At 39.6% G+C, this 68,238-nt stretch overlaps 1 protein-coding gene across 3 annotated transcripts; it reads left to right on the top strand.

Annotated features, from left to right (window-relative positions):
- The first annotated feature begins 18,782 nt into the window (after positions 1 to 18,782).
- tafa5l (TAFA chemokine like family member 5, like) lies at positions 18,783 to 63,410 on the top strand. 3 transcript variants are annotated; one of them, XM_057356475.1, is made up of 7 exons: positions 18,783 to 18,894; positions 22,493 to 23,183; positions 24,027 to 24,112; positions 25,198 to 25,850; positions 36,940 to 37,089; positions 43,733 to 43,860; positions 61,810 to 63,410. In XM_057356475.1, the coding sequence occupies exons 4-7, from the start codon at positions 25,754 to 25,756 to the stop codon at positions 61,816 to 61,818; spliced, it is 384 nt and encodes a 127-aa protein (XP_057212458.1). In that variant the 5' UTR covers positions 18,783 to 18,894; positions 22,493 to 23,183; positions 24,027 to 24,112; positions 25,198 to 25,753; the 3' UTR covers positions 61,819 to 63,410. The 3 variants fall into 3 exon arrangements, with proteins under 3 accessions (XP_057212458.1, XP_057212455.1, XP_057212456.1); XM_057356472.1 differs by lacking the exon at positions 18,783 to 18,894 and adding an exon at positions 59,494 to 59,541 and having other exon boundaries at positions 61,810 to 63,406; XM_057356473.1 differs by lacking the exons at positions 18,783 to 18,894; positions 22,493 to 23,183; positions 24,027 to 24,112 and adding an exon at positions 59,494 to 59,541 and having other exon boundaries at positions 25,124 to 25,850; positions 61,810 to 63,406.
- Positions 63,411 to 68,238: the final 4,828 nt, after the last annotated feature.

The raw sequence follows: 68,238 nt of genomic DNA, 5'->3' as shown, positions 1-68,238 counted from the left end.
ACAGCGTTCGGGTCATTGCGGTAATGAAGGAAGTGACTGATTTTGTGTGATTAGATGTAGCCGGAGGCACTTGTGGCTCTCTCTGTCTCAAGTGTGTTGAAAGGCTGGGAAAAGAAGTGTGCCGGGGGCATGAGAGAGAGTGCGGCTACTTCCAGATCCTTTACTTTGTACCTCCTCCGGAGTGCTATTATTCAGGAAGGCTGATTCAGGAATTCAATAATGGACGGAGTTCTCTCTCTCTCTCTCTCTCTCTCTCTCTCTCTCTGTGGGTAAGAGTAAAAGCTAAAACTGAAAGGTCATTGATGGTTCTCTACACTCTCTCTACATCCTCATTTCCTTGCTGTTCCCATCTAGTAGCTAATCAGTGAGTGACAGTTCAGCCCACGCTCTCCCTCTCTCGCTTTCAGTCTCTCTTTCCCTCCACCTGTGTTGCCTGCCCTGTTTCTCTCTTATCTGCAGATGGATGGATAATGGTCTGGTTGTTGCCTTTGAACAGTCGCTGAACATGGCTGATGGAGCAAGGACATTAAGAGACATTAGAGAATAATGTCCTGTGTTCTTTACATTGCCTGTACATAAGGTCTAAAAGTCAATGTCAGTTGTTTTACCTGGTTGGAAGCTAATGTGCAAGAGAAAGTTAATGTTGCATGTTGGGAAGATAAATGTACAGTATTCTATTAACTACATTACCAGGCTATAGTAATTTATGCACCTGAATATTTTGGTACTGCATGTGTTTGTGTTAAACATGCCCAATACATCACAGAAAAAATCACTTTGCATGTTCATAGGTTCGATCCTAAATTGATGTACTTTTACATGCCCGGCAAATGCACGAACGTAAATCTTCCAGAATTATTCCGCAAGCATTATATGGATTCTCATCCACGTTTTCACGCTTTTTTTCCCTTTGTTTTCTCACAGATGGACTGTGATTTTTCACACTTATCTCCTACCCTTATCCTCCCACACACTTCTCATAGTTTGTAATCAGCATATGTTGCGCACACCTCCAAAGATGTGATAGTTTGCACATAATAGCCAAGCAACTTTCAAAACAACAACAACAACCAAATCTGATAATGCCAAACTTTTGAGACTTTGGTTGGCCTCCTTGGTAGAACCAACCCGTTCTCATCAATCTGCTTATAAATAACACGACTTTAGCATCTGCGGCACAGAGGTCACGGGTTCAGTTTCCAGAGAAAACAAGTACTGATTAGAAATGTACTCCAAATGCACTGTAAGACGCCTGGGATAAAAGCATCTTGTAACAAGTAAGGGATAATTCACAGCCAGCCGTAGAGGCCAAGAACCACCCGATGCGAAGCGGAGCCATCAATGCACAGGTAGCCGTGGATTATCCCGCATATATTGATGTTTACAGTGTAATTTTTAATCAGACAGTTGAAATGACATTTATTTTCGTCAGTTAAAGCCACAATATGGAATATTTGGACCACTGGCGCACTTTCGAAACAACAACAAAAGGCGGAGCTAAATGACGTTATGTAGGAGAGTGGAATTATGAGACATGTCGTTTTCACCATCCAGAGGCGTATGGAGATCGCCCATCATGTTCACGGACGAGGTAATGAATTAATTATATTTTATGTCATCGTAATGAATTAGCTTGCAAGAAACGTGGAATGTAATGCTACGCTAGCCCGCGACTGATATTGGACTTTGTCAATTGATTTGGTAGCGCAATGCTACACAGCTTTACGTGTTTAAAGCCATCATACAGTCGTCATTTATAAAGTAAATTGAAACGAACCCACAGCACTTACAAGTAACGTTACTGGCTACATATTTTTGTGCGACATATACCGTATTTCATAGGGTAACTCGTGATCCATAATAACAGAACAACAGATGTTGCGTCCCAGATGCTTTGCATGTTGCCGTAGTTTCTACAACCGGAAACTGAGGGTAGTGCGGAGCAGCAGATATTAAGTCACTGATATGCGACAAATACAAGGGAGACAAGGGACGGGCCATTATTTTAAATAGGAATTTCTCTGGATTTGCACATTCTTGGGAACATTTGGGATAATGTAAGTACACAACTGCATGAAATATATCACAAGTGAAATATGCAAGTGATTTTTGGATCCATGTTGTGGCTTTAATTTCAAACATTGATCAAACTGACTGGAACTACCTGTGTATTAAATGGTTTTAATGCACACCTTCCAGCCAATCAGAATCGATGTATTTAAACAGACTATGATATAAATGTGTAAATTTAGTTTGCGTTACTGTTTGTATGGTGCATCCAAAGTGCGTCACAGGTTTGACGTGTTTTGATGTGTTGTGCATGAGATGTCTCCAAAATAATTGTTTTCAGTAAATAACTATTTAAATTTTTTTGGTTAGTTCACCAAGATTAGGAATATAAACCACCTCGGATGATGTAAACAACGCAAGTCAACAAAACAAGTGTTTTGTACTTTGTTTAACACGACACAAACGTTTGAACAAAAAACAACCGAAAGAATATTTATAACTGATTTAAAATGTTAAACAAATATCTTTAAGATTCAAGAAAAATAAATAAATAAAAACTCAAACCGGAAATGCTTCTGGACCAGTGTTTACAGCGAACGCGAAGTGCTCTATAGATCTTTTTATTTTTTTACTACTTTAGTCTCTGTATTTGCACTTTTATACTGCTGTTTATCTACAACTTCAAGCTACCCATGTTTCAAAGGCTCAAACCCAGAACTGCACGGACGAAACAGAGTCATATCGGTTAGGAACAACATGAAAGTGAGTAAATATTGACAGTTTTCATTTTTGGATAAACTTAACCTCAAACATTTCCATTCATAAACAGGGAATATATTGCACTTTATCATATCTTACCAAGGTAAAATCTATATATTGCTCCTATGGTGTGTGACAGGTGCTAAAAATGCTTTACGTTGTAGGTAATGCATATTTAAACAGGCCATTGATTGTTTCCATTTTGAAAACTGTGTGTGTGTTCTTATGCACTCCTTATGATTTCTTTTCTCTCTCTTCTTATAAGCCCAGTCTGACTCGCTTGAATTTCAAATGCGGCGTGTTTCAAACATTCTCTTTTTCTCCTTCAGAAACCCTTAAACTGCTGATAAATGGTTTGAAGAACCGAGACGATGAAACTGGAACGTGTGCGCGTGCGCTCTGTCAGTTGTGTTGGGATAAATGATGTGACAGGTGAGAGAGTGTTGGAGTGTTTGTGAGGTGGATGAGTCTGTCACGGTGATTGATTTTCTTTCTTCGAACCGCGCAGGCGTCAGCGGGGAGGTGCAAACAAGTGGCCATCTCGTTCTTCGCCATCTGCACTCTGAAGAGGCCGTTCAGCAACAATTCTTTGAAGAACCATTTGGAAAGTTTGTGGAGGTGATGGTTGTGTTTTAAAGGAACAGTTCACCTCAAAATAAAATATAATGAAAGCGAATGAGGGCTGTACTGACTAGGTATAAAATGTTGAAAAATCACAATGAAAACATGATAAAAGTAGTCGATATTTATGACTGCGCTACATTACAAGTTTTCTGAAGGCACACAAAAACTTTGCGTGAAAAACAGACACGTCGACTCTTTTGAAATGGACTACTAAAACTTTTATGGTGTTTGTTGTTTGACAGCCTCTATCCTTATCCTCTACCGCTGAAGGAATGACCAGAATATTCTTTAGAATGTGTTGACAATGTAAAACAAAGAAAGTTGTATTTGTTCTTTCAGTAAAAAGCTCCTTTTGTATTTTTTTATCTAATGAATTGGCATTCATACATTTTTAAGTGCCCAACTCCGTTTCAAGGGCTCTGAAAGATAAACCCAACCTATAGAATTACAGGAGCTAACTGCAATTTCTCGTCTATTGTTCGAGTTTTGCAACACAAACTCCCACGATCGCTGCGTGACTGATAATAACCTCGCCACGGTGGCAGTCAGCATCCCTCCTGCCCCCTGGACCACACAGCTCTCCCTACAGCCCGAGGTGGTACCCGCAAAACATGCCTCTCTCTGACAGGCCTCTCACCAAGATGAATTCATCGCCGGCACGGGTTGAAATACTCTGGCCAAAACAAGTAATTTGATTGCCCCGACCGCAAATTAAGTTAGTGTGATTCAATTTTCGATTTGGAGCTCTCCAGCAGCCATACATCACGGCAGACATATTTCATTACCCAGCTAAAGCAGGTGGGGGGCGGGGCCAGGGGTGCGGGTCTCCGCAAGAAGACATCATAGCGTTGTTATGGCATGCGTTCAGTCGCGCTCGCTCTCTCCTTCCCAGCTACAACAGGGCTATTTATAACACATAGGGCTGTCACCGTGCACACTTCAGATATATCCAGATAATTGCGATTGTCTCCGTCCGTTCGGTGAGAGATGATGTAAACAGCATTATCGCCGCTGTTACGGAAGAGTGTGTGTGTGCTTTGTGCCTGTCGGTTAAATAAACAGGCCGCTGTCGGCGCATGCCTCCATGGCATTGCGAACAACCGGGTTATGCCTCTGGGATATAAACCGGGTTTATGCCTCTGAGAATTGTTGTCCGTTTCCTTGGTGACCGGTCGTAACACTGATTGCTCTGGCATAAATAATATTCAGAGTACCGTTTATAGTCTTGTTAGGGGTCTGTGTGAAATGAAACGTTTATTCGCCTCCTTTTCTATTCTGCTCCGCCTGTTATGTCGAAAGTGGTTTTGGAGTACAATGCAATCTTACATCTCAACCGTTTTGACTTCAAAACAATATTTAAAGGCCCCCACTCACCGTTTCAATTCCACAACATATCCCTGAGTTTGAACCAAGACCAAACACCAAGAAATATCTATTTTTTAGCCTATTTTAATGCTTTTTGTTCCTTTAAGTTCCTGGGACCCCTTGGAAGAGTTCGTGTTGAAAAACATGCAGACGTTGCAGCTCTTGATTGCTCACATCTGATTTGCTGGCATGTGTTTGGAGGGCAGATTTGTAGAACGAGGAAGTTAAGTGAAACGAGCACTTTTAGCTATACATCTGGATGGTTCACCCAAAAACGAAGATTCCGTCATCATCAGAACGCAAAAGAAGATATTTAGAAGAACGTTGATAAACGAACCATTGTCTTGCATTGGTTTTGTGTCCATACAATAGAAGTGACCCAGATAGCACAGGTCCATCTGCTAAAGATCTGGAGATCTGGACAACATCTGCTGTGTAAAAACATCTGCTAAACATCTTAGAAAGAGCTGTTGTACATCCATTCTATCCGTGCTATATGGGTACTGCTATTGTTCGGTTACCAACATTCTTCTTCTTTTTTGTTCCTACTGCTTTGTATGACAAGAGAGTAGATGATGACAGAATTTTCGTTATAGGCTATCCCTTTAAGTTATTTTAAAGCTCCCATGAAAGTTTGTTGGGACCCGGTGTTGTGCCGAATTTTGACTCCCCTCATTGAAACTGCTGGGGGATTACCTAATCCTAACCCCCTTCCACACCTAATGTTAGTGGGGAATGGGGGAATCATAATTTGAAAGTGACCTATTTGTCAGATATGGTGACCCATACCCGAAATGTGACCTCTGCATTTAACCCATCCAGTGAGTAGTGAACACACGCACACCCGGAGCAGTGGGCAGCTATCACTGCAGCACCCGGGGAGCAAATGGGGGTAAAATGCCTTGCTCAAGGGCACCTCAGTCGTTACCCGCCGGCCCTGAGAGTCGAACCGACAACCTTCTGGTCACGAGTCCGACTCTCTAACCATTAGGCCACGACCGCCCCATTTATGCCCCCCCCCCCCATTTACAATTCTACGTCACTTCTAAATAGATGGAGTCAGAACCGAAGGTTATTGAAGCTTTTCTAAACGATGTTTCGTAAACAAAAACAATGTTTACGTCCGTTCCCCCTTAATCCGATCGGTGCAATATATCGAAAGAACGCTGAAGTGGATCTAATCAGGCTGCCTTATATTTCATTATCCTAATCATTTCCCGTAGACGTATCTCTGAGAACATTGATTAAAGTGTGTAAAGAGAATTTTATGGCTCCGGGGAGGAAAAAGTGGTATTTGAGTCGCAGCTGAGCTTGTATTGAATCCGCGGTCAATTAAGTAGACGAAAACACATTTAGCGAGCACGTATTAAAACGAAAAGAACTCGGCGAGGGGTGAGAGCTGTTTCCCTGTCTTTTTTCCGTGAGTTTATTTGGCTGCAGGGGGAGTCTAGTGGAGAAGTCTCGTAGCAGTCGCTGCTAACCGCTTTAAATACAGCAGGAATTTCCTGCAGATCTCGAGCTGTGTAATTGGAAAGGCGTGTTATTGATTGCATTGGAGACTATGGCTAATGAATAGTTTTTGCTTCAGTTCCCGGTCCTGTTTTTTGCTCTCAGTCAATGACAGCAGCGCCGCAGAGCAACAGGCCCAGATTAGTGGTACAATCCTGTTATTCTGTCCACTAATTAGGACAGGTCACTCTATTTACCTGTATGATGTAATTCAGCTTGCCAATGGAACTCGCTCCATTTGCGCTCAGTCATTATTTTCCTGCACGGTTTATTAATGGGGGTGTCGAGGCGGGGTGTGTTTGCAGCATCCGTTGGACTGCGAGCTCCTTAAAGACAATTGGACTGGTAATAGACAGGGAAATGCTCGGCTGATTCGTGACACGCGTTGTTTGTATGTTAATTATATCGAACAGCTGAATTCGTTTAGCATAACTTTCCTGTAGCTCTCTAATAGTAAAGCATGGCAGGGTTTGATCCGCCAAACAAAGTATCTCTCGTTGGATAAAAGCGTTTACCAATGCGAACATACTTCCATTATTTATTGGCTGTTTGTAGTAACTTTGTTGCTATGTTAGTTAGCAGGTACTTTAAGTGCTAGCTAAGGGATTAAAAAACGCAGCTGTGCATTGAAACGCACAGCTTTGTTCGACGCGTTTCGACTGAAACAGGAAGTTAGGGTGGGACATATTGAGTGGCTCCTCCCCCTTGTAAAATAGCCAGTCGCATTTAGTTTACATGTAGCGCAGGATGATGTCATTAAAATAATCCAGTTCAGAATGTACCTGCAGTATCTTCTGCATGTCAAATTTGTCAATGTTTTTAGCACATGGGTTATCGATATCCGTAAAGGGACAGTTCACCCCAAAATGAAAATGATGTCATTCCAAACCTGTATGACTTTCTTCAGCAGAACACAAACTAAGATATTTTGAAGAACGCTGGTTACCCCATTGACTTCCATTGTTTGGACACAAAACTACTCAGACATTTCTCAAGACATCTTCTTTTGTGTTCTACATAAGAAAGAGTCTTAAACGGGTTTAAACGACTTGAAGTGAATAAATGATGGCAGTTTTTTTTTTGGGGGGGTGACCTTCCTTTTAAGGCTTAAATATTCACACTAAAAGCCAAAAATCTTTGTTTTCACGGCAACTTTCAAATTCCCGATTGTTGACATCGGATTGCATTCGTGTGTGTGAGCGTTGGAGTTTTAGAGTTGTTGAATATTAGAAGTGAACAAAACGTCTAAACACTTTTATGCTGAATGTCTGCAGCTATCCTGACTTTTTTATGTGTTGTTCAGACTAAAAAACAGCTAAACGAATCCGATACACCAAGAAAAATCTGATTTTTGCAGCTTGTCTGAGCAAAGGCGCTGATCCGGGGTTTGTCTGAGATCTTGATTGATGCGTTCGCGTTCACACTCGCAGTGGAGAATGAACTCTTGGACCGTTCTCCCGCAAATGATGATTGCTTTGCCTTGACTGCCCGAGCACGAGCTCTTTCAGGAATACCAAATTATATCTGTACGTTCTGTAGATTGTGTTCACGCCTGATTATGTCTTATCTGCGCCTTCTCTTTTTCTCTCTCTCCGCATCGCCTCACCCCTCGCTCTCCTCTCACTTATCTGGTTCCTCTGCACTCTGTAAAGCAGTTAGATTAGTTCTACTGTTTTTGTCTCGTCTCATTATTTAGCGAGCGCCGGAGCCCGTGTCGTAACCTCAAGAGAAGTTAGGGACGCTTATTCGAATCGACCTCCGCCTTGCATCTCTCTCAGCACGCTTGGCACTCATCGGCTCTTCTTCGTTTCCCAAACTGTCCATTAGGGCGGTTTAGCCCTAACGCAAGATTAAGACCCGTTCCGTGCAAAACAGAGGTGTCGTTTCAGTATGCATGAGGTTGTCATCTTCTGAAAAATTCATTCGAACAAATGGAGCTACAATGCAAATAGTTTTCCCGCTGTGCAATGATGTCTGTGCCTTGCCAGGTGCTCATGTTCAAACAAATGTAAATGAAAGGAAAGCAAAGGTTCCATTATGGCGGGGAACGCGGCGACGCGTGCTCGGGTCGGGCGGCGGAGCTTCAGGTGTGGTGAGGCGTGTGAGGCGTTTCGTACGGAGGAATTTCGACGCGCATTTACATTCCATCCCTCACTGTCACGAATGTTTGAAATGAAATCCTGATGGGGAAATTATTTAAATGCGAAACAAAAAACTGTCACCCAGGGCATTAGATGCATTTACAAATAGTCACAGAGAGAAAACAATATGTTGTATTTACTTTCTCGTTCTCACTCTAGCTCTCTATTTTTCTCCCACTTGTCTCTGGAGTTCCTCTGTGGAATTTTGAGATTCACGCTATGTAAACAGCAACTTGTTGGGGGAATTCGATAAGAATAAATAGTGCATGCTGATAAAGCCGTTAATTTGCACACGCTGTCTGTGTCGTGTCAGGGGTTCATGAATGGGATTTTGAATATCGGGTTGTTGGTTTTGGAGGGAGCAGAATTAAGTCATCTCGGTAGTGTGCTACTGTATAGCATTGATTTAACACTGTAATCCAGACATCTGGAGATCTCGATCTAAAAAATAGTAGCGCAATTTATTCTCGGTTTTATCATCATTCGATGAACATTTAATAAATTACTGCTTGGCATTTGCACAGAAATTGTAACAAACATCAATTTTTTCTTGTAATAAAGGTTCAAAAAGCTCAGTGGTTAGAGCAACTTTACACACTGCATGAAATGTCATTTGAAGGACATTGTAATATTTACCCTTAAATAATAAGATGATTTTTCTTTCCCCAAACTGCAGATGTTAGTTTTAAGCATGAACTCAATTTTGATGCGTTTCCCCAAAAAATGATATCTGAGGTCATGTAACGTCTCATGTAAAGTAGATGTTTCTTGATGTAAGATATTGGTACAAAAGTTTTTAAATCCTTTAAAGGTCTTACTGTACAGATATGTGTACATTTGGTACCAGTTTGTACCTTTTGCACTCTTTAGGTGTGCTTTTTAAAAGGGTACACCCCCGTTGACAGCTTTCATACCTTTTTCTCGACTGTACTAGAAAATAGGATGAAGGATTATTTTTACAGTGAGTGCATGACAATGTTTGGTCACATTGTATTGGCGGTGGTTGTATCACAGGTTTTTGCACCAAAACACCATAGTAGCACAGCTGTCTAGTACATTTCTGTCCTTTTTTTCTGTCTTTCAGTGCTGATCTAAATCTCAGGTCTCTCTAGGAATGATAGCGTTCCAGAACGACCCTGATATGATAAACGTCTGTTTATGTCATGCACAGCAGTGGCAGGTGTTGAATATTAGTTAGTGTTTATTGGGCCAAGGCTGCAATGTTCTGCCTCCCCCTAGTACCCCAGCTGTAACATGCTGTCATTTTACAATGTTTTAATTTAGATTTTATAACAAAAATACAAAACAGCCTGGCAATTCTGTCTGGCAAGACTGATGCAAAACAAAACTAGATGGCACAACCTAGTTTGCTCCCAAAGCTGTCTGCGCTGGAAAAGCCCGGTCTGGTGATGATGCAACGGATGTTCAGTTGATTGACATATTGCTCCAGAATGGCACGTTGCATGCTGGCTCCAGCCAATTTTGTTTCAATTAAAGATGTCTAAAATAAAATAATTTAGGATCTGGCTGGCGCCGTTTCAGTGAAAAAGAGCTACGTTTTTACATGTCAAGGGCTTTATGGTTTCCATCAACATTTCAAGTCTGGGTGCACTCTGTTTACCAGATGATGATCTGAATTAGTTGATATGATGGTCATTCACAAGGGTGAGCGGTGACTTTCTTTTTAACCAGGAATGCCTGTAAGGCCCTTGCAGTCTGGCAGAAACCGTACAATTCTCCGCTTGGGCGAGCTATTCGCGGGCAACTTTTCTTGTTCGTGAAATCGCCCGCATGCCAACAAACCAATGAGAACAAGTAACAGTAATGACAATTCATTACAATAAAGCGCGAGCTTCAAAGGGGTTGCGAATCTGCTTGCCTGTGGACGTCTGGAACTAACACAGACTTGCTGAAAATGATGGTCAGTTGGCAAATAATACAATAGAGACAGATACGTATGCATTTCCAACAGTTTATTACGCTTAAGTTTTATGTACAGTATCAGCTCAAATGATCCGAAAATTCATATAGTAATGTTAAAATAATTAGAAAGTCCCCAAACCGAAATTGCTTCATGGACCACGCAGCTTTCGCTCATGCATAATGTGGATTCTCTATTAACATTTTGTTTATTTTTCGTATCTCATTGAATGTTTTTTTTGTTTGTTTTAAAATCTTGACTGATGTTTAGAAGCAGGATCTCTTCTGCTGGGAAGACACTGAAACCAGGTGCTGAAGGCCAGTTTTTCACTTTCAAAATTCATTGAAGCTGGAGCTGGTAGTATAAATACTGTATGATGCGAGTAATCCATTTTGTAAGAGCCAAAACACATGAAAAAAAAACACGAGACATGAGTCAAACTCTGAGATGGCCACCAGCAGAATAGTGACTCCTGATGGATAGGATGTCACATTAGAGGCGTGGCCTGGTGGTTTGCAGATATCTGCTGAGACTTTATAATGTGATTTTACCATGAGCAACATTCCTGTTAACCAATCAGATTTTAGGAAGTGGAAGGGGTTGATGTTTCTTTTTAATTTTAGGGGAAGTTAATGTAAAGGTTAGATTACAGTTGTCAAAACCACATGTTCTGTTTATCACAACTGTGGTTTGAATCTGCATGCTCACATTCCCCCTCTTGCATCCATAAAAGTGTCACATGGTTGAAAAATCAAATTTACTCGGTTACACATTCAAAACAGCTCTGAAAACTCTCTCCTAACAGACCCCGAATTGAATTCTCCCACGCAATGTTCCTTTGTGCTTTTTGCGCCACCTATAATTTCCAGCTGCTTAAAGCGGCTGCTTAGTACAGCATCCGGCGCGCGAAACCTCGCGGTAAACACACGCATTGTTCAAATCCATCTCGACATCATTTAGCAGTCGATAACGGTACTTGATGTGTTTGTGCTGGGTCACAGTGACGTGAACACACCCAGGTTCTCTCTTCATCTTACAGTACGCGCCTATCGTCCGAATCTGCACGTTGCTAAGCAACCCCACAATATTCATTTTGCATGCTGCTACCCGCTCTGTCAGCGGAGGATAATAGTGAGATTTGATCATCGACTCCATCTACAGACTCAACTTTCATTTTTCTCAACCCGTGCGCGGTTTTTAAAGGCTTTGTATTTTGAGAAATAAAAATAACACTTCGTTTCTTTCTATTCAACAGACTACTGTTGCCGGTGGAACAAGAGACGGTGTAAGTTACTAATCACTCTCGCAGACGTGCCAGGGACGAGCTCGGGGCTGTTGCAACCGGTCTCGCGATGCAAACGCTGGCACTTCGGTGTAAGAACTTTCCCGAACAAAGGAAGCGCGAGCCCAGAGAGGAGACAAAAGGGCCCGGTGTCTCCAGCGCACTCACAAAGGCAAGAGAGTCTCGAACACTATTATGAAACCAAAGTCTGTGCAGGTTGCACCGTTGAAATGCAGAAGACACAGCGTGACTTCCCTAGAGACCCGCAAATGAACAGAATGCATGACAGTTTGAGCGTATCCAACAAGATTTAGTCACGAGCTCTTTTTAACCTTTCATTGGCTAGATATTTGTAAAACAGACATAAAGGGTGACCAATAGCATTGATTTATTGAGAAAAAAAAACTAGAAGGGCACTTCAGAGTGTGAAGGCAAAAAGGGCATGTGCTCTGCACGGGTTGAGCCCTATCTGTGCACGTGCCTGGGGTGGATGGATATTTGTGTTTAAGGTTTTAGGCTTTGATAGCAAAAGGTTAAGTTTACGTGTGTGCGTGCACTGTAGGAATCATCATTCATGAAGAGGTATGATGATAGCCATCTCTTATCGGGACGCCTCTAACAGAGCCAGAACTTTACCTAAAACAGTATCTCAAGGCAGGTGTTGGAAAGCAGCAATGTATCACGCCGCAGGAAGCTCGTGGGAGAGATCGTTCGGGAGTTGAGAGCTCGGAGAGGCTCACACGAGCTCTAATGTTTGCCATAAGTTATCTCCGTGTTTAGAAAATCCCAGGCCGGCAGCGTGCACTAACTTTATCCTATGATTTAAATATGAGACACGGTTTGAAAGCAAGGCTGTAAAATCACAGCCAAAAATGCTTCCGTAGCCATTTAGAGCGAATCAGAGTCGCTCCGAGACCGGACTTTGCGCTTTATGTTTTATAAGAACTGCTGTCAATCTGAGAAGAAGAAAATCTATTTGTATTTAAATATTATTCTGTTCCCTGAGAATGCAGAGTTTCCCGAAGGCGACATCGGTCGGACATTTTTAAAGACAGTGTTCTGCTTTCTGGGAAAACAGCCCAATGAAAAATGGATGTTTTGCTCCGTGTGCCTGCGCTTGGGCTTGGCGGCGAGCCTGGAGATGGTTTCTACCGCTGTCAGGGTGAAGCTGCATTAGTGAAAATGACACAGACAGCCGAGCGTTTCTCCGTTCGCCCGACCGACCGCCTGACAATCTGACAATTCCACACAAGCTCTTTGCAGCATCTGTTTCACACCCTGGACTCCAAGCCTGACCTGAAGATTTTTTTAGATGGAGGTGACGCATGGACATTCAGTTCAGGTGGTTTGGAAGATTCAGTTCAGGTGGTTTGAATGATAATCCACTTTGAAGCAATGACTGTAAATGTACTTTTGTATGAATCATCGAGACTCAGATTCGTGTTGCGCAATATGTTCACAGTAAACAAAAACAGCATGAATGCGGCGGATTGTTAGATGGCTTCATGCTTGAAGAACTCTGTTTGTTTTCATCTGTTTATGCTTTCATATATTATTTCAAACATGAAATGTCAGCGCCGTTATAGTTTAAAAACAGGGATCCATTAAAATTTGTATTAAATTTTGCCCATTGCAATAATGATGTTAACTTACAGGCACGTTATTCATGAGAACAGCATTATTCAATATTTACAAAATGTCGACAGTATTTTGCGTTGCAGAGGGCTGTTAAATTCCAAAAGTCATCATGAAAAAAACGTTTGAAACTTTTCTTTTTTTATTTTAGGGTGGAATATGATGCAGAGTAAAAAAACTATAATATTAATAACGGTTAATACTGATAATATTGATATTGTGTTAATACTACACACGTGATAATAATGTAAGTAAGTCATCTCTAGTATCTGGTTGATGCTTTAACATAGTAGTCGTTGGTATTGCACTTGTTTAACATTTTTCCCTAAAGGGATAGTTCACACCCAAAAAAACTGTCCATGTCATTCAAAACCTGTATATGAGTCTTTGTTCAATGGAACACAAAGGAAGGTATTTTGAGAAATGTATCTGGTTTAGTGTTTATACAATGGAAGTCAATGGGGGCCAGTGTTGTTTGGTTACCAATGTTCTTCAAAATGTCTTCTGTTGTGTTCTGCAGAAAAATATCATATAGGTTTGGAATGATAAATTATAAAATCATTTTAATTTTTGGGTGATCTATACCTTTAATAGTCACAATTGTGTGTGTGTGCGTCTCACAATAATATTGTTATTGTTTAAAACAACAGGAGCAAGGGTCCAGGAAAGATCCAGCGATTGTTGTTGAGAGATCTTCTGTCAGCATCATGCGTTGTGATCTGTAGGCTGACTGAGGACGATATACGTGCAGCTCGCTGCACATCAGCGCACGCTTCAGTAACCTCCATGAGCAGCACTAAACAATTTTAAGGCTGTCTGTGCATGTTAGAGACTGAACCGTTTACTGTGGGGGCGTCCACAGAGACCAGACTGCAGGAATGCTTGTGTGTCGAAGCTTAAGAGAAAATAGAGGCTCCATGTCTTGTGGGAACAGACCACACATGAGATGTTATAATGCTCAAACCGCTTCACTCGAATGGCAGTGTGTGAGTATACATATATTTATATGAAGAGTTTCGTTCCAAAATGAGATAACTCCGTTTTAAAAAAAAATCTAAAATCATGTTTTTTATTATGATATTTTTATTGTGTTATATTGTGTTAGTTAGCTGTATTTTTTTATTTATTATAGTTTAAATCAAAACAAACCAACTGCAGTTTGATTGATATTAATTGGAATGCACAATAAAAAAAAGTTATCTCATTTTGGAACCGAACTCTTCATAAATATATATATATATATATATATTATATATATTTATATATACATTATATACTGTGTTTGTGTGTGTGATAAAGCTGTGAAAAGTTAAGAGACCATTTCAACATTATTTCTAAATTTATTTAAAGGAATGTGTGTAGGTAAAATGATCATTTTTGTTTCATTCTGTAAACTACACTAACAATATTTCTCCCAAATTTCAAATAAAAATATTGTTTCTATTTTCATTTATTTGCAGAAGAAACAGGTCAAAATAACACAAAAGATGCTCTGCATTTTTTCAAACCTCAAATACTGCAAAGAAAACAAGTCTATTTACTTTTAAGCAATATAACAGTAATATTTGTACTTAAATTAAATTTTAATTAAGTGATTTTCACAGTTTCATGTGTCTCGTCATGCTGTCAGTCTTTCATTTTACTGTTGGATGACTTTATGTCACTCCTGAGGTTAGATTTTGTTGAAATACAACAGACACTGGACTGGAATGACCACAGTACATCTAGAAATATATGTATACTATGTATATATATATATACAGTACGAATAGTTATTTACAGTAGGACCTATTTTATATAATGTTAAAATGTTTATTTATTTATTAACATTATATACTATTTTTGTTTAAATGAACAATAAGTGATGAACTAATGTGAAGCTTATATTGGCAGTGCCTGATTGGCTGAGAATCTGGGTGGGGGGGTCATTGAGTCAACGGTTGAATAAGAGAATAGAGACCGCTAATCCTTAATTTTGTTGTTTCTCTAAAAATAAAAAGAGAGAGACCTTCCAGTTTATTCCCAACCAACGTAATCTAGATCATTCTTTCTCTCTCTTGCGCTGTGTTGAAATGATAATTTAACATTACAGAGACAGAGACGAGTACCCTTAAGTTTCAAAAAGTATGTGATGATGTAAGAGGTAGTTAAAGAGGTTCTGAGTGCATTCCTCTGACAGTTTGTGTTGCTCTATCGAGGTTAAAAAGTTATTAACGTCACATGTGATTAGCTATTGTTACATGAGTGTCTATGAGCAGCTCTGCCCTGGAGCTCCTCTTCAGTGGTTTAGTGTTTTTAGCCTCTACATTTTTCACATGGTCCATTTCCTAATATCCGCTCTCTCTCTTGTCGGGTTCACATGAAGTTGAAAGTTAAAACCCATTTTATTATGTCCATACGCAGTCACCACATCTTTTTTTTGACCAGCCAAGTGTCTTGGCTATGAAGGGATTGTTGTGTTAATCCCACCAGCACCAATGAGAAAGTCTTCGGAGTGCGACTACGTTTGAGTTTGTTTTTATTGTTGTTCAGAGAGACAAATTAGTTTAAGATGTACTGAACGTTCTAATAAGGTTTTGCAGCCTGATATCATACAAGACCGTAAATTCCTCAAAGACTTTGTTATTCTTTTATTCTTGTGTACTGGTGCTTTAAAGATCACCAAAGGAACATTAATGATGAACCTGTTTTCAATGCACAGTATAAACAATACTACGGTGTACGGCACACACGTTTTCTTTCATATTTCAGTACAAAAATGGAATCGTGTGAATTACGCTGATATGAAGTTTTCATGGACCAGAGGAATAAAAAGATCTCAGAGCAGAGATGAGAAGATTATAAATTCTTTTAATTTCCTGTCTGCTGCTTGGCTGCTCAGGTAGTTGAAAGACGTTTTGCCTCTTTTGTGTTTTTGTTTTACAAATGAGAGCATGCATGAGCATATGTTCATCCCTTCCCAAACACTGTACAGCAGTAATTGTTTCATGAATTTAATAGCAGGAACGGACCACATGTGGATTTGGCCAAAGTCTGTGTGTGTTTGAAGAAAGACTTCTGTTTCAGTCATTAACTGCTGACATCTCAAGGTGTTTCTCACCAGCCCTTATAGCTGACACCAGAGTATGTTGGGTTTTAGGTGCTGGGTCCAAGCTTCTTTAACTAGCAGAAACCGGCAACACCTCAAGTCATCTTGCATTGACACCTTGTGTTGGTTAGGTCATACGGGTTTGGAATGACATGATGGCAGTGCCTGACGAACAAATCAAGATGGATGGCATCATAACTTGGATGGTGAGGCTGTGCTACTATTTTTGTAGAATAGTATGTAAACTTGTATAGGTCTTTAAAACCGAGGACTATTAAAATGGCCTCTGTCACGTGCGTCGTGTGTGTGTGTGTGCGTAAATAGATAAACCATCATTTAGGGACATTTGAGAACACCCTGGTTTGGAAATAATGATTCATAAATAAAAGTACATATGTGATTTGTAGGTGAGGTTTGGGTCAGTATCATTACATGAAAACAATAGATTGTCCATTTTAGTTAAGCTTTTAGCATTTGTGCCTCAAATTTTGACAGGTAAGGGGACAGGATGTCCCCACATGGACAGTAAATGTTTAAATCGCCTAAACTGAAAGGAATACTCCCTGAATGAAAATGGCTTAAAGCCACAATATGGAAGAATTTTGTTATGAAATATCCAAAAATCACTTGCACAGTGTGATATATTTCATGCAGTTGTGTACTTACATTATCCCAAATGTTCCCAAGAATGTGCAAATCCAGAGAAATTCCTATTTAAAATAATGGCCCGTCCCTTGTCTCCCTTGTATTTGTCGCATATCAGTGACTTACTATCCGCTGCTCCGCACTACCCTCAGTTTCCGGTTGTAGAAACTATGGCAACACGCAAATGCGGAAGTGGTTATACAGCATCTGGGACGCAGCATCCAGGAAACTAAAAAAGCGTAAATTTAGGCCAAATGAGGCAAGCAGGCTTATGGACAAACAAAGAAATAAAACAAGTATTAATATCGGCTTGGCGTTTTCTAAATGGAGAGAGCTTTAGTAAAAAGTAAGTACATTTTTTTTAATTGTACATGAAATACTCATGCACAGATTATTTGAATAGTTATGAATGCAGTTACCCTATGAAATACAGTATATGTTGCACAAAAATATGTAGCCAGTAACGTTACTTGTAAATGCTGTGGGTTCGTTTCAATTTACTTTATAAATGACGACTGTTTGACTGTTTTAAACACGTAAAGCTGTGTAGCATTACGCTACCAAATCAATTGACAAAGTCCAATATCAGTCGCGGGCTAACGTAGCATTACATTCCACGTTTCTTGTAAGCTAATTCATTACGATGACATAAAATATAATTAATTCATTACCTCGTCCGTGAACATGATGGGCGATCTCCATATACGCCTCTGGATGGTGAAAACGACATGTCTCATAATTGCACTCTCCTGCATAACGTCATTTAGCTCCGCCTTTTGTTGTTGTTTCGAAAGTATGCCATCTAGCGGTCCAAATATTCCATATTGTGGCTTTAATAAATATACTAAACGATATCTAAATACTAACTTTAAACAAGGGAGGGTTAAGTTAAGAAAATATAATAAATTCGGTGAATCTTAAAAATAAAGGGTGCGATGACATAATGTTTGGTTCAACAAAGAACCATTCGGTCAAAGGTTCTTCCAAGAACCATTTCTTTCTTTCCTTTTTATATTCTTAAGAACCTTTTTTCCGCCACAAAAAACCTTTTGTGAAACAGAAAGGTTCTTTGGATGTTAAAGGTTCCTTATGGAACCATTTGGACAAAAAAGGTTCTATGGCATCGTGAAGCACCTTTATGTATGTGTATATGGTTTGTGGAAACACTTACTGCGTCACTTCTGTGCAATTGCTCAAAAATATACTAAGTGGTCATTTCTTTACAATTAAAAATGGCAAAAGTTGTTTGTGTAAACCACATATGCATGTGTCCGTCCTTGTGTGTGTGTCTATGTGTGTCTGTGCGTGCGTGTGATCATCACATGATAATCACCAGAAGCATCACTGACTGACAACCTTTGCTCACATTACCTGAAATTAGCATTTCAGGTCTGCATTGCATATTTTTAGCTGCATGTTTTTCATCGGAGGTGAAATGTGGGTTTGATGTCTTCTGCAGGCAGTTAGCTCTTATATCTCTCCCCTTATACACTTACACAGACCCTTGTTGCTATTTCAGTGGACATGACAGGATATAAATACCGCAGTACATTTGTGAAGGGCCGGTGTGTGGCATGCCCCTCGCTGTGTAGGAGTGTGCGTCTGAATCAATGCGTTTTGTTACAGTACGTTCCCGTGCAGTGTAGTGGAAATCATTTTCCACCAGAGACATTTGCATAAATGCGAGCTTGTGACTGTTTGACAAACACACAAATAATCTTTGTCTCTTGTTGCCTCGGAGCTGGATGGAAGAGGTTCTTAATGTTTTAATAATGTTTGTGTTGAATTGTTTCTGAGTTTCAGGTTTTTCCCATTCGCGGAAGAGGTTTCGTCCACAGATGCAGGAAATCAATACAGTCAGTGGGCCTTCTGGATCATAGTTTCATGAAAACAACAACTACAACAAAAATGCGAGGTATATTTTAAAACATTACCCAGATTGTTGTTGCTTTAGTTTCAGTACTAAAATATAAATCCAACTACTTTACTTTACTTTGTTTTATTGGTATAGCTGTTAATATACTGTACTTAAATAAAAACTAACACGTATCACCATTAAATATTACTAAGATTACTTGATAAATATTTTCATTTTGGATTTTCTCTCATACTTTGTCTTTGTTGTAGGTTTTATTCTTTGCACGACCCTGAGCTTTATTCAGCTTTTTTAGTCTTATAATGTTGAAAATCTTTCTCTCTTCAGAGTCATTGAAATTTATGGCCTTTGATCATTTCATTTTATTTTTTCCGTCACTGGTGGCACACACACTTGATCAGTGGTTCTTAGAATTGTATGTTTTTGTTTATAATTTATGATCTATTTACAGTATACATATGGTTTTGCGCCTCCAACGCTCAGCTCACATTGCACTTCAGCAACGTGGTTATTAATGTTTTCAAGCTGTGCGCTCATTAGAACGCACACAGAAAAGATATTATATTGTTTGCCTTCAACATCTGTGAGTGATGCCTCAATGTTAAATTTGTGTCGAGGCAGTCCTTTTTAAATGACATGGTACCAGCTCCCACTTCAACAGTTTAAAGTTAAAATACGTATATATATATTTCGTAATTCTTAAATGGTACTCTGTGTGTGTGTTTTAGATGCTGCTCTGATCTGAGATCAAGAGATCGATGTCTGTCTTACAACACCGTAATTTATGGACGGTCTGATGATTTGATCAAAGGTGCTACTTGGCCTGAAAAGTTCGAGAACCACTAGACCGGAAAAAAACTCAATGGCGGCGTGACCTTGAGAGCAGGTCGCGCGGCTCTTTTCATCACCCGCGAGTCGGAGAAGAAAGGTCCGAGATTTGGCCGCGTCTCAGTTATTACACTAGAGCGAATCGCTGGATTTTAATGAGCAAACCTCTCATTTCAGAGCACATTCTGATGAGCACAGTTTTGAGTATTTCTTTCATGTGTAAAGAACTTCCTATTTACTCTTATTAACGCGGATGTAATTATTCACCAGCAGATTATTCACTCCCACAATAACAAGCGCGAGAAGATTAATGATGGGACGGCGCCATTGTCCGCGAAGTACGTTCACCAATCATTGAAAGTGTTAGAAGAGAAAAAAAGCTATTAAACAATGCAAATCAAACCACATTCCTCAAACCGGCTCAGTTCCACTGTTCACGCTGATTGCAGAGAAATTGCAGATAACTCCATTAGAGGAAAGAATTGAAAATACGATAAAGCGGAGGAGCTGATGTATGATGTTTCCTCTGGCTGCAGGTTCCGATAAAGAGCTCATTTCCAATGAAAGAAGCACTTGACAGAGGCAATTTTGCTGTTTTAACGAACGCTGTCATTAACAGGCGTGAGATAAGAAACAGAAGTGATTACCCATAATGCCATCCTCAAAACACATGCTATTATGCTCGGTCATTAACAAAAATCTCATCTGCGTGATGTGGGCAAAAAGTTTTTCATATCTGAAATTTGTTACGCACTAGATGAGATATTCTTCAGCGCTGCGTTTGGGTCTGAAAATGGGTGGCAGCATCGTTTTGTTGTTTGTTTATTCGTCCGTCTGTTTGTTTATTCTGACCTTGTGCTGCTTTACGTCTATTTAATGTGCCGTTCTGGGTTTGGTTCAAAAAAGTGTTTTTTATTCTTCTGGGAGGAATCGGCGGTGAGGAGACAGCTAATCGAAGTAAAACATTATTTGGCTGTCAGTCACAGCTAAAAGTGAAGACTTAACAAACAAGGAATTAACGGTGATGTCGATTTTTTTCATTAAATGGCCTTGCGGTGTGTGTGTCTAAACATTTTGACATATAGGTAAACGTCGCTTAAAAAATATTAGTAATGGTTTCATTATAACGTTTCAATTATTTCAGCTATTCCGTATATTGATTTGACCTTGTAAGCTTTATTCCTGCTGTTTGTCAACACTGACAGGAGGGGTCTTTATTACTGATGGGATGCTGTTGTTTCCACATCACTGTTATTTGGCCCTAATGAAAGTCATAATTCTGCGTAAACCACGGACATTTTATAGAAAGCAATATAAATGCATTGTAAAGTCCAAATTATCATTCTGATAATTGCCATCCAGATGGCCAATAGCGAATCCTCTTAATCACAACCAAATTGCTATTGTGTGCTCATGACGAGAGTTTCATATATTTTACTCTAGTTTGCCTTTTAAATATATGAAGAATCGCGCTGCTCGGCGCTTTCGGATTCGTGTAGCCTCACAGGCGCACCAGTAAGACTCTTCTAGATATCATTTAGCATTATCATTAATATTAATGAAATGGAGATTATTACAGTGATTCCCTTTTAAATGATAAAACAATCAATACTGTGGTTGAAAAATAGCAAGCAGCTTAAAACAGCAAATGCTTCTGATTTATAAGTGCGTTTACTTTAAGTTTTGTTTGACTGCCTGAGACATTTGTTGAGATGGATTAGGATGCTTTGCTGCAGAGAAGAGACGATGCAAAATAATATTTTAACTAGTTTTGATTTGTTGTCCATCTAAGCATCCTTAAAGGTCCAGTGTATGAAATTTAGTGGTGAGGTTGCGAATTGCAGCCAAGGCTCACTCCCCCCTACCCTTCCTTTCTCAAAAGGTGGCTGACTTCAAGATGTCGTCACGTTTTCGCTTCTTTGCCGAAGGAGATAACGTGTTTATGAAACGCGCTCTGTAGAGCAGTTTGTCTGTTTAGGGCCACTGTAGAAACAACATGGTGAATTTTATGCAAGTGGACCCGCGGTGTATATGTAGGTAGAAATTGCTAATTCTAATTTAAGAAAAAATAGGTCTTTATACACCTCTGAAGACATAGTTATGTATATTATATTGCATTTCTGTTAATAGATCCTCCAGAAAATTACACATTGGACCTTTAAAACAAGCCAAACTCATTTTTAGAGAGTAGGTTTATTTTTCTTACCGCATTAGCAAAATGTTATTTCTTGTTACAAGCATGAACCTTGCTAAATTTAGTGAGTAAGTTTCATTCGCCGGTGGTGTAAAAATAATAAATGTGGTTAAAAAAAATGCATCCTCTAAAAACTGTAAAAAGCAATTTTGCTTGTCCAATAAATTTGCTTCTTTTTATGAATATATTTGTTTTTATTTTCAAGTCAAAATTGAAAACTTTTTAAAAGCTCCCCGAGGTCCACGTACCCCTGCATGAGAATCACTAATGTAGCTGACAAAAACATATACTGTATTCATATATTCATAGCAGGAAAGACTAATAGCATCCATTATGTGTCTCTGCACAACTGTTATTTACTGTAATTGGATCCTATTCATTTACAGTTCGTACAAATTGGCAGAAAATGTCAACCTGCAGATTGTGTGTTGCGGCAAGATGGAAGGACAACAGAAGCATAACTCATACGGCACTCAAAAAAATCACACAATAAAATCCATAGATGCACAGGCACGGGCACACATGCAAAAATATTGATTACTATAGCTGCATTTATTGTTCTTGCAAAAGAAATGCTTTTTCCGTAGAATGATGAATTCTTATATTTCTCTCCAGGCCTGAGGGAGAGGATGCTAATAAGGAAAAGTTAACCACACAAACACCAACCATATGCCGCCTCTGCATGAATGAAATATGCGGACTCAAAGCACCCAAGCCGTGTGGATGTCTCCAGACACCTGCGGAAAAGTCACCAGACCCGTTCGGTTCTCTCCGAGCAGGGACAGAGCTGAAACCTCAAACTCTCAAACCATTAAAATGAAGGATGGATGGCCCAGGGGATGATGACCAGGGGTCTTTTTTAATAGACTTCTGTGGCAAAGGTCTTTCTTTTAGTCGTGCGCTCTTACCATGACGTGTGACCTGTATCACCCTTCTCAGATCATAGGTAACGTTATCATCAACATAAGATAATTAAGTCTGTGATCACCAAGACCCTCTTCTGCTGGACGCTGTGATGGCATGAGACTGCTGCGTGGACCACAAATGAAGTTGATGGGTCTAGGGTCCGGGTCTGAATTATTGATATGGTTCTGTATGAGTGGGGAGTTTTTAACGACGGTCATTTAGAAGATGGAAAGGCATCGGCAGGGTGCTAAATCTGACAGCGCGCTCCACAAACAGCGTCTTTATTGGCCGCACAGATGTCCCGTGTGTACCGACTTCAGAGCTTTAGTTCATCAAAGACGTGCATACACAGGTCTGGGATCAGCGGATAAGGCCATTGGCTTTGGAACAATATAAAGCGGTAGGCTACACTTGGATTTGTTGGCAAGATGGGTTCTCCGCAGAATTTAAAATGACCACCAAGGTTCCACCAAGATTTTGTTTTAGTGTTGTGCATTGTAAGTTACATTGCATTCAGTGTTGGATGTTATAGAAGTAATTACTGTAATTAAATTACATTTCCTCTGAATATAGTAAAGAGTTTACTCTTCATTTTTGATTAAATATTACTTGATGTACTTGCATTAATGTAATGGCTATACTTTTAAGTTTAGCATTAAACAATGTTGAATTTAAATTCGAAATTTTGCCAAGTTTGTGTTGTGAATAAGTTAGAAATGCATTAGAAAAAAGTTTACTTTGTTGAAATTCATATTAAAATGTATTGAAAGGTGTCATGTTTACAGCTTGTTACAGGAATGTTTAAGTTTGAGAATTTTAAAAGTTTGAAGAGGTTAATTTCTATTGCCCGTGTGGTTGATAAGCATTTGAGGAATTAGTAATGAGTAAGACTTTACGTTTTAGGCAGCTTAATTAGTGAGTAATCTAATTACAAAGTTGACATTTACATTTGCACATCTGGCACTGGGGCTCGAACCAATGACCTTTGCAAACCCGTCAACTTGCAAACCAATCAAAACTAGCAATTAAAACCCCTCCCCCAATATCTATATAATAATTCATAAAGACAGATGTACAGTATAGTTGACAGTTCAATTCTACCATTGTTTAAAACAAATCTACACCTCTACTGAGTCAAAAATATAGTTGTCAGCTTCTCTTTATTGTGTTGCAGTTTTAACTAAATAAAGATTGTGGTTTTGATGATACGGCACGTTTTCCACCTTGTTTTTTCCTTTTTCAGATCACAATGCTAAACATTGAATGGAAGTAAGAACATATTTTTTGTCTTTCTTGAAGTAAGCCATACAGCTTTGAAAGAACATGAGGGTAAGCAAACAATATCATTTTTGCGTGTTCCTATATTTCTTTATTATAGTGGAACAATGTGTTCATTCTTGCAACAGATGAAGCGTGGCTATGTCCACGTCGCTGACTAAGGATGCGGGGAACATTTTTCATACCATTAGCGCGAGAGAAAAACTGTGTTTATCTAATGGAGCTTTGTCGTGAATGTTAAAAGAATGAGCTCAGTGCAGTACAGAATACCAAAATATGGAGGAAGCACCCTACCTGATCCTATTCCCCAGGGAATGACGTGTAGAGATAGAGGGAGAGAGAGACAGACGCGACTAACAGGCTCGGAAGAATGTGGGAATGTGGCTGTTTTAATTAAATAATATTTTGCGGTGCATTTCTTTTGTAAAACTGACTTCAGGTCAGGTACTTCATAGAGGTTCATCGCCTCTGGTGTGTGCGCGTTAATATGAGATATGAGCTATCGCTTAATTGTGACATATAGTGGAATGGGATCCGTGTTGCGTGCGCACTTATCACCAGGACGCGACGTTCCTGTTGCTTTAAATTTCAAAGATCACGTGCGTGTTTATATGCTGGTTTAAATGTAAAATGTATGAGAGATGCAGTGTAACATTTCCAGCGCTTCTAATACAGTGCTCTATTTTTTTGAACTACAGGAACACTAACATTTAATATTTGTATCCCATTTATTTTTCTTCATGTCTTCTTGGACTGTCAACTGGATACAAATGTCACCCGATACTTTTGGCACTTTGGTCACTGAGTTGTGTCAAATGGCATTTTGACAGCTGTCAGTCAGACTAGACTCTCATTTACTTGCAATTACAGTCACAACCTATAATTCATGTTGTCTGTCACAGCTCATATAGACGTTATTTATGTCTTGACTATATATGTTAACTCGATTGATGGTTTGCTGATTGCGTTTCTGTTCTGTTTATATATCTGCTTCCCTCCCCACACGTGTCTGTGTATGAGAGAGAGAGGGGGGAGAGAGAGAGAGAGAGAGAGAGAACTCTGCTTTGAATGCAGACACGAATCATGGGGAATGCGTGTAATGCTTCCCTCTCACTCTGTTCTCTGTAACTCCACAGGGCAGATTCTGTGTGATATGACACGAGCGGTTTTGGGAACGTCGGAAAGACACTGAAGAAGTCGCATTTCTGGACATCTAAAAGCTGAATCTTTCTCTCCAGCCAGCAGCTCATCTACAGTCAACATTCGTACATTCTGGACCTGTTACCATTGGACTGGCACCACTGACCGTTTCACCCCCCGTGGATACTTCTCCAGACCGCAAAGGATTTGCGCAATTTCCAAGACAGGACGAAATTATTACTGATTTACTTTGCTCGGATGAGTTTTCTGTTTGCTTTGCTTTTGAGTCGTATTCCGTGCTGTAAAATTAGATCCCGAATTAGACAAATAACAGTTCAGCAATGATTGTCCGCGTGTTTGCTTCTTAATGCAATTTGTATGTGTTAAATGAAATGCGTAAAAAGGAAAACGGCGCGTGTCCTAAATTTTCCTCGGATTAACTCTCTTCGCGTGCCGACCACATTCCCGTGACAATCTATGGAAGTAAGGCAGTTCGCATTGAACTTGAATTAAGGCGGGCGCTGGGATTATCTTCTGCGGGACGGAGTGAGGATGCAGTCGGGGATGCGAGCGCTCTGTGCCGGCGGAGGCGCGTCTCTCTGCTGCCTTCTCATGTTATGGATAATCTACACCCACCTCCTAAAGGAAGGCAAGTGTTGAGCATCACTGCATGGCTTTTCCTAGAGTAACACAGTCCAAATGGACCCAAGCCTTTCTATGCAGGGGCTTTTGTTCCTATTCTAAAGTTTTTTCTTAAAATGCAGCTGTCGGATATCTCTGAGCCAAGCTTTTGTGCCTGTCTTAACACCCAGGGGACTCAAGCGTAGTGCCTAGCACAGATAAAGCTCCTTTGAGAGACTCTGGTGATATTATTATGGAAATTCACATCATAATAAAGAGGGCAAGCATCACCGTGGCTTTGAAGAGTCCATTGTGATATCTCAGATGGTTATAGTGTAAAACCCAACCGCTCCTAAAGTTCTTAAGGTTTTTATTGATCCAAATACTGTGAATAATGTGTTTAGGGAACATTGCATTTGTATGCATGTGTGTATTTGAATTCCTGCTTGGTAACATGCTCCACACGCAATGATTTTTTGCCTGCGTGTGTGTATGCGTCTGACATTTCTGCACGGTTTTAGTTCTGGGGTTCGAATCTGACTCATGTTTGATCAGCTAACTGCCCTAAAGAGGCATTTGGAGGCATGTCAGTCGTGCACAGCGCTTGTGTGCCGATGTGGAAGTTTTGCAGATGGCTGTCAGTGGGGGGGGAGAGTCGGGAGGGTGGGATGAGGTTTTGGGAGGGATGGGGGGCAGTTAACAGAGGGTATAATAAGAGATATTAAGGATATTAACTCTTCATCTCACACTGAATAGCACAGTAATGCTGCAGATTTACAGGCACCCTGCCGCACAAATCCCTACGTTTACCGAGCCGTTCAGCATACAACACATTAGTGGGCGTGCCAGTGTGTTGTATTTCGGGGATCAAACACACCTAAGCTCTCGCAGTTAGTGGCAAAGCTGTGTGCTGTATTTTTGGGTTGGCGGGCTCTAACTCGGGGAACATACATTCAGACCACCGTGAAGGCTTTGAAAAATGCAAAGCAAAAATCTCTCTCCAAATTATACAACCGTCGTCTTCATACTGCTGTAATAAACGTTTTAAAAATGTGCTTGGCCATGTGAAATTCGCTCGGTCTTGTAACACAGACATCACGACTGAATGAATTTCGGTGTGAAGTGACAGCCTGTGATTGCGTTGGTTACTGTAGTCTGATGACCTTTCATTTCGGTAATGATATCCATGACCCCTCTGAAGCTGTGGGTGAGATATTGATTGATCAGCGTGTGTGACCATCGACCTTTGCGGCTGTGCGGCGAAGCGTAATTTACAGATAAAACCCTGACCCTTGAACTCCGTGGCCGTGCGATGAAGTTACTTCATCACGCCTGTCTTTATAATGGCCTTTTAAAAAGACCCGGCGTACAAATACACATCTCGGTGGTTTTTGTAAAATGAAGGGATGATATGGAGATGCGAAGTGTGTGTGTGCCAACAGCGTGTTTTTATTCGTCATTTAATTATGCCGTCCTCTCAGGCCAGGGCTGTCATCCAGAATCACAACAGAGTCGTCGTGATGACATCACCGATAATGCACGGACCGTTTTCATCGCTGCCCGGCGTAACGGGAAGGACAGAGACGAGATGAGCGATTTACAAGATTAAAATCAATTGTCAAGAGTCCAATTAAAAAAATTCCCCCTCCTACCGTAGTGGAGTTCCCCAGAAAGCTCAGAGCGACGATTAGTCATTTGTTAAATATTGTAAAAAGATTTCAATGGTGTTCGAGCGTTTCATGCACCGTCACACGTCCAAACTAACTGTGCAAATGTAATTCAGCAGCTTCACACTATGAGATGCAAACCAGCAACTCTGCAGCCTGTTTAAACACAAACCCACTGACCGACATCTGTCTTGTGTTGCTCAAGTGATCCTTACCGTAGATGTAGTTTATTCCATTTTTATTTTTAATTGCTGTCTTTCATACAAGTTTAATATACCGAATACAAGCTATCTGCAGTATTTCCAGGAGTTCTAATATACCTGCAGTTTTTTTTTCACTGCCATTCCCATTTATCTCGAACACAGTTGTTCAGCTGGTGCATGAAGCCCCAGGAGTCAGCGAGCTGGCACTCGGTTCAAGAAACATTTTTGAGCCAATCATCTGAGCCGTAAATGTCATGTGACTGATGACACAGTAGTAAAACTCCTCGGAGCAGACAAAGAAAAACGAAATCGATTTCGAGCCCTTCAAAAAAAAAACATACGCTTCTGCGAAAATTTGTGCGTTGCTTCGGAAAATGTTTTCCAAGAAGAACATAATTACACACTTTTAACTTTTTCAGGAAATACACTTAAGGACGGCGATTTATCTGTTGATTCCTGATGGTCTGTGTTTTACTCCTGACAACCACCGGCGGTGATTTAAGGCCCTTTGATTTGTAGTAGATGTTGTTCTCTGAACGTAATCCAAAAACCCCTCTATGAGCTGGAATAATTCATATCAATAAACGCGTCTATGGTGGAGAGACAGATGGAGTGTGTTTGGCTCAGGATTTACAGGATTGATGTGTGCTTGTCTGTGAGAAAAGAGATACAGCGTGGATACTTCTAAGATGGCCCCATTACCTGCAACACGTGCTCTGGTCTGACAGGCCCGTTTGGGGGTTCGGTAACAAAGAAACGTGTGGGTCGCTCTGAGTGGCTGTGAATCCTGCCCTGACAGAACCCCCCCACAAAGCCCCTCCATTCGTCATGGCAACGACAGGAAATCAAAGTGCGCTTGGCTGTGGGTGTGCACTCTGGGCCACGGAACAGACAGATGGATGAGCTGTCAACACCATCAGCGGTGCCAGCTTATTTAACAATACATTTGGAAATGTCAGAGTTTCCCCTGCGCAGAATTTTCACCATGCCACCCGCGGCACCTTTTGACCTCTTCCATTACCCATTTTTAACGGTGGGCAGGATTGTCTTTGCTGTTGAAATGCAGACGGTTTTAATGCGTCTTGTGGGAAAATAAATCACAATGAGAGCTCCTTTATATCTCAATTGCTTCTCCTGTGCAACAATGGGATGGAGAGTAAAAATGGAGACCTAATTCTTAGATTCTGCGAGTTTCAGAAGAGGTCTCATGCAATGTCGCAAACGATGCAAAAAAGTTTACAAACGCATCTGAGCTACGTGCCAGAGGAAAATTGTATTGCTCGGTTGTGTTTCATTTGAAGTGATTGTGAACTGGACACTGGTTTTGTGTCCATACGAAAGCAGTGAATGGGGTCCAGTGCTGTTCAGTTACCAACTTTCTTCAAAATATCTTCTTCTGTGTTCTGCGGAAGAAATAACATCATAAAGGTTTGTAGTAACAAGAGGGTGAGTAAATGATGACAGAATGTTCATTTTTGGATCAACTATCACTTTAAGTCTTGAATGTTTCTTGTAAAATTGCTTAGGAGAAATAAAAACGATTGAGACGATTGTTCGAATCCATGAAGAGTATGGAGGTGTAAAATGAATGTAGATTGTAGAGCTAAAATAATCGGGATTTGGGTAAACGTGATGAGAAATCTTTGAGTTCATATTGAGCTCTTCAATCATATTGACTTTTGATTGCAGACTTAACAAATCTGAGCTCAGTTCGTGACATTGTTCAGATCTCTTCTGAAACTTATTTGTGAGATTTGTTTTCTCAGGAGAAAAGTTTCCTCTCCATTTAACCTCTTTGATGTCTAGGAGAAACAATTACAATACTAAAGATATCTGTGATTTTTCTTTCTTATGGCACTATGTTGTAGCTGTATGTGTTTGATATTTCTCCTAAACTATTATAAAAATATCACTAACAAAGTTACTCTGGGCATTAAATTCGTCCTCTGGGATCACTTGGCTAACACACAGCATATGAATCCACAGTCATTTTACACTGAATGCCACTGTCATAATGTTGTGGTGGGCAGGCCAGATTATGACATTTCCAACAGCACAGTTTGCAGAATGCAAAGTAGCTCCCAGCATGCCAGTTAATGACATTTATAATTTATAAGTCATAAAGAAATCACTTGCGCCTAGGTAATAAAGGTGCAGACGTAAACGAAAGTTTATGAAAAACTGTGACGCTTTTTAGGGCAAAATCGATTGCGCGGCATTCTGCAATCCATTTTTCAGTTTTTATTTCTTGGTGAATACGAATTTAATTCACGTCAAACGCCGGCCCGCTCCAGTCTCTTTATTTGTTGATTCCTGCGATCTCTTTCTCATAGCTGAGAGGAACTCTGAAGTGTCTAATATATGAAGATGAATGGCATGGCGTTCTGCAGTATTTTAGCTCGGCTGCTCCAGAGAGAGAAACGCTGTCTCTGTTTGCCGTCGTCAGATATGGTGTGACATGATGTTGCCCTCGGTCCACTTGTGGTTGAACGCTGAATGACAAAGATGTTGAAAAGAAGTTCATAGCGTGGGTTACTTGGCTCTTCCATGCACAATGCAGGTCTATTTCTGAACATGTTAATAGTGAAGACAAAGTACTGTATATAGAAAGACAATGCGTGACACAAGGCTACACAAATGAGGTTGTTAACTGTAATTGATTTAAACGGCTCTTTTAATAGTGATGGGTTAGTTGGTCGTGTGTGAACTGAAGGGATGTAGGTTCATGTCACAAACCTGTCACGAGTAAATGGAGGTCATGACGAAGGTCTTATTTAACCTGACATCAAAAAGAAAAAATGAAATATGTTTTGCTTAAAAGAATAGTTCATGCAAAAATGAAAACATTTATTTTTATGACGTTTATGCTCGTTTCTTGTTTAAATTGTGGATATTTAATAATAGCGCATCGCACCGTCGTATTTTGTTGAGTAAATATCATTGCTTTAAAATATTTTAAGAATAATGATGGAGAATGAATATCAACAAAATACTTCATTAATTAGAGTTAAGTCATTTAGTTTTGTGATATAAATGATGTCACAGTTTGAAAGATCCTATATGTGCTGAAAAGAAATACGATCTTTCTTTCTTCACGAGCTAAACTCTTAAAGGGGCAGTTCACCCCAAAATAAAACTTCGGTCATCGTTCGTTCACCCTCACGTCACTCAAAACCCGTATTTGACTCTTTCTTCCGTGGAACACAGAAGAAGATTTTTTAAGATATGTGTTTTAATGTCGATGGAAGTTAGTGTGGATCAATGTTGTCTGGTTAACAAAGTTCTTCAAAATGTCTTCTTTGGTGTTCTGCAGAAGAAAGTCGTACAGGTTTGGAATAACATGAAGATGAGCAAATGATGAAAGAATTTTCGTTTTTGGTCAACTCTCCCTTTAATCCTTCCGTTGTTTCAAATGATTTACCGTAACAGCTGTGATTTTTGTTTCACATAAGCCTGAATTTCTTGCCTTATCTGCTGTCACAAACGGAACAGAAAGCAAGCGAAGAATCCACAAAGAAACAGGTGTCAACCTCCTGTCAGGTTTGGAGGAGGTTTTGAACCGCGCTTGCTTTGAGCTTCATGTTCCCTTGCAGTTGTACCTGAAACTCTTGACTGGAAGTGACTGAAGACCTGAATCTGTTTCCTCTGATGGAGGAACTGAAGAGGAGAGAGAAGAGCAAATCTGACTCTGGTGACCCGGTCTGGGTGTATAATCGCCAAGTGCATGTAGATCCCTATCATTCGATTCTGTCTATCACGTCTAGACTAAACAGGCAGAAAAACATCCTGTCATATCAATTAACTTTAACAACCTGTGATAGAAAGGCTGTCAAGATTTTGGCACATCCATCCCTCTGTCTGTTTATCTTTCTCTCTCTCTCTCTGTATCCAAGCTTATCTCCGTCGGTCCCCATTCATCCTCTGGCTGTGAAACAAGGCGAGAACGCTGGTGTGCGAAACCTCAGAAGTCTGTGTCCGGCGGCACAGGACCGTTTTCACGGGCTGTTGTGTCATTTGTATGAAACGGGGAAACGGGCATCAGGGGGCTGTAGCAGGGGTTAATTCTCTTATCTAAATTCTGAGCTGCTGAGGATTAATGTGGGCCGTTATGGAAAGAGGTTGTGCCTCTATTTTGGAGACGTATGATCAGAGAGAGCGAGCGATAGGGAGAGAGAGGTGACCTTCAGCGTTCTTCATAGTCTTTACAATAATGATGTCTGCTGGGATTTCTCATCTTCACTCGACAAGATGCCCCCATCGCTGTCAAGGTTAAAACAATTCCAATAGACTTTGCATCTGACACACATGGCCTGAAATTGCCAGTAAGTTTCGCTCTTGATGTTTTTATTTCATATTGCATCATCGCACAAAGTAGGACAGGGAAACATGTTTTTTTGTACTTTATACCCCAAGCATGATTTTGAAGTGGGAACATGCTGAAAATTGGTTGATGGGGCATGTTTTTCTTTAAGTAAACAAATTATTGCCGCTTGGCAAGGCATGTGCTGCTAAGGTAAGCATGGCTATTACTCTTGCTAATGGAGTATTTATCTCTGGTGTGTAATTGAGCCTGGAGCGGTTGCGCTTGGGACATGAATCATATACAAATTGTGCGACTTATTGAGTAGAATCATGCTATTAGTTTTCTTAGTCATTCTAATCGGAAGAATGCCATTTAATACATTTTTAAAAGACAGTAAGGTACTGTACCTAAGGCCTCGCTGCATTGTAAATATAGTCACGGTTGAAGCAGTTTTTTTACTTTATTCACAAAAGCATGGCCTCCCATATCTGATTGTTCAATAAGATTCACATGAAAGTTTTCTTCTACTTGATAGCTATCGCTTGCTGTCATTCTTTGACTTGCTTAGCAAACAGTGACGGAGAGCACTTCCGTATTTTTACTCTACTTTTACCGTTTTTCTGTTTTTACTTTTGACAATTTTTTTACCTCACTACATTATTAAGCATATGTCATGCTTTTTACTCCACTACATTTCATAAATATATTTTCACATGCGTTTTTTTAACTTTAATACTTAATTACATTAAAACTTTTCTACTTTCTTACTTTTCCTCAAGGACAATTATTGAGCAAAAGTACTTGAGTAAAATAAGAAAGTACTAGATTTTTGTAAATAACGTAAAAAAATCAACGTGTATTTATGAAATGTAGAGGAGTAAATGTAGAGATGCACCGATAGTAAATTTCTCCACCGATACCGGTAGCCGATTATTCGGGTGATATCTGCCGATACCACGATCATTTTCTGAATGTTAGTAATTCATATAACACGGCTCGTTGGAATGCTTGGTTCTGATTGGCCAGTCGAGACATTTGCAGGTTCGTTATTCCCAGATGACCACCTCTCAAAACTAATAGCACACCGTAACCCGGATGCAGCAAATCATTTTGACAGTTTTTTTTGACGAATTAATATGTAAATGTATCTTTTAAAAACATATATGACATTATATTTACAAATTATTAAACCAAATTGCCTGTTCGTGACATCTGAATGTCGTTTCTTACACTAAAACCGAAAGGAAAAGGCTTTTCCTCGCAGAAGGTCTGCATTCAGTAAAAATTAGCTGATAAAATATTTCAAATTCACATTTCATGTCCAGTTTCTTTCTCATGTGGCAAGTAGCCGTGTAATAAGCGGGATAATGTACAGGCAGCCGGCTGTTATCGCGAAATAAGCCCCTTCAAAGTCGGGGCACACTGTCGGGGCTTATTTCTGTGATAACAACCGGCTGCCTGTACATTATCCCTTATATATAATGACTATTAATATTGACCATCAAACTGGTGATGTTTCTTAGCATTTTCCATACACAGAGGACCTTGTCATTGTCATTTCCTATCCTCTTTTGATTGACAGGATATATCGGCCCTGATCATCGGCTGTTTTTAAACTATCGGCCGATAGTATGAAAAATTGGTTTTATCGTCCGATACCGATTATTGCCCGATATATCGGTGCATCTCTAGTAAAAAGCATGATATATGCATTACAGTGCAGTTTAGTAAATGTTTAACTAGTTCTCTGTACTTACTAATAAATACTTACTACTTTATTGATATACTTATATATTTTAATATTTTAAAAAGTACTGTTGACACCGGTGTATAAAGACGAACAAAATTATTCAGTTAAACAGAAGGAATCGGAATGGCCTTGGGGAAGTGGGTTTCTTTATAGTCCATTAGGCAACCAGCTAGCGGTGTGTTTTAAAGCACTCTGAACACTTTAAAACTGTTTGTATCACACTGGCAACCGTCCGCAACATCATAGGTGTGATCGAATGTATACACAGTTAAGTACAAACATGATTTCATTACGTAAACGTCAAAAACTAGGCATATTAATAACATCCAGTGTACGTTTCTCGTAGATGAAATGTGGCAGGTGGCCAGTCCATTGCATTTCACCGTCAGTTTTGTTTTCTTCTTGACAGGCAGGTGTCTGCCCAGGCCAGGCTGACCGTAATCTGTTGTTTTGAAACTGTAATTCTTGAGGTTGCTGGACTGTGAAACAGTTTGGTGGTTCGGTTTGAGAGGCCACCCACTTGGGAATTGTGTGTTAGACGGGACGTCCTTCTTAATCAGCGCAGGTCATCGTCTCCATCGTCATCGTTTCCGCACTGCTGTCTTTGCATTTCGAGGGGTCAAGCGCAACCGTGTGTGTGCTTTTTGGGGGGGGTTGGGTTGTGCAATATGAAGAATGGCATTAAGGCGTTCAGCATCGCAATCAGCATTCGTTTAAAACCAAAATCATGGCTGACGTGTGGCCAGCCAGAGGATACAGTGAGTGAATAGACACAGTGATTTGTCCTTTGTAAGTGATTTTGGATTTTCAATGCGGTTCTGCATCTCGCATTGATTAAGGTGCTCACGCGGTGTCGTCGCATTTTGGAGGCTGTATTAATTTGTTGCGCTTTTTTGGGCCGATGAGATCTGATTGGCCCTGTGTTGGTTCTGATCAGAGAGAATTATTGTGCCCTTGAAATGAGCTTTCGGTGAATGAGAATCTTACAGCCGTCGATGGTGATTCATCACTCTCCTAAAGTTCTATTACAGATATAAAAAATCCCCTTTCATTACATCTCTGTTGGCCCTTCAACAGTATCACACAAGATTAATTAATATTGTAAATCTGCTTTTACAGCCATTTTTAAAAGCCGAGTTGTACCCGCTTGCTTTTTTTGATGGAACACAAAGGTCTGAATACAGGAAGCATAGGAAAGACGGAGACTTGAATTATGATTAGGTATGTACTGTATGAGTTAGCTAATGTCTTGCCGGACGCGTTCTCGTTCTTCTCTACAGCTTGTTGGTCATTGTGGTCACTTGAATAGAAAGTAAGCTTTGCCAGCACACTGAGAGTGTCAGAAATACTCAGCCAAGCATTTATGCCTGTCAGAGCAAGCGGTCTTTGAGGGGAAGTGGTCTCTCAGGAAAAAAAAGATATTGTGCTTTTATGAAAGACTGGAGCAAAAATCAGCACCTCCAGAGGAAAGCAAAAAAGCTATGATTTATATAAAGCGGCGCCTTCAAAAGTTTCTGGTCTCACATATTTATCTTTGTTTCTTTTGATGGCCTATTCCCAGATGAGAATATGAGTTGTTCCTCAGCTTAATTCCTTTTAAAGATGGAGAGATCTCTCTGATCCACTGCCTGGTTTAGTTTAGGTGGTTTAAGAAAATGCTTCTCTGGATGTGGTTTTGGAGATCCAGAAGAATAATGTTCAACAATTTGGTTTTGTCAGTGCCAGCACTGGGGTGTGGAGATCTGTTGGATTGCATGTTTTTCTTAATCTGTACTATTGTCTTGTTTTCCAGAAAATACATCTAAATGAACACAGTTTTCCCCTACACAAAGAAAATGTATTTTCCTATATGTCAATTCATACAATTTACATTTAGTCATTTAGCAGATGCTTTTATCCAAAGCGACTTGCAATTGAGGTAAACGAAAGCAATCTGTGCAACTAAAGGACAGCAATGCATAAAACGGGGAGCTGTGAAACGGGTCTCAGTTAACACAGTATATGAAGATATATATTTCTTTTTTTTTTAATGAAAAGAAGTAGAAATAGGTGTCTGTAATATTGGGTCAGATGTTGATGAAAAATATGTGTTTTTAAAGGTGGCTAAAGTATCTGCCAAAGAATTCTTGTAGAGACCGCCAGATCATTCCACCAATGTAGTTTCCATACAAAATCATTTAAAATATATTTAAAATATAGAATAATACATTGTTTATGTATTACAATATATTGAGTAATACACAAGTGATTGCTGCTTTACATTTGCTGAAAAATATAAGCACTTGGTATTAGTGAATGGAAATGTATCATTTAATATATTGCATATGTTTTAGTATATTTCCATATATTTTTGTTGGGTTGCCATTAGCCACAAATTTAATTCAAGACATGTTAATAAATCTTAACATGTTAATACGATCATGTCTTATTTATCTATTTTTTATACAGTATATATAAATCGAATATATTAATAGCTTCAAACAAATAATTTGTTTTGAAAACAAGAATATATATTCACTTATAAAATAATAGCTCTCATTCATTAATGACTGCGTACATTATTCTTATTTTTAAACTTCTCACGAAGCGTACACACGTGAATTTGTTTAAATGTAGCGTATATGCGGTTTAAGTTACAATTATTGTTCATTGAATGAATATACGATGTAGTATGAAAGTTTGTGAAATTGTTCTTACGCAGATTTCAAGCACAAATATGTGGGTAGTTGAAAAAAGAAACTATGTCCTATGGTGTGACAGCAAAATTTAAGAAAAAACAACAACAAGGATGGTACATATTCCTTATGCTATTTTTATATTATAAATATAAATATTATTAATAATATAATATATTTTCTAACTTTTTACTTAAAGGACACATGGTACCGTGTATTTGTCAATTACCCATGTTGTGTATACGATAGAGAACGAGTTATCAACCTCATAATTATGCAAATTAGAACATTAACACAAATTCACAGTGTGACCTCAAAACCCAGAGAAAAAAAGGCTACCAATTATAAAGAGCGACACATTAAACACACAAAACTTACATTTATTTTTGGAAACGGCTTGCATCTGTTTTTCTCTCTCAAACCTTTCACTGTGATATCTAATGCCTGTATAAAACTGTATTCATTCACTTAAAGGCCATGACTGTTTCTAAAGCGTGTGTGTTTGCGTGTGCTCCACAGGTCAGTTGCCGGTAGGCACGTGTGAGATTGTGATGTTGAATAGAGACAGCAGTCAACCCAAGCGCACCATCGCCAGGCAGACGGCCCGCTGTGCCTGCCGTAGAGGACAGATCGCTGGCACTACAAGGGCCCGACCAGCGTGCGTGGATGGTGAGATACAGCCCACACACGTACACTTTCACATTGTGTACATGCGCGCACACACACACACACCAGTAGCCTACGGTGCACGCTCGCACGTATCCGCTCACAGCATGAAACAAGTCACATCATGCCGTTCGACTTCACTGTCGCATTTGCATTGTGTTCTTTTTATTTCTAGTGTCAAACTCTGGATATAACACAATAGCCACATGTAAAGAAACATGGCTGTCACCGACATGTTATTGTCACACTGGAGGACAGCTGAAGCTTTTGAAAAGGGGAAAGAACAAATTCAGTCTTTGAATTGCTGACTGTCGTCGTGGTTTAGAAAGAACGGCTCAGGCTGTCTGTTCCACTGAACCCCGGATCTGGTGGAGCATCTCAGGGGGATGACGACGTTAGGTTGTTAACCTGAATATGAGGCTAGTTGTTGGTTTTCGTAGCGGATAAACCTATTCGCCTGACAGATGGGGTTAACGGTTCGCTTCTTCAGCGCGATAGTGTTTTTGGTAATGTGAGATCTCAGGCTCTTCAACCACACATTAGAAGCACTTTGTAACGGCAAGACCAGAGTAATTAACCAAGAGAGAACCATAATTACAGCAGTGGGGAATTGATTTTTATTGGCTTTCTCTGCTTCGTTCATGCTCCATTAGTGGTGGATCCATTAAAGAAAGACCTGTTGCACGCGCTCGCTGGAGAATTGCACAGTAGATAATGACAGGCGTGCGGAGACGACTGCAGTTTTTGAGAATGTGAAGGACATTAAAGATGTATCCTTCCATCCGTCTGGACCTCGTGTCTTCTGCTTTACGGAGCTGAACGGTAGAGTTCGGTCATTTAAAATGGCATTCCCAATCTCAATGGTGAAATGGGTTTTTACCTAAGGTGTGTATACACATTTCGCACGTAACTAGTGTGAGTTTTAAAGTTGTTAGATGATGGAGTATGCTTGTGTTGAAAGAATACTTTAAGTAAAGTACTGCACAGCACTACTTGGGATCTTAAAGGTAAGATTTACGGATTAGAGAAATCACAGTTACAACGAGAAGCTATAAAAAGATCATAATGTTGCATTTTGTGATATATGCTTACTGAAATTTGGCAATGCCTTTAATTCTGTTTTAAAATAAATACTATTATTGTATTGTGGCAAATCAAGTCTAGTGTGTTGAATTTCAACAGAAACAAACCTTAGGAATGATATAAAGTCACCCAACAGCAATGTGAAAAATATCGGGATTATTCCATCATATACTGTAGCTGCTGTCCTTCAAAAATCTCAACATTTCGGGATTTTTATTATTTGCCATAAGTCATTATTATTAGTCACCCTTTATGTTTGTCACTGGGTTTTGCAAATATCCAACCAATATAAAGTATTGACAACTGCTTTTCAGCTTTAACAGCGGAGTATTTATTCATTTAAATTCATTTCCTAAAAACCGTGAATTTGGACATCTGAGGTTTCTAAAGGACAGCGACGATGTGTTCATTTTTGAACTGTTACTAAAATACACGTAAAAGCATTAAATTCTCTGTTTGCAAATTGTAATTACAGTGTTAATAAATTGTTTTATAATATTTTCATTTGGAATTTGGGAAAAATGTTGTCACTTTTTCACAGAATTAAAGAAAAATGATATTTTACCTAAACACTAACCGATAAATGGGTATATTTAACTATAAAATAATTTTTTACTTAAGTCTCTAGAGTTCCTTTTTCCAGAGCTGTATATGAGACAGAACAGGACAGTATATGAGTCCTATACTTATTTTCTCATAATCACCAAATCTTGTCTTTTTCCTCCAGATTTCCGTCTTTTTTTTTGCTGTGAATCAGACGCTGTAATGTCATTTTGGAGCTGCTTCAAAGCGCACACTTTATTGAAGAATTTCATGAAATGAATACAATGAACGGGAAATATATTTCTGTTGAGTTCTGTTCCTGCAGAGGTAGTCTATAGGTGAGCTTGTGTGTGGCAGATGGGTCCAGGGGGCAGATGGTCGGGGGGTGTGGGGGCCGGGTCTCCCGAGGCCCTTGTCCCTCCTGCAGCATGTCCGTGTCAGAGTTTACGGCGTAGGTGTGTCGTGCTGGATAGAACCGGCTCAGGTGTTGCATCCGAACACACAGACGAATTGAGTCATGATGCGGAACAGCAGTGCCATGGGAAACGGTGTGTGCGTGGGTGTGATTCATCCTGTTTGAAGCTGGACTCGTTTTCTCAGCCGAAGCGCACTGGTCAGTGGGTGGTAACTATCTTTCTTCATATTCAAGGGAAAGTGGAAATAGAAAAATGTCTGGTTGCTTTGTGTTCATGTCGATGTTTTCCGCCGCATTGATGGTGCTTTTGTGCGTGTGTTTTGGGTATATTTTGCATAAGCCTGGCCCATATACACTGACCCTGAAAGAGAAACTATTCCTGTTCCCTCTATTTGCCAGCGGTTAATGATCAGCGAGTTTGGAGGGGAGGCGCGCGGCTCTCGGGGAGAGCACGTGTTTGCGGGCCGCATGTATTGCGGAGAGCAGAGCCTCATCAGGCTTCAGATGAAACAAATAGGGTACGAAAATATCTGCTAAACTCTGCGTGTGCTGTAATCTGCCGCTCTCTGCTTCCTGTGTGGCCTAGTTAGAGCACTACATTGTGCCGAATAAGCAGGGTGCACATATGCATCTCACATGCATTAATGATAATTAAGAGTATATTCATGTTTGTATATTAAAGGTTTAGATTTGGGATTTAAAGCCTCCTGTGGAACAGAACAGCACCTTTACAGATTTGTTTTATGCATAGTGTTTCTATTTTAAGAAATCCTGTATGTGTGATGTCTGTACTAGTGCTAGTATGAGTACTTGCTTTAAGTCAGTACTTGTTAGATCTTTTTTTATTCTGATTATTCTGAACAGTCTGGATCGATGTGTAGCAATCACGGTTTCTTACTGTACTGTATTGGTACAACCAAACAGGGACACAGACAGAAAGGCTACTTTGTTGATATTCAGTACTAGTTCTAGTAAAGACTTGAAGTCGCTACCGGAGATTGTACTTGCTTGATGTTAATAGCAATGCTACTTGCTTGAAGTCAGTGCTAGTATGAATACTTGAGTTAAGGAATAGTGCAATTATGAGTACTTGCCTCAGTTCAGTTTGTATGAGTACTTGCTTAAAGTTGGTACTAGAGCTAGTACGGGTTCTTGCTTGAGGTCAATACTAGTGCTAGTATGAATATGAGTACTTGCCTCAGTTCAGTTAGTATGAGTAATTGCTTGAAGCTGGTACTAGAGCTAGCATGAGTTCTTGTTTGAGTTCAGTACTAGTGCCAGTTTGCTTATGAGTACTTGCCTCAGTTCAGTTAGTATGAGTAATTGCTTGAAGCTGGTACTAGAACTAGTATGAGTTCTTGTTTGAGTTCAGTACTAGTACTAGTGCAAGTTTGAATATGAGTACTTGCCTCAGTTCAGTTAGTATGAGTACTTGCTTGAAAGTGGTACTAGAACTAGTATGAGTTCTTGTTTGAGTTCAGTACTAGTACTAGTGCAAGTTTGAATATGAGTACTTGCCTCAATTCAGTAAGTATGAGTACTTGCTTGAAGCTGGTACTAGAGCTAGTATGAGTTCTTGTTTGAGTTCAGTACTAGTACTAGTGCAAGATTGAATATGAGTACTTGCCTCAGTTCAGTAAGTATGAGTACTTGCTTGAAGCTGGTACTAGTGCTAGTATGAGTTCTTGTTTGAGTTCAGTACTAGTACTAGTGCAAGTTTGAATATGAGTACTTGCCTCAGTTCAGTTAGTATGAGTACTTGCTTGAAAGTGGTACTAGAACTAGTATGAGTTCTTGTTTGAGTTCAGTACTAGTACTAGTGCAAGATTGAATATGAGTACTTGCCTCAATTCAGTAAGTATGAGTACTTGCTTGAAGCTGGTACTAGAGCTAGTATGAGTACTTGCTTGAAGTCAGTACTAGTTCTATTATATCGTTGCTATCCTTCCAAAACCTCGGATGTCCAAATTCACTGTTTTCAGGAAATGGAAAAAAAAATACTTTTTGAATGATTAAATACTGTGTTGTCAAAGTTTCAACACTTTTTATTGGTTAGATATTTGCAAACCCCAGTGACAAACATAAAAGGTGACTAATAATAATGGTTTATGGCAAAAGATACCAGGTTTCAGAAGGACAGCAGCAATATGTACTTGTCCCAAGCCAGTTAGTATGAGTACTTGCTTGAAGTCAGTACTAGTATGAGTAATTGATTGCGTAGTGCGAGTATGAGTGTACATGAATTGAGGGTTTGTTCAAAATCAATTCTAGCACTAGTGTGAGTTCTGGTTCGAAGTCATATGACTACTAGACCAGAGCCATTACTAGTGTGGTTGCAATTACGAGTGCTAGTTTAAAGTCAGTTGTAGGCCTAACTTTACCATTAGTGTGTCAAGGTCAGTTGTAATATTAGTATTAGTGCTAGATTTATTTATAACTATATATGTTTTATTCCAAATGATTTTAAATGCTAGTATTACTACAGCATACCAAAGCAAAAAGTCAAGATTCAGACTAGCGTGGGATGGTGTTTATTTGTTCTACTCAACAATCGTGGATTTTTATACATTTATTGGATATAACAGTATATCTTATATCCACAGAAGTGTCAAAGCTCAGCTAAAGGAGAGAAGTCACGGCCTTAAGTTTATTGACGTGTGAGATTACTGCAGATATTACTTTGAGCTCATAGTGCTGGTCCACGCACTCCAGAACTTTACATTCCAACTCAAATAGTGTGTAGTGACGATCGTTACCTCAATATAACCCCACTTCAGAATGAGGTATCGCAGCTTAGACACCCTGACCGACTGTGCGCTAAATACCTCTCTGAAGCGTTCCAGCTTCATTTAAGCCCATTGATTTTCTTTAGCTCTCTTTGTTTTCTTTCTTCATGGCCCAGTTGTATTTGTGCTTTTGAATACTGTCCCTCGGAGGGAGGCTTGTTTATGTGATGTGAGCTGAATTTGATTGTTTTTTGGCCCCCGGGGACTTGGATGGGATCTGTAGCGCTGGCTCGGCTGTCCAGAGCTTTTGCTCCGGATCGCTTTAAAGCCATAATTCTTCATTTCAGCAGACCCACTTACTTTGATAAATGCCCAGATAGAGCTTTGAAAACCATATCACACTCAATATTCATAAGTACTGCCATGAGTCCTGCTATGTGTCTCGGATCAAGCGAATTATTGCAAACATATCTTGAGTGTCTGGTGACAGAAATGTTTGAAAACAGGAATAGAAATTTTGTGGATTGAAAATTGCGCCACCAAAGAACTTTGCAGGACAAGATTAATAAAGTTGATTATTTTTGTGATTGTTCGGTTATTTAGGGTTAACCTAGATATTTCACATAACTGGGATTTGAATGGCTCAGGATTTTTTGGATTGATGGATTTCTGTCTAATGTTTCATTGAAGCATGAGCCTTGATTCAGACGTTTCTTCTAAAATCCTGTGAATAGAAGCAAATGAGTGAAGAGCTGTACGCATTTAGAGCTATAAAATCGTGCACAGCAAAGGTAATTTCGTCTCCGAAGAATTTTATGAGAAATGTTCATATTGAAATCGTCGCCTTGATTGCAGACTTTGATATCTCGGAAAATCTGAGCAGAGCTTTGTGATATTGTTGAGATCTATTCTGAAACGACAAATGAGACATTTCAATCTTTTTCTGAACAGAAAGTTTGTCGATGTCTCTGAGCCAAAGGCCTCAATTCACTCTCAGTGTCATCGCAAAGAAACGACTATTATTTGTATTAAAGAGACCCGTCTGTTCTTCAGACCACATCTTTCCCTCTGGTGTGCGTGATAGGAAGACACAAAGATGTTGTGCTGCTCTTCTGACTGTTTGATGCCTCACATCCCTCTTTGACCTGTTTTGTTCCCACCACCTTCTCAAGGCTGGTTGATCTGTGTCTCAACCACAAGAACAGCAGGGGTTTACGAAACTTAGCCGGGATCTACTGAGCAAACACGAGAAGCGCGAGACCGTACACATGTCTGATGTAGCTCTCTTTGACTTGTTTTATGGTTGAAGTTCTACTAGGGAAGATAATGAAAGTCTGAGAGCGGCGGCCTGCAGGCTGCTTACTGAAACATGCATGATTTACCATAATCTCAAATCCACTTTCATAGACAAATCCATATTTTATGTTGAATGTGAAGGTTGCTTTCATTTTGGATGACTTCGTATCAAAGTTTTGCGTCAACCAAAAGCTACAACACAATCCATAAATGAGAAATATTTCAGATTATGGTTCAATTGAAATTAAAACATTTTGTTTTCATTACTATTTATACAATGGCAAGAAATTGAACAAGACGCCTAGATGGAAACTATCAGGGTTGAAATGAAGACCAAATAAATGACGATTCTTGAAAGTAACCGAGCTAATTTAAAAAAAGTGTAATAACGTTTTTTAAAAAAGGACGAAGTGTTTTACAGCAAAACAAACCAACTAAACACTTCAGCAATGATAAAAATCACTTGCTAATTTTAGTTCTTGTGTTGTATGTGTCCATACATATTAATTTGTTTTCGAGGTTTCGTCAAATGTAATGCAGCTAAAAGAAAAATCTATTTTCACTTGTTTTTCTGTGTTTGCAGCTCGGATAGTGAAAAGCAAGCAGTGGTGCGAAATGACTCCGTGTTCAGAAGGCGAGATTTGCGGGCTTCTCTTCAATCGCTCCGGTTGGACCTGCACCAAAGGCGGCGGCCGAATTAAAACCGTCACGGTGAGACTACGTTCTAAATATTGGTAACATTTCATTCACCGACTGAGATGTAGCTGCCACATATTGTTAGATCATTCACACTAAATGCGTCTTAGCTCATTACAATATTGGATAGCGCTTTGCGACTTTCATTAACAAGCATTATTTCTTTACATACAGTAGTGCAGAACAGATTATTAGTAAATGTGCATTCAAGCGCTTTGCTTTTTTGGACGTAATCACATTTGTGTGTGTACCTCAGTCGCTGGTCTGTTAGGCATTACATAATGTCCATTATTTATTGATGAAAGGCATTATGTAAGGGATAATGTAGACTTAGACGGTCATTAATCGCAAAGTAAACGCTGACGGGGTAATCGGGACCCCAGTGCAAAGCGGAGGGGTCTTGTATCACCCTAAACGGCTTGCTTTGCGAATGTACCAGATATACTTGCCAAATAAATAAATAAATGCCCATGCAGTATTGATTTGAGTTGAAACGATTCTATTATGTGAGAAGAAAGAGACTGCGGAATGACACGAGGGACAAACTAGCACAATCTGGGACAACGGTCAATTATGCAATATATCATTACATACTAATGTTTGACCGCAAAATGCACGGCTAGTATTCCAGAGAGGCGTTTCATTTAATTTAATTTCAGCTGGCTTTACGCTATGCTGATTGTATCTCCGTAGCATTTATGAAGCGTGTCTTATTCAACAAAACGTCCTGCCCACCCACCTGACCAATTTGCTCCTGACTGTGAGGATCATTTTGATTCTACTGTATAAAGGCTTGAAATGCAAAGATTGGAATTGAAATAGTTTAATTTGCATATGTGAGAATGAAGGTGAGAATGAATGCGAGATGAGGGTCGGCCATCGGGTGGTCCACGGTTACACAAGGGGTTAATTGTATTGCATTTAGACAGGGCGTTTCAATTTAACTGTCAATTTAACAGCTGGATAGACCACCGCGGAACGGATGGGGATCTTGAGATGAGTGTTTTTTAAAGTTAAACTACCTTAGTATCGCAAATTCCCGAGCACGCCCTTTTCAAACAAATGTAAATTGCTCACTTCCTGTTGGGCGGAGCATATGACATGTAGCACGACAGTTGTTTGGCTTGATGAGATCTACATGTGTACCAAGTTTCTTATTTATATGTGCAAGTATGTATGGGGATATGCAGCAAGATTTCTGATTTTTTCAAGGGGGCGCTGTAGAGCCCCTGTGCCACACCCCGGTCCTGGCCTCTGCGGCCGTAATTCACCTAAAAATTTAAATTCTTTCATCATTTCCTCACCCTGATTTCACTCCAAACCTCTATGACCTTCTTTTTTTTTCTTCTTTAAAGAACGTTGGTAACTAAACAACATAGGCGCCCATTGTCTTCCATTGCATAGACACAAAACCACAGAGATATTCTTCAAATATTTTCTTTTGTGTTACACAGTAGAACGAGTCATATGCAGGTTTTGAATGACATGAGGCTGAATGAAAGATGACAGGATATTTATTTTAAGGTGAACCTTACGAAATGACAATGAAATACATCTTATAGTGATATTATTGAGGTCAATCTGTAGGAATACACGCTTGCCACAATAATGCAATGTCTTTGAATTTTTCTTGTTCGTAGGCTTTTCTCGACAGACATTACTATGAGTGAACAACTCAATAAAATAATCTTGTAATTTACTTGAATAAAAAGCTGTTGTCCATTCTTTATCTCTAAACAGTTGTCTCTCAAATATGGCTTGTTTGAGTCAGGAGATAAATTTGGCCCTGTGATGTTATTCGTTCCCGTGTCGCTGTGTGTTATGTGTCGCGTACATCACGGCCGTAAGTGCTGAGCTCAGGCGGTATTTGGTCGGTGCTGACCCTGCAGACTTCCACCACACAATGTTAGGAGTCATTCTGGGTTTTTTTAGTAGCTTTGCACAAAATGACAAGCAGCAATTATGCTGAATTAGAGCCTGTCTTCAGGGGGGGTAAAGGATATAGCAGAGCTGCATATTAAACAAGTGCAGTCTGCTCGGGTTGGAGGTGTAGAGCTATTTGGCCAGAGACGCTGAAATCATTCATGTGTTTCTGAGGATGTGAAAGTGCGGATGTGGATATTTGAGGCTGTATTGCAATGTTTTTGTGCATGCTTGTGTGTGTGTGTGTGTGTGTGTGTGTGTGTGTGTGTGTGTGTGTGTGCGTGCGTGTGTGTGTGTGTGTGTGTGTGTGCTTATTTCTTTTAAGTCAACATGAAATCCTAATGCACATTCCTGGTCTTATTGTGTGCGCTTCATCGGTGCACGTTATTCCAATTTTCTTCATCATCTTTAAAAAACACCACCCTTCATGCTTCTGTTAAATCACCTGTTCCACTCAAAAATGCAATGGATTACAGAGGCGAAATGACTAGCGAACAGGATTCGGGTGTTATTTCAGGTATGCGGCCTGTCCTTTACACTTTCTCTCCGTCTCACTGTGGTTTGTGTGTGTATGTGATGCGTGCGTGTGTGTGTGTCGTCCATGCGAGTGTGCCCCCGCAGCCTTGTGTCTTGCAGCCTGGGGCAGCTGCCACAGATTTCATGCCCCTGTTTCCAGCAGCATATAATCGGGTCTGACAGCTCAGAAGAGTTTGCATAGGACTGTTGACGTATATGAGTGTGTATTGGCTTGAAGTGTGTGTGCACTGCACAGATGTTTGCGTTTGTGTATTATTATGGATATAATGTCCATTTGAGCACAAATATGTCATTTTATAATATATGTTGCTTTGGATAAAAATACTATCAAAAAGCAAAAATGTAAATTAGATCATAAATCAGCATACTAGGAATATGGAAAAAAGTTTGCATTGTATTGTATTAATCGCATCCAGAATAAAAGTTTGTGTACTGTACATATTAATTTTTTTATTTATAAACACACACATACTGTACAAACATATTAAGGAAACATTTTGATGTATTTATTTATATTTACCATCAATTGAAATTATATATAAACATTTATACATTTTTATATTTTTCTTAAATATATGCATGTATGTGTATGTGTTTATGATTACAAAATGAATATGCACAGTGCACAGACATATACTATGTAAACGCAAACTTTTATTCTGGATGCGATTAATCGTGATTAATCATTTGACATTGCTAATTATATATTATATTATAGGATATTATTTAGGGATGTCAAAAGATTTGTGTTTACCTTATATATGTCTATGTGTACTGTACATATTATTTTTGTATTTATTTACACAAACACATAAACATAGGCCTACATGTATACATATTTAGATGTATTTATTTATATTTACCAGTAATTGAAATTATATACAGTATAAACATTTATTAATTTTTATATTTTTCTTAAATATATGCATGTATGTGTATGTGTTTATGATTACAAAATGAATATGCACAGTGCACAGACATACTATGTAAATGCAAACGATTAATCATTTGACATCCCTAATTATGTTGTGTCGCGTCACGTTACGTTACGTCACGTAGTTTAGTATACAGTATAACTTTTAAAATGCCACACCCATGGTCCATAATAACAAATCAAAAATACTACAAATACTACAGATAGCAGTCAGATATGCGGATGTGCATACGTTGACGTTCGCAGCAACATCTCATCTGTGTGTTACAGAATATTACAGAATGTATATATTTTTTATGCATAGACGGCTAAACAACAGATGCATCACAGGGTGGCAAAACCATGGCAACAGACGGCCGAAGAAGCACAGAGTGCATTGTGTCACAGGCTCGAATCCAGAAAGCGTGTTTATTCATTTACGTGTGTACAACGTTGTTCCGCTGTTACACGCACACACATTCGCATGCTTCCGCACCTGCAGATTTTTATATCCAGCCCCCCCAGGGTGTAGGGGATTCAGACAGAGCCAGGTTCTGACCCTCTAATGGAGTTAGCATATGCAGCGCGCTGAATCCCTGCCAGGCATTAATACAGATCACTCACGAGGGCCCCCAAACACGCCGGCCATTTGTCTTCACTAGTGAACTGCTGAAAGGTTCAAATTTGCCACAGTCTCCAGAGTCCACTGCTTTGGCACATCATGGGCTGTAGTGATATTCACAGACGAATATGACTGGTAGACAAAGAGGACGGAGGTGCCGATTGGTCCTGTTTTGTGTTGCGAGGCTGGGGAGCAGAGTGGAGGGGGCAGAGGGGGCAGACGGCACGAGAACTCGCCCCATGGTGGTAGTTCAGCGTATGGCCCGGCCACAAACACTGAGTCATGCTGTCAGGTTGTTTGTGTAAAAGCATAACGCAGGAGCAGGCACAGGCCTATGAACACATCTTTAAAGAAATAGTTCACCCAAAAATGAAGATTCTGTCCTTATTTACTCAACCTTCAATCTTGACACACAAAAGTAAATGATGTACTGTACATCCCAGCCTTCTTAAAGGGACAGTGAACCCAAGAATGAAAATGTTGTCTTAATTTTCTCACCCTTGAGTTGTTCCAAACCTGTATGAATTAATTTGTTCTGATGAACACAGAGAAAGATATTTGGAAGAATGCTTGTAACCAAACAGTTCTTGGCCACTGTGTATTGCCATTGTAGGAAAAATTGCTCTGTACGTTTCTTTGTTTTGGAATGACTGGATGTGTACATTTTTTAAATAATATTTTTCAAATCAGATCTCTCTCTCTCTCTCTCTCTCTCTCTCTCTCGCCAGCATTTCTCTGTTACTGTTTTTTAAGGGCTCTTAAAACTGTCAGAAGGATTTATATTTTACCCCTGTTTGCTGGCATTGACATCACAGCTCAGGTTGCTAGTGAAGTGCTGGACCGTGTGCATTCATATAAAAAAAAACTTGTTAGAGTCAAAGGGTGTCTTACGGTGTGAATTTAACCTTATATTTTTATAAGTGGTTTTGTGGTTTCGTGGCATTAGATAAATGATAAATATTTATTTCACCATTTTTAAATGCACCAGGTCATGATTCATATTTCTTCATTTTTATTGTAGACTGCAAAGTAATAGCAACTGCAATTCATTTAAAGGACCTTTGTGTTTTTAACGGCATCGGTGAGGTTGTGATTGTGTCATTTTTAGCTGTGAGGTTGTGAATTGCAACCAACGGCTCACTCCATCCCACCCCCTCCCTTTCGAAGCACTTCGGAGGCTGACACAGAACTAAGATGTCGTCATGTTTTCTCTTCTTTGCTGAAGGAGATAACATATTTACGAAACGCGCTCTGTAGAGTAGTTTGTCCGTTTAGGGCTACCGTAGAAACAACATGGCGAATTCCATGTAAGGAGGTATGTAGATAGAAATTGCTAATTCTAACCTAATAAAAACATAACGCTTCATTATGTAAGGTCTTTATACACCTCTGAAGACATAATTATGTACATTATATTGCATTTCTGTTAAAAGATCCTCCAACAATGACACACTGGACCTTTAAATGCAATGGTTGTATTTTAACACATCAACAATATGTGTCGCATGTTAGCGAATGTTAAAATCTTAAAGCGGTAGAATCACGTCTGTAATTAAAATAAGCAATACAGTATTTTGTGTTTAACTTTGGCTTGTTTTTGATGCCTTGTTAAAACTGCTAAAGTTATTTAGCCGAAAGCTTTTTTCCTTCATTTTTATCAATATTGTGATATTCCCTAATTACCAATTTTACATGCATTTGTAATTTAAAAGCCTCTCCTGAATTAAATTAATAAATTGCATGTGTTCTTTTTTGTTTTACTCCAATGTTGTTTATTAAAGCAGTATAAATTAGATTTTGGACTTTATTGGCTTCAAAAGAACGTGCGTTGAATAACTGAAGAATGATCACAAGACTTTCATCGAATTGAGGGCTAATATAAGATTAAAAAATATGTTGAGTGCATAATTTAACTAAGACGGATATCTGTCTACGGTGACCCGATGGCTTAGTCAAAATGTCAGAATACGTGTTCTTAAAGAAAGAGAATACTTGCAGATTGCTTGATAGTTTGTGACTGTAAATAGTGCCGTGGTTGGTTTTGTTGACATTGCAGTCAAATATGGAGGTTATGTGCACATGTGAACAGAATAGTCTCAATTCGGCTTTAAATTTTAGCTGCACACTAAAAGAAAATACATAACACCTCACAGTGGCCTCAAAGCCAATTGAATTAAATCCACTTTGATTTGATGAGGTTATTTAATGTTGATGTTAGTCAGTCTTTGTTATAAAGTAGATGGGTTTATGGGATTATTCAGTCAGACGTTTATTTGTGTGCCGTGACACATTGTTGATTGGTTCTTCATTGCTTCCCTATCTGTGCTTTTCTTTTCTTTACTTTTTTAACCATGTCACATTCTCTTGATCCGTCTCTTCTCTCTCTGTCCCGGTAATGATATTTTTCCTTCAGTGCACAGGCATCATTAAGTGGAAAAAGAAGGAACGGCGCGCAGGAATGAGACGATTGTTTTCAGCCAGGCGTTTCATTCAGGGAAGAGTAAGGCTCTGAGAGACCGGCTGCGACAGAGCCGTGATCAGACAGGGTCAGACCAAGCATCGCGTCTCATCCGCGATCCATCCCATCCATCCCCATCACCCCCACCCCTTCAAACCCGCCCGCGCTCGGTTTCCGCTCACGTCCGCCTCCGTTTGCAAACGCCTGCACTGTTAGTGGCCACTAAATATCTGACACACTAGAGAATTGGCAATCCTTTGAGAGTCTGTAGCCTTTTCAACCTCTCTCTTCTTTTTATTGAATACATTTATGGAGACGTGCGCGCGGCGCTGCGGGTCGGCTGATTTGATTCCGCGTCGCTTCGTTCGTTGAGGGGAGGGGTGTCCAAATTCAGCTCTCTAGGTTCTCAAAGAGGTTGATGTGACACCGCGGTGTGCGTCTTTGTTCGTAATTGAGAGAAATACATTAGCCGAGTGACAGCGTGGGGTGTTTTTTTGTAATTGAAGTGGCAAGGTGTTAGGTAAAAAGAAAACGCTTGTGGTCTCGGCGGCATTGGTGCCACATCAATCGAACCTGGAGTTCGGTTTGCGGTTTTATAAAACCTCAGATGGATGCTTTTTGTTTATTCCTTATAATTTAATTATATCTACAAAATCCAATTATTGCATTGTTAGTGTTATTGTTATGCATCCTGCCCCTGGAATAAAAGTCTAATTTTGTTGTTTTTGTGCTCGTTCAGTTATGCATAATCGGTAAACAACTATTAATTTAACTGAAAGCCCATATGTATAACATTTCATAAAAAGCGCTCAAACAGCACTGCTATCGCAAAAATTCACACCAAAATAAAAAAAGACGTACAGACCAAATAACTCAGAGGTTTGTGCATATCTGTAGAGCAGCTGTCATTTTACCGTTTTTTTTTTTTGTTCTTACTGTACCTTCACGACGCTTAAGATTTAACTGTCATTGTTGCAAATGAAACCTGTTTCATTCTCATTCTTTATATAACTTTTATAACAGTTGCATCCTGCTGTTGACTTAAAAAGAAATTTTGCGGCATCTAGTGGTGAGATTGCGAATTGCGACAAATGGCTCACTCCACCCCCTTCCTCTCGAAGCACTACGGAGGCTTACACAGCACTACAATGTCTTCAAGTTTTCGCTTCTTTGCAGGAAGGAGAACGCGTATTTATTAAAGGCGCTCCATAAAGCAGTTTGTCCGTTTAGGGCTACTGTAGAAACAACATGATGAATTCCGTGTAAGGGGACCCGTGGTGTATGTACTTTGTAGATAGCAATAGCTCATTCTAAGCAGAGACATATATGTCGCACATGCTACGAAAAAATCTATTTGTGACCCTGGACAACAAAACAAAAAGTCTTATGGGTCAATTTTTCGAAATTGATATTTTTACATAATCTGAAAGTTGTATAAATAAGCTTTCTATAGATATATGAGTTGTTAGAATAGGACAATATCTGGCTGAGATACAACTGTTTAAAACTCTGGAATCTGAGAGCGCAAAAAAATCAAAATATTGAGAAAATTGCCTTTGAAGTTGTTAATCAGGGGCACTGTGGCAGACCATCCACTCACAAAAATAAAATTTTTATATATTTAAGGTAGGAAATTTACAAAATATCTTCATGGAACATGATCTTTGCTTAATATCTTAATGATCTTTGACATAAAAGAAAAATCGATAATTTTGACCCACACAATGTATTTTTGTCTTTTACTAAAAATGTTCCCGTGCTACTTAAGACTGGTTTTGTGATCCAGGGTCACATTTGTGCTACGAATAAATTTAATAGTGTAGCACGCGTGCGATACAGTTTGCCAGGTGCTGTTTTTGTGAAGTGAGTTTGTCGTTGTGCTTGTTCGTGTGTGAGGTTAACTAATGGCGCACAACTATTGATTTTTCATTTTTATTTATTTTTTCAATTAAAACTTGTTTTCCGGCTGCATCAAGTCCTATGATCTGCGCGATGTGGGAAAACATGGAAGGAATCACGAAAGCGGAATTCTACTACTTAAATATGTCATCTGCTTGTTCTGCGTAAGTGAATGAGTTGCACACTTTACATGTGACACTCGTGGATTGGTCTGTATCTTACTACACGAGGACATGAACACATGGACTTCATCCACAGAGCTGTTCTAAGTTTATTTTAGGAGCATTTCACTGTTTGAGTGAAGCTACTGTCAAACACACTGAAGCTCAAGCATCTTCGCGACGAACCGCCAAAATAAAAGTCAGCTTAGTTTGAGCCAGATGATAAAATAATTAACTTGTAGTAAATTTATAATCTGTAGTAAACACTATAGTATACTTTAATATTTACTATAGTAAGGTTCAAATATACTATGGCACACAAGAATTTCACTGCAGTTTACTGTAGTAAATACTATAGTTTACAGTATTTTTATGGACAAATGTATTTATTACTGTATAGTAAAACATTGAAAATACTGAACTCAGAAAAATTTAAAAGGTAAAAACGAATTTGGTAATAACAAAAAATTATATGGCCCTAATTTATCCATTTGTATAACTTTAAACGGATAGTTCATCCAAAAATGAAAATTCTGTCATTTACTCACGCTCATGTAATTTCATACGTGTATAAATACCTTTGTTCCGATGAACACAAAGAAAGATATTTGGAAGAATGTTAGTCATTTTCAGTTCCGGAACATCATTGACTACCATAGTAGGAAGAATTAAATGGTAGTCAAAGGTTCCCGAGAACTCTTTGTTTTCCCAAATTCTTCAAAAAATCTCATTATGTGTTCAACAGAACTAAAAAGTACTATTTTTTTTCCTACTATGTTAGTGGATGATGGCATAGAACTGAAAATTGCTAACATTCTTCCAAATATCTTTCTCTGTGTTTGTTGGACTAAAGAAATTTAAACAGGTTTGAAACAACCTGAGGGTGAGTAAGTGATGATAACTGACGTGTACATGTGCTACAAGTGTTTGGCCTGTGCTACAAAATTTAAAACCTCTGTAGCACCGGTGCTATGTGCAAAAAAAGTTAACGTACATCCCTGCTAAGGTATTAAAAACATAACGCTTCATTATGTGAGATCTTTATACACCTCTGAAAACATACTGTAGTTATGTATATTATATTACATTTCTGTCAATAGATCCTCCAAAAAATTAAAGTTTTGTGCACTACAGTACATAATCCCCTTCACGTGTTAAATTTGTTCCTGTAACTTTTAAGAATATATTATTACACGGCGCTCTGGAATGCTTGATTCTGATTGGCCAGTTGCGACATTTCAAGGGATGTTATTCTCAGATAACCGCTCGAAACTAATAACAGCCTGCAACCCGGACGCTGCAAATCATTTTGACAGGTGAAGTTTAATATTACACAAAATTAAATATAAATATGTCTTTTAATCACATATATGACATTATATTTACAAATAATTAAACCTGATCACACTGTCAGGGCTCATTTCTGCGATAACAACCGGCTGCCTGTACATTATCCCTTACATGTTGTGAAATGTCATAAAAAGCTATATTGTGTCCCATTGTGTTTGATTTCCAGGGAACTAGTGATAAAATGTATATACCTTAAATGTGCTGTAAATCACTTTAGAGAAAAGCTATTGAGTTTTGTTCCTGTAGCTCAGTTGGTGGTGGTGGGTTTGAATCCGAGAAAACACTAATACTGAATGTTAATGCGTAAATGTGAATGTATAAAGCTTAAAGGTCGGGTTCAATCTTTTCATTGCTGCTTTATACGGATATATGTGTCCCTGTTGAGTTACTCCATCATTTAACATCAATATTTCAGGACAGCAGCCGTGCACCAGCATTGAGAAACAAAGGTTTGATTGAAAAGGTCGGAGCGGATCCACGCACGTTTCATTACGTGGTCGGTGTTGAAGAGATCGTTACGAGTAATTGCCTTATCAAAGCCGGCTGTAATCGATATCAAAATGTTTCCATCTGTTTTCAACACAGAGAATGAGCCCAGCGTAATACTAGCAATTACATCTAAATGTATTCATTCCGCTAGCATACAGACAGTGATCGCCTTGTTTTGGTTTCTGTTTAAATTTTGAGTTTTTCGAGACGGCGTTTCTTGTTTTTATAAAACTTTCTCCTGTTTTAACACCCGAGTCCATTTCCCTCCTCAAACCTTAATCCGTTATGCTTCCGGGCCCTTCTCTTTCCTGTTAGAAGTTCTTCTCAGCGAGCCGCCCTGTCACTTTAACCGCATTTAGGCTATTTTCCATCTGAAGGATTGCCGCGGCGATTCTTTGAACTACCGTTTTTGCATCCCCCATGCAGGGCTTTGCATTTCCCGGAGGAATATGTGCGAGATGTTCGCTGCGGGTCTATCAGGCCCTGATCAGAGGATGTTATATATTGTTCTTTTGCTTTGAGGCCAACGCTTCAGTTTTGGGCCTTTTTGGAAGCTCATTAGCATACAGAGAATGGCGTGCACACACTTCTGCGGGATAACCAACAGGGTGAACATTTCATTTGAAACATCTTACAAAGAAGAGCTTTTCTAAAAATGTATCGCGTTGATGGAAACAGATCTTTCAAAGACACGATCGTACCTCCTGATATCAAAAGATGAAATGAACGGCACTCTATCAATCATCATGGGTCGTTTTGTGAAACGAATGCCCTTTTCTTGGTTTGATAAAGTACTTTTTGATTATTGCATTTTTAGCTGAATAAGCTAGAAGTTAATGCATTTAAACATGTGCGTTTTAAAGGGGAATGTGGTTCACTTTGCTTGTTAGAATGATTTAATACTGATTTTTAAAAATCAACAAAGTTGACGTTTTAAGATTGATAAATGTAACAGAAGATAAAGTGATAAACTATTCATCTTAATTCCTTTATTCGCCCCTGCTTGTTAATCTCCCTTTGTCATTGATATCGCACACAGCCCAAAGAACAAACTACAAAGAAAAACATGAAAGCCAGAGAAGAACTCTCATACTAGTATGACCGAGACCCCCAGTGGTACCCTAAAAAGTCTAGACGACATCAGGGAATCTAGCCTCCTTTTGAAATTCATTTCATGGAGAAAATGTCTCTGACTCTTCTCTGACTTTAGCAGTCAATTTCAAAAGCTACTCCATCAATAAACGCTATATTGCCCATCAGGTTCATCCCTGCAGTTTTGCCTCTGATTTATAATTGCCTAATTGCTTCTCTTGCAGTCACTGGAGGAGATTAATCAATCCTTAAATTTTTAATTCCAGCCGAGGCCGGTTGGAGGAACGGCCCTCGCCGCACGTGGAATGGTGTTTAATTCATGCATTAGTCGTGCCTGCTGGTAGCGTGGAAATAGAAACTAACGCGAGCGTGTTAATGCACGCCTCCCACAGTTACAAGATCACTAATCTCTGCCAAAACAACATGAGGTTTAGAATCCCCACTCTTTCAGTCCCTGCTGTAAAAAATCTGATGAATCCAGCCTAAGATGGTCTGATAGCTGGTTTAGCTGGTCTGACACTTATTCAAATTAACCATGCTTTTTATACATATTAAACCAAAATAAACATGGTTACTGCGGTTAAACCAAGTTAGCCACAAAATTAACCAACTGCAGTAAACAATTTAACAGTATTTGTAGTAAAACTAATTGTGGGTTTAGCGGGTTTATCAGGTCTGATTACTGATTTTAGCTGGTTTGATTGCTGGTTTAATCAGGTCTAATTGCTGGTTGTAGCTGGTATATCTGCCGTTTTGTCAGGTTTGATTGCTGGTTTAATCAGGTTTGATTGCTGGTTTAATCAGGTCTGATTGCTGGTTTTATCAGGTTTGATTGCTGGTTTAATCAGGTCTAAATGCTGGTTTTAGCTGGTATATCTGCCGTTTTTATCAGGTTTGATTGCTGGTTTAATTAGGTTTGATTGCAGGTTTTAGCTGTTGTGATTACTGGTTTAATCGTGTCTGATTGCTGGTTTTAGCTGGTATGATTACTGGTTTTAGCTGGTATGATTACTGGTTTTATCGGGTTTGATTGCAAGTTTAATAATGTCTGATTGCTGGTTGAATCAGGTTTGGTTGTTTTATCAGGTCTGAATTCTGGTTTTATCGGGTTTAATAGCTGGTTTCAGCTGGTTTGATTGCTGGTTTTATCAGGTTTGATTGCTGGTTTAATCAGGTGTAATTGCTGGTTTTAGCTGGTATATCTGCCGTTTTATCAGGTTTGATTGCTGGTTTAATTAGGTTTGATTGCAGGTTGTATTAGGTTTGATTGCAGGTTTTAGCTGTTGTGATTACTGGTTTAATCGTGTCTGGTTGCTGGTTTTAGCTGGTATGATTGCTGGTTGAATCAGGTTTGATTGTTTTATCAGGTCTGAATTCTGGTTTTATCAGGTTTAATAGCTGGTTTCAGCTGGTTTGATTGCTGGTTTAATCATGTATGATTGCTGGTTTTATCGGGTTTGATTGCTGGTTTAATCATGTTTGATTGCTGGTTTTAGCGTGTATGATTGCTGGTTTTATCAGGTATGATTAAAGGTTTTAGTTGGTCTGACTGCTGGTTTTAGCTGGTATGATTACTGGTTTGATCAGGTTTGATTGCTAGTTTTAGCTGGTCTGATTGCTGGTTTAATCATGTCTGATTGCTGGTTTTATTAGGTTTAATTGCTGGTTTAATCTGGTTTGATTGCTGGTTTTATCAGGTTTGATTCCTGGTTACTGAGAGTTGCAAACAGAGACCCTGGGCAAAACCAAATCTATCAAAACCATTTTTAAAACCATTTTTAGCAGAGATTTTGTGGTGTATATATTTTGTTATAAATATTTTTGCCTTTAGAGCAACAGTGAGCCAACAGCTCTTATATGTATGAAGCATGTGCACAGACCACAGTGCTACAGCTCCAATAATCTAAATGTTTTGTGATCTAAAACAACACACATGAGGTAAAATGTGCTTAATGGAGACAAATCATCAACACCAACGATTTTCACTCTCTAAAAATTAAATACAGCTCTGCCATTGTATACGTTTAGTGTTTTGGGGTGGATAAGATGGGGCATTATTTAAAGAAATTTTTAAAAGCTGTATTTACTCCTTCAGAAAGTAAATGTCGCTACTGTTAATAATATTATCTCCACTAAGCACTTTTAACCTCGCGTGATGCAAACACCTGGAGCAGTAGCATCATTTGTGCTAATGATAGCTAATCCGCTCAATTAGCAAAGTACACATTTGTAATCTGGGTCTCTGTGCTAGAAGGCAAGTTTACATACTCTTTGTCTTCCATTGCAGACTAATGCCATACGACATTCACAGTACAGGAGCTTAACACAGTCCCCTGTGGTAACAAACGAACAATGAATAGTCAGCAGTGGCTACATGCTACACATCTTCCCCACGTCTTTCTCAGTCTTGTTTTGTTTTTCTGCATCTCAACCCCTCCTTTCCTACAGAAGACCGCATTCACCTTTTTAGCCCATTAATTAGCACCGACGGTTAATAGCGCTTCCCACAATCACGGCCTCAGCAGTTTTCCCTCAGTGTCTGTGTCACCGGATCAATATTAGGGAATAAAGCACCGGAGAGTCTCTGGTAGGAGTCAGGCCTGCAAAAGTCACGACCGCTTCCCTCAAAAAGATTTTGCTTCCGTTAGAAGCGAGTTATCGATGCACCGATATCTGTGCTGCTTTCCATTTGCTTCGATTTTATTTAAGCAATAACCTGCTGCAAATTCTCCTCACATCTCAACAAGGAAAAATTATCTTTTCGGGAGCTCGGAGAGGAGAAATCGACATCGGAAAACATAAAATCTAAAAGCTTCCTCTCGCTCGCAGGATCTGTTGTTTGCTTTTACGGCTTTTCTGTTTTTGCTATTGTTGCTTTTGTTTAACAATGCAACCAGGGTGCTTAGCATTTAGATGACATGTGCGACAGATCAGACGCGCTGCGTGAAATGTTTCGCAGATTACGCCAGGGCGGGGCAGCATACGGGCGGGCGGGTGTCCGAACGGGCACTGGAAAGCCAGTGCTGTCCGTTGCATCTGCGGGCACTGTCAACACCATTGTGAACGACGCTGTGATGAGCCAATCAGCATGTGTGCCAATGAGAAGCTTAGTGTGCCTTCTGCATGCCAATGAGAGTAGTGGCTCCAAGTACCACGAGCTTGCCAACAAACGACTCGGAGTCTTTATGGGGTTAAGAGGTTTTTTTAAACATTGAGCGAGCAAGTGGAAAGTTGGTAGTTTCTGGGAGTAAAGACTTCAATGCACTGTGAAGTACAGACTACTGGGCCAGTTCATTCGTGCTGGTTTGAGACTACAGAAGGCCTGTAGAGGCATAGTTGACAATGTTTTAGACGGCAAAACTAAAAGTAGATATGCTGCCAACCTTAGTATTTTCAGCAGCATGACAGTAGCTTTAAAATAGTGAAGTGGGTAATACTAGGTTTCAAAATGGTGTAACTTCCAGTAACACAATACTTTTTTCAACAGATAGCAGTGCGGTGCAATAAAAAAGTTTTTTTATGTCACATTGTATTACTCAACATCTCAACCTGAATAGGCAAAGGTAGTTATCAAAACTGCTCTCCGAAAAGTGAAAGAGTGTCGATTCATTTCAGCAAATTGCATTATAACATTTTGTCCAATGTACATTTAATTTACTTTTGTTTACTATTTTGTAGTGTGGCTACCTTTTTACAGTTTTTTATTTATTTACTTATTTGTGGCTGCTGTTGTTTAATCAACACTCTGGAAGCCCTCGTGCACATTGTTTTGTTCATTTAGTAATCGATTCTTGAACCACGATATTGGCAACTCCAAGGTCACGAGTTATGCTGCCTTCACGTGCTCTCGTAAAGTCGACTTCAACCCGGAAATAATTTATGGAACTGTGCTCTTTTAATGTTAGCAGATACTTGTAATGTTTTAATGCTACTAAATCATTAGTAACATTGATGTTTTAACTACTTTTCATGTTACTAAATCCATATGTACTTCCGGGTTGAAGTATTGGAATTTCCGAGAGCACGTGAAGGCGGCATTAAATTCCCCGAAAACGCACTAACACTATATGTTCAATCAATTTTGAACAGCTTTTGATAAAAGCACCTGCTTTTATTTTTGACACTGATGCATCAATTGTTATCTTTGAGCAAAAGCACACGTCTAATGAAATGCCTTACAAAATTGTCTTTCTTTTCATTCCAGCCTTTGCCCAAGGAGCCTTCTTAAAGGACTCCAGATCGCTGTGAGGAGGTGAGTGGCGCTCCAATCAGATTATATCTTATCTCGCTCTGTTTGTTGTTCTTTAGTAAATCATCACCGTAAATTCTCTAAATCTAATATGCAATGACACCGACGGTCCAGGGAGCGCATCCAGAGCAGACCCGCGGCCCGCGCGCAGCGTGACAGATGGCAGCCACAGAGGTGGAATAAAGTAGAGCAGAATCGAGTGGAAATCTTATCATTTATCCAGCCAATTGTGCCCCGCCGGCGCCGATGAAGTTGTGTTAAGAGTGACGCACCTGATCAGCGGAAGGGCTGGAGCGGGATTAGAGGGCAGTCGGGGGCGCCGGGTTTGCCGGGGATCAAGAGATGAGAGGAGATGATGATGGTTTGGGACGTGAGCGGAACCCAAAATCCCCTGCGCTCCGAGAGTCAGCTCCGCCTCAGTAGTCGCTCGACTCGTTGCAGATGGTGCGACGTCGGCAAAGAAGTAGATACGGTTGTATTTAACAAGATATAACAAGATATATTTACATGCCAGCTGTTGTTTGTTTTACCAGCTTGCTTTAAGCGGTTCCCGGCGAGCTTGGGAATGACTAGGCGGTGGAGGAGAGATATCGCGAGGACGAAAATTAGCATCAATTTTTGTTAATCCTTGAAGCAATTAGTACCTGTCAGTTATGGGATTTTTAAGCAATATCGTTCTATTCTTTTCATTACCTGGTAGATTAAAATTCGGATTTTTTTATAACAACAACAACATTTTTGTCTTTCCTTTAGAGAAACTGTCCTTTGGGAAACGTTGACTTTCAATGGCATTAAAGTGTTATTCAAACAGTCATTTGAGTTGAACACACCTACGTTTTTGTGTGGGAAAATCATTATTAAAAAGCAATGAGGGAAGCATGAGGGAAGACGTTTTATTGAAAGGCGTCATTATAAAGCATCCGGAGAGAGCACTTACACAAGCATCTCGGAGGGAAGCTGTTGTGTTAGAATCCTGAGGAGACTTTTAGGGCTTTGTAGACTTCGCTGTGGTACGGCTTGAGAAATGAAGTCTCCGTATTGTGGTTCCGGTAGAGTTAATGTCAATGTTATCAACATTTCCAGCATGTCGTGTCCTCCACCCTCAGGAGAGAGCCGCGTGATTCACAGGCAATTACTGATAAATGGAGAAACTGAAAAGTGGGAAGGCCATAAATATTTATTTAGAGAGAAACTGGAAGGTTTGAAATTGTTTTTCTGATTTTTGGCAATTACATATGAAGTGCATTAAAGATTGATTCTGGGAGCATGGGGAATGTCGCATTTACAAATCCCAGTTCCGAGTTATTTATGAATGATGAATTTGGGGGTTGTTATTTGGACAGCCTTGAACAGATATGAATTTTTTATTCGCTAACTGAAAGAGAATTTGAATTCTCTAAAACTTGACAATAATTCAAAACCTAGACGTAGAATTGTTTTTCTAAGTTCTCGAAAATGTTATAGCTATTTGGTTATGATCTGCCTATTGCACTTGTCCAGAGCTGTTCTTTAAAGTCAATCGTAAGGCCTGAATGACTCATGTGCGAACAGCGTGAATCGATTATTTTTTATCTGGTAACCATAAATGAATAAAAAGGTCAAGAAGCGTGTGAACTCTGAGAAGAATGTACTCTTTTTAATGCGAAACTCCACAAATATTACAACAGTACAGCACATAAAATGTATTTATTAAGTGCTTTGGGGAAAAAAAGAGATGCGATAATGGTGAAGTGCACCGAGGCGTGATTTTTAAACAAGCGAGTGTGCACGCTCCAGCCCATGGGAAACAATGCTGATTAGTGTGCAGGCAATCTACATTTACAATTACATATTCAAAGTTAATTCTAATTGATTATGAATTAACACTCAAAGGGCCAACGGGTGGCATAATTTTCCCTTTAGGAAAAAAGAGGACAGCCACGAGATGTACGTGCTCGCATGAAAAGGCCTGCGTGTTTAAAAAAACCATTTTACCAAGCTTTCTCTGCAAAGGCACATCGCCATTTACCTTTGGAAAGCGTGTGTGCATTTCAAAGCGCTGGCTCTTCACAACGCTGTGATATAGAAAAATCATCAGCCACTAAGTAAACACAAACAAAAGCACAAGTGCAACAAACATGAAAAGACGAGGCAGGAAATGTTGCTGCGTGATGTTTTTTCCTTCCTTTGATCATGCCGCAGAATGCATTTCGCTAATGTCCTTACCGTCTTTTTTTCCTTTGTGTGTGTGTGTGTGTGCGTGTGCGTGTGTGTGTGTGTGTGCGCGTGCAGGCTTTCTGACATTCACAGGAACATCGCCAAACCGGAATCATCCATCAGCCCCACGTTCGTGCCCATCCTCTCATTTCGGCTCTACAGAAATCAGCTGCCTCACCCCCATCATCCCCAAACTGGAAAAGGAACCGTCAGTCAAGCATCCCAACGGTTACAAGCGGGTCAAGAAGTCCCAGCGGCGACCCCCACCACCTCTTAACCGCAGCGGTTTTCTTAGCATCATCCATCTCAGCTGTTTACGTTTTGAGCTTGAGGTCTTTTAGCCAGAAGAACATTTCGCTTGCTTTCAGAGAAGACTGCTCGTGCACCGAAACAAACATTACGCGTTCCTCACAGAGAGGCCGTTGCATCTAGTAGCTGGACCTTGTGGGAGTTATTCGCGCTCGCCACCTGCGAGCAAGGACGTGTGTTGCAGAAGGACCAAGGACATATAGAGACGAATCCACACAGATGTCCGGGTCTCGCTGCAAGGATAGCACGTTCCCCCGTCTTTGTCATGAGTATGAACAGTTACACATTCATTTGATAAATTGAGAATTGGGCCAAAGCACTGTAGATATGACCTTGGTGTCATTCGCTTCTGTGGCCGTATGGATTCTGTGTGGTAAGCTGTGAGAATGGCGATGCATTGAAGCCGTCAAATCTCATCATGGGTGATTTAAAGATTTGCAAACGCTGTCTGGATCTCATCTGTCTTTTCTCTCTGGGGCCTCTCTTTCACTCTCTGCTTTAAATGTCTGTCTCTAATGGATATATCATTTCTACTGTATGAATACTTTATTTGGACTGTAAATTGACACTTGCGATGGAGTATTGACCTAGATAGAAAATAAAGGGTTGTGTCCATGTAAATGTGCACAAAGCTTTGGGACGTTTCTCTGTGTGGGCCATACTATATATTTTTCATAGTCTTGATAAACGTCCTTGGTTTTATTGGGCACGATTTGTCAGCGCAACTTTATTCTTGTATTAAAAAAGTACTCCGTTATTAAATTACTTTTGTTTAGCGCTCATGTAATCCAGGTGGGCGCTTGAGCTAATATTATCTCTTCATGTTGACTTTAAGTACTTAGTTCTTTCCTCGAGTGTTGTAGAAATCTGCCTCTCGTCAAGTGAAAAGATCTTTTGCGTAAATCAAGTTCTCTGCCCACAGGCCTGCGAAGATCAAAACGCAAGGGGTTAAGCGACGGACATAACTGATTGCATGAAAAAAAAGAGAGAAGAACCTCGTGTGAGAAGATGAAAGAGTAAAAGAATATGGTCACTTTCAGTGAACAGTAGTAATTCATCAGTCTCGAGGGCCCGGCTCCCCGAGTTGTGAATTTTAATGGTGTTTTTATGGTTCCTAATAAAGTCTGTTATGCTTCTGGCAAATATGCAGACCACGATATCCCTCGCTTCCAATTACTGAGAAAACTCAAGGAGATTCGGTGTTCATTCGTTATACCGCGCAGTTACTCAGGAATAACAGGACTCACTCTCTCTCTCAGTGACTCTATAATCTTTCGGTTTTTGATTCTTTCTCAGTTTTCAATTTTTGCGCAATTTATTGCCATGATTGTTTGCACTTACAATATTGCCAAAGTATTATACATAAGACAAGAAGTCAAATTCGGCAGAAGAACGAAAGTCATACAGGTTTGGAATGACATGGGGGTGACTAAATAATAAAACCATGAAATCATCTGGGGGTGAACTAACCCTTTAACATAAAAATTGTAAATAATGTCCAATGAAAGAGAGAAAAAGAACACTGTGTAGGTGGCTTGTACTGATCAAGACTGAAGGCTCTCTCTCAATTTCAATACAACAGTGACAGAAATTGAACATTTTTATTGCCAAAGCAATTGGAGGGCTGCGGACAAGTAGTGCAAATATACAAAGAGAAAAAAAAGTAAGATGCATGTAGTGCAAAGTTAAATAATGGAAATACAAAAAAGAAAATATATATATAAGTAACAGAATAAATTAAAGGACCCCTTTAAGTAATCATTAAAGGTGCCGTTCCCCGTGATGCCAATTTTAAAACTTTAGTTAGTGTGTAATGTTGCTGTTAGAGCATAAATAATATCTGCAAAATGATAAAGCTGAAAGTTCAATTCTAAGCGAGATACTGTCTTTAACAGAATACACTTTTCAAGGACTACAGAGAACGGCTGGAATCGGACTACAGCCCTTTACTTCCCGGGTAAATGATGTCACTATTCGGAGTCTTTTAATAACCTCCGCCCAAAGGAATACGCCTTCCTTCGAGAAGAGGAAGAGCCGCTGGAGTAGTGTTTGGTTATCAGAGATTGTAAACATTTAACTGAGCTGCGCGCTTAATTACTCTCACTTTCATCACAGTCCTACAGCTGGTAATAATAATTCAGCTACACACATTCTAAGATAACCAATGGTCAAATAACATCGGTGCGAAAGCTGTTCTGTGTAACACACGGATATTGTGTGTGTGCGCGCATACCTCTAAAACACTTCCATGAAACGTCCTTTGAGGTCCTGCTTGCAAATGTATCCTTGTCAATCTGCTTGTTTTATTATCCAACTTGGGTCCAATATAAAAAGGCAAAACTAACGCTTCTGTTATTAGTGTTAATGAATATAATCGGTCTGACGCAAATCGGTCTGGTGTCATTTCCCTCGCCATTGTTGGAAAAAATTTGTGATCTCTAACAAAGATCGATGTTTGCACATGCACTAGCAGACCTCCGTTACACCGTTGACGCCATTGTTACTGTTTGTTGCTAAAAGCCAAAGCTTATGAATACACGTGCACTGTGAGGGGGACCGACCAATCACAGCAGCCTGAGAAGCGGAAGCTCGCTGATATGGTGTTGGTGGGACATCTTTAGACACACGCTCTAAGCGGGGAACCAATCTCGACAGACCTGGTCAGCTTTACCAATCAGAGCGTTTCGGAAGGAGGGACTTTTTAGAAACCGGAAAAAATCCAATCGTTTTGTGAGAAGAGGGACAGCGGTGAACAATAGACTTGAAATATGCGAAATATAAAGCGTTTTTTGAAACTAGAAACATGAACATCCATTGTTAGACACCCAAAAAACATAATCAAAGCTTCGAAAACAGCCAAAGAATGGCACCTTTAAAACAAGTCTCTCTCCTTGCTCTCTCATCAGGGCTGTTCCTCGTTCCTGGTGGCCATGTCCTGCAGAGTTTATTTTCAACCTTGCTTTTACACACCTGCTGTTGTTAAAGTCAAGGTGTATTGTTCAGAGATTATTACTACTAACAATTTTAATTGCATCACAATATGATGCCAACACAATCCAGCACTTCTTTTCACAGTCTCCGCTCCGGAAACAACCATATAAATTACCTGAGAAACTGCAATCTTTATCCTCTGACATCAGCATCTGTTCCAGTGATTTCAAGGTGATATTTATGTACATTTACTCATAAGCAGCGCTTGCGGTTATGGGATCAATAATGCCATAACATCAAATCACAGGCGCAGAACGGTCCGGGGAGGTCACGTTATTACGGCAATATCTCAGCCTTTCAGCTCACTGTATCAAGCTGTAATACACCCGTTTTATCTATCTGTCAGTACTAACCACAGAAGAAACCATCACACGTCACATTCTTATGACTTAAGCTAACAGAAGGATGCAGCGTGTGTCATTCTCATGTAAACGCAACCAGAAATCGTTCTTGTTCTGCCGGATGCTGATGTTGAGGATTTCATTGAGAAATGTCTGGATGTGCAGTGGCTCCATCTTGTAATTCCTTTTGTGGTAGTTTGCCACCCTGAGGCATCTGTCATTAAGTCTATATAATACATCAGTAATTGGGGTTTATGCCCGGATTAAGCGATCGTTACACTTAATTACAACGAATCATGGTGCTCGTAGATGTCTGGCCCAGCAGATATATAACAGAGGATAGTGTAAGAGCCTGCAGAAACATAATTACAACATGTTTTGTCATTAAGTTCCTGGTATGAATAGTGCATTTTATTAATGTAAACAAATGTTTGGGCATTCAGATGTGTGGCGGTTTTACACTTTATCAATACCACTTTTTATTTCAATACCACTTGTTTGAATTGGGTGTTACTTGTGTAGAGTGTGATGTCATACCCATTACATTTAATATAGTTTATATAAAGATAACTTTTTTAAAAGGGATACTTTATCCAAAAATGAAAATTCTGTCATGAATTACTGATGTCCCAGAAATGTCAGTTACTAACATTCTTCCAAATATCTTTCTCTGTGCTCATCAGAACAAAGAATTTTATACAGGTTTGGAACAACTTGAGGGTGAGTAAAGGATGAGAGAATTTTCATTTTTGGGTGGAGTATCCCTTTAAGGCTGATGTACGTAATACATTTATGAGCTTGCATAAATATATCACCATCTCTGTTTGAAACAAAAAAATGCAGGTTGTTTTACGTGTGTTGAAGTTAAATGATGTCCCGTGATTTCCCACGAAATCCAAAACGACAGCTCAAAATATATTTAATTTTATAAGCTTACGGTTGTAAATCTTGGTAAGGCAACTTCACCTTATCCATATTTACATACTATGAAGACAGTTTCAACTTTTTGGTGTATTTATTTAATAACTGATGTTTGTGTACAACATTAACCCCGATAGCTCACATACATCTGCAAGACATATTTTGTATTGGTTGCTCGTCTGCAATACGTCTCTGAGACGTTTCCTGACAGATGTCATATAGACATTTGGAAGATGTCGGTACGTTGTTTATGATTTGTAATGTATATAAAACTGTCTTTTCTAGGACATTTATCAGATGTTTTTACAAAGCAGATGTTTTCCATCTTAGAAGACAACTTACAGATGTTTCTGTGATATCTGGGAACTGCATAAAGCACACTTAACAGTTCCATCATAATAATATATTTTGTAGTTTTGTCTTTACATATGAATTATTTATGCTACCATTTAAAAAATACGGTGGAAAAAATGACTTGCATATACAGAAACGCTGCCTACTCTGAGGTCCAAAAAATATCCAGCCAAGACTTCAATCCATCGTGTTTTAACAGCGATGCATTAATACGAGTCAAAAAACGCCTTTGAGTGTGAATTCCATTACTGACCACCGACTGTGCCGCATGCATTTGCACCTCCGGTGGTCTGCCGTGCGTCGCTCTCAATAGATCCGACATAATAGCAGCCCGAGTTCTTGAGTTCAGAATGGGGAGGCTTTCACTGTGAACCAAAAAAACAACGTCCTGGATTATGTTACAATACAGGAAATAGGGAGGCTTTCACTGCTAAGCAAAAATGACCGAGGTTATTTCATATTACAGCACATTAAAACAGCACCGACTGCATTTGTTGATGGAGTGTGCACGAGCAGAGTTTTACGTAACAAAAGTTTAGAGAGACCTCGCAGCTCTTGACTTGGTGATGTGTTTGTTCATTTTCGACGGAGAGATAAAGAAACCCTCAAAGTGCTTCTCCTAAAGCAGATCGCCGACCTCTGGAAGATTGCCGGCCCACGAGCAGTGTGAGTGTCAGAAATGTGCTCCTCACGCTCCTCACCCTGAGCGTTCACTCGGAAAACACACATTCAGACGCGCTGATATATGCAGTCACGCTGGTGCAGAGAATGCAAACCGACATCAGCCTTCAGCCAGGCTCTCTGTGCGCTCTCTACATATGTGAACGGTCAATTCAAAATGCCTCGTTCTTTTTTGGTAGCTTCTTAATTTCTCATAAATTGCGATTTGGAGGCACATTAACATCAAGGTTGTATGAATTGTCTCGCTCTTTCTTTTATTCCCCAGGAACTGATTGGATTGGATCCTGACCTGAATGCAGTTGATTGTGGAGGATTACTCCCCTCTTGAAACACACCGGCACCGGTTGGTTGGAAATTAGGTGGCCTTGGCGACATCAGCCAAAATGGGAAGTGTCAAAGGTGGAGAAAGTCATTACAGTTTTGATGAAAGATTATAAAAACAATTTTTCTCTGTGGAATAACATGCGCTGAAGCATGCACAATACGACAGCAACACAAAAAAGGCCCAGTTTGATTTCATGTTGACCTTAAACATCTCTCTCACCGGCCTCATCCAGAAAAACCGAGATATCAGAAGTCAATGAGAAAAAGGGTCATTTTCACGCTCTATTTTACCCTTGCGAAACAGACAACATCCTAACTTCACTTTATTGCAATAACAGGGTTGCGTAGCCTCTGGAAATTTTCCTGGAAATATTGACGCTGTGTTTAATATCACTTGTCTTCTCGGGGGCACTTGGTCGTCTTTGTGCCGGTATGCCAAATTGGATTGTGCGGCGTGCCTGGATTATTTTACTCTCTTTCCACCGCTATGTCAATCCTAACGCAGCTATCGAGGCCGAGTTAAAACGAAACGTCTCTTTTGATAATTTGTCACAAATGTTTGCGCTTTTCGCCTTTGACCTTG

This window comes from Triplophysa rosa, linkage group LG17 (genome assembly GCF_024868665.1).
Source record: "Triplophysa rosa linkage group LG17, Trosa_1v2, whole genome shotgun sequence".
NCBI lineage: Eukaryota > Metazoa > Chordata > Actinopteri > Cypriniformes > Nemacheilidae > Triplophysa > Triplophysa rosa.
Note: the sequence above shows the minus strand (reverse complement) of the source record. Positions and strands in the feature narration are given on the sequence as shown.

What these genes read in the sequence shown, in the direction of transcription:
- tafa5l (XM_057356472.1), top strand. Translation starts at nt 25,754, where the DNA reads ATGCAGTCGGGGATGCGAGCGCTCTGTGCCGGCGGAGGCGCGTCTCTC. An exon ending in CACCCACCTCCTAAAGGAAG is followed by an intron (nt 25,851 to 36,939) that starts GCAAGTGTTGAG and finishes TGTGCTCCACAG; the next exon opens with GTCAGTTGCCGGTAGGCACG. An exon ending in GCCGAATTAAAACCGTCACG is followed by an intron (nt 43,861 to 59,493) that starts GTGAGACTACGT and finishes TTTTCATTCCAG; the next exon opens with CCTTTGCCCAAGGAGCCTTC.